The 72,089-nt window shown below is 39.0% G+C and overlaps 1 protein-coding gene across 1 annotated transcript; it reads right to left on the bottom strand.

Moving 5' to 3' along the window:
* Nucleotides 1-33,711: 33,711 nt before the first annotated feature.
* Nucleotides 33,712-62,013, bottom strand: LURAP1L (leucine rich adaptor protein 1 like). Its single transcript, XM_064438314.1, has 2 exons — nt 61,400-62,013; nt 33,712-39,403 (listed from the first exon to the last, which is right to left on the bottom strand). The coding sequence occupies exons 1-2, from the start codon at nt 61,613-61,615 to the stop codon at nt 39,029-39,031; spliced, it is 591 nt and encodes a 196-aa protein (XP_064294384.1). The 5' UTR covers nt 61,616-62,013; the 3' UTR covers nt 33,712-39,028.
* Between the last annotated feature and the right edge of the window lie 10,076 nt (nt 62,014-72,089).

Genomic DNA, 72,089 nt, shown 5'->3' with positions numbered 1-72,089 from the left:
AAATCTTATAAAAATCGAATAATTTAAAAAAATTCCACTACGTTATACTTAAAATGTTTATATTTTTATGTTAACACAGCACTTCTATATAATGATAGAAAAAGAAGATCACCCATTCAGTCTGTTCTCTGTCTGTAAATACAATTTTATAAATCAACTAGAGGTGTTCTGCCTTATGTTGGGAACAGTATATTAAATCTTTGTCTTTCGTTGCATCTTTGCCACTTTATTTTATCTCTTGACTCCAAACAATCACTCTTTTTATGGAAATGAGATCATAACTGGGCAAAACTTATTTCACACTTATCCAAAGTTCAGAGGAAAACATTTTCAGCCCATATGTTTAGTTGTTTTTAACTGCTGAAAAAGACTGGAAGTTGAGTGCTATATAAGCTATCATGGATTACTTTAAGGATAGGTGCATCAGGAGGAGAAACTGTCAGCCACAGACCCTCTGATGGAGCACAACTTTTGTGCATTGAGACCTACATTTCAAAGCTGATCTACAAAGGCACTGTAGACTGTTTGTTGCTGATTGGGAACATTTCCAGGATGATAAGATACTCTTAATGATACCAGACCTTGAGATCTTGTTGCTGTTTGGAGATAATCACTGAGATTAGCATTTCCCATGACTGATTTGTCTCTGGCTGGGATGACTAGGATCCTGAATATGATGTCTGCCAATGACTAAAATGGGAATCTATCCAGGTAGTTAACTTACTTTTACACGGCTGAAGCTGAGTGTGATCAATTCCACTCCTAGAGCAAAGTGCTGGATCTAAGAAATCCAACCTGCTAATGTTCAGGTCCTATGAAACTGAGCCACAGGTAATTGGGATGTCACTGAGGAGAACTCAGTACTAACTCCTGGGGCATGATTTGTAAATTATTAATGCACTTAAAACCGGTATTAATATATGGCTATGTTACCATATAGCCAGAGCTAAGCTAAGGGGAAAACAATATAGTGTTAATGGAGAGGAAAGACAGACTGGACAGTAAAAAGTGCTAAAACAGAAAACATCTGGCATCCTCCCTTGATGCCTGCTTCTTCATTTATCGTCGTTGATATTTACAAACTGATTCTGGAAAATAGAGTGGCATCAGTGAAGGTATCATAGCTCAGCCTGCAGCTGACATTCAGCTTTGTGAAAAACAAACTCTTTGTTATAATTTGTCAGAAGACTGGATTTAACAGTCCTAAAATAGTGATCAGCATCTTACATATTTCTGAGGCTTTATCTGTTGCCAGTTTAACTTAAAGAAAGATGGGATTTGATGCTGAATGGATGCAGATCCTGGTATTTGGATCAATATGGAAGTTTGTTTGACTGTAGATAAGCAGATTCAAAATCTCCATTATTTTCAGTAATAAATGATGTTCTGGTGATGAGATTATTGTGGGTATCCAAAGGAAAAACTCTTTGTTCATTCTGCTAGATATGCATGGAGTTAAAGAAATGGTGAGATAATTTTGGATAGTTGTTGTGTCTTAGTTGGGACTGCTTGTCATAAACCATACAGTGACTGTGGCCTCCACTGATGATTCAAAATTCAAGGCCTTCTTTTTATTGCTGCTAGAAGAAACATTTTTCTTCATAAAGGGCAAAGGCAGGTTATAGTGTTGACTTCAGGGAACCTATTTGATCCCATGTTTTTTCTTTGCAAAGGTCATTTGACTCTTGTTATGTTTACAGCCATTGACATCATTCAGGCTTTGACTTGTTCAGTGCTGCAGTTTAACCCGGCAGGCAGCTAAACACCACACAGCCATCCCAGTGGGATAGGGGAGAGAATCGAAAAAAAAGAAGGTAAAACTCATGGGTTGCGATTAAGACAATTTAACAGGACATTAAAAAAGGGAAAATAATAACAACAATAAAAGACTATACAAAACAAGGGAGGCACAATGTGGTTGCTCACCACCAGCTGACTGATGCCCAGTTCCTGAATAGTGGACCCCTGGCCAGCATTACCCCTAGTTTGTATACTGAGCGTGATGTCATATAGAGTGGGATATCCGTTTGGTCAGTTTGGGTCAGCAGTCCCAGCTGTGTCCCCTCCCAAATTCTGTGCACCCCCAGCCTCCTCGCTGGTGGGGTGGTGTGAGAAGCAGGAAAAGGCCTTGACTCTGTGTAAGCCCTGCTCAGCAGTAACTAAAACATCAGTGTGTTGTCAACATTATTCTCATCCTAAATCTAAAACACAGCACTATGCCAGCTACTAGAAAGAAAATTGACTCTATCCTGGCTGAAACCAGAACACTCAGAAAGGTCAGCCTTAAAAGGAACGCATCATGAGGCATCTCTGCAGCTGTGGTGCGTGCTTGCAGGCACAGGTGTGTTGTCAGTCATGCTAGCAGGGACTGTACCGAAAAGCTTGTGATAGCAGCTATCCTCCCTGCTGTAGAGGGCTGCACAATGTTCCCACACTGCAAAGAGCTGTAGGTCAGACCTACAGGGCAGGAGGGCTGCTTACTTTCACTGGCTAGTCTTAATGAAGTTTGTAATCAAAAAATATCAATCCTTGCCAGTAGCTAGGTGGAGGACTGTAAATATCAGAGACACCTGCTTAAAAGAAAAACTAGTAAACAAGTTACTGGCTTGTAACTTTTAAACTGCAAGCTACTCCCAGAGAAGCAGTTAAGCTTAGCCCAAGTGTAGTTATTTCTTCCAAAGCTGAGGAATTCAGCAAGCACATTAAAGGGAGAAAAAGACATGTCTGTTTTGGTGAGCCATCTAAGCACAAGACTTCAGACTATGCTAAACCACGTTATCAAAACACACTACAATTATTGCAGATCCAGGTGAACTGATAGATCACACATCCCATCCCTCACTCCTGCCAAATCTATAACATTTCCTTATTTATGTTTACCAATATTTTACTCTTACCAGTATTCAGATGTCATGTTCAGCAAGTCTTCCCTTCACATTTAAACCTGGTTTCTTTAAGTATTATCTGGTGGCAGATGGAGTTCACCTATCTCAAAGGAGGAAAAGGATTCTTGCACATGAGTTGGTGGGGCTTATCAAGAGGGCTTTAAACTAGGTTTGAAGGTGGAACAGGATGTAGCCAGGCCCACCAGAGAGGAGCCTAGGGGTGGTATGCCAAGGCTGGGGGTGAAACAAATAGCCCAGCTCAAGTGCACCTACGCCAATGCACCCAGCATGGGCAACAAACAAGAGAGGCTGGAAGCCATTGTGCAGCAGGATAGCTATGAGTCACCATCACAGAGATGTGGTGGGATGACTTTTACAGCTGGAGTGCTGCAATGGCACTCCCTTCTGATAGGCAAGGAAGGAGAGGTGGTGGGGTAGCTCTGTATGTTAGGGAGATCTTTGATTGCGTAGAGCTTAGTGATTGTGATTATAAGGTCGAGTGTACATGGGTAAATATGACGGGGAAGGCCAACAAGGCAGATATGCTGCTGGGAGTCTGTTACAGACCAGCCAACCAGGATGAAGAAGTAGATGAAGTGTTCTGCAAGCAGCAGGTGGAAGTATCACAATCAGTTGCCCTTGTTCTAGTAGGGGACTTCAATTTACCAGATGTCTGCTGGAAATAAAACACAGCAGAGAAGAAACAGTCTAGGAGGTTCCTGGAGTGTGTAGAAGATAACTTCCTCACAGAGCTGTTAAGTGAGGCTAGAAGGCGAGGTGCCTTGCTTGACCTCCTGTTCACAAACAGTGAAGGATTGGTGGGAGATGTTGTGGTTGGAGGCTGTCTTGGGCTTAGCGACCATGATATGATTGAGTTTTCAATCTTTGATGAAGTAAGAAGCGGTGTCAGCAGAACCACTACCATGGACTTCCAGAGGACAGACTGGCCTGTTCAGGGCACTGATTGAGAGAGTTGCTTGGGAGGAAGTCCTGAAGGGCAGAGGAGTCCAGGAAGGCTGGGCTTTCTTCAAAAAGGAAGTCTTAAAGGCAAAGGAGCAGGCTGTCCCCAAGTGCCACAAGACAAACTGGTGGGGAAGATGGCTGGCCTGGCTGAACAGGGAGCTTCTGCTGACGCTCAGGAAAAAAAGGAGGGTCTACTGCTTTTGGAAGAAGGGGCAGGTAACACAAGAGTACAAAGACCTCGTTAGGTCTTGCAGAGAGAAAATTAGGGAAGCAACAGCCCAGTTAGAACTCAACCTGGCCACTGCTGTAAGGGATAACAAAACCTGTTTTTAAAAATATATTAACAACAAAAAGAAAACCAAGAGAATCTTCATCCTGTATTGGATGCGGATGGGAACTTTTCCACTGAGGATGAGGAAAAGGCTGAGGTACTAAATGCCTTCTTTGCCTCTGTCTTTAAGAGTAAGACCAGTTATCCCGAGGGTAGTCAGCCCCCTGAGCTGGAAGGCAGGGATGAGGAGCAGAATAAACCCCCGATAATCCAGGAGGAAGCAGTTTACCACCTGCTGAGACACCTGGACACTCACAAGTCTATGGTGCCAGATGGGATCCACCCAAGAGTACTGAGGGAGCAGGCAGAGAAGCTCTCCAAGCTACTCGTTTATCATCATTTATCATTTATTATTTATCATTTATCATTTATCAGCACTTCTAGTTAACAGGGGAGGTCCCAGACAATTGAAGGCTTGCCAATGTGATGCTCATCTACCAGAAGGGGCAGAAGGAGTATCTAGGGAACTACAGACCAGTCAGCCTGACCTCAGTACCAGGGAAGGTTATGGAGCAATTAATCTTGAGTGAGCTCACCAGGCATGTGCATGACAACCAGGGGATCAGGCCCAGCCAGCATGGCTTCATGAAAGGCAGGTCCTGCCTTGCCAACCTGATCTCCTTCTATGACAGGGTGACTCACTTAGTGGATGAGGAAAAGGCTGTGGATGTTATCTACCTGGACTTTAGTAAAGCCTTTGACACTGTCTCCCACAGAATCCTCCTAGAGAAGCTGGCAGTTCATGGCTTGGACAGGTGTACTCTTCACTGGATCAAAAACTGGCTGAATGGCCAAGCCCAGACAGTTGTGGTGAACGGAGCTAAATCCAGTTGGGGGCTGGTCACACATGGCATTCCCCAGGGCTCAGTACTGGGGCCAGTTCTCTTTCATGTCTTTATCAATGACCTGGGCGAGGGGATCAAGTGCACCCTCACTAAGTTTGCAGACAACACCAAGTTGGGCAGGAGTGTTGATCTGCTGGAGGGTAGGAAGGCTCTGCAGAGGGATCTGGACAGGCTGGATCAATGGGCTGAGGCCACCTGTATGAGATTCAACAAGGCCAAGTGCCGGGCCCTGCACATGGGTCACAACAACCCCATGCAATGCTACAGGCTTAGGGGAGAGTAGGTAGAAACGTGCCTGGCAGAAAAGGACCTGGGGGTGTTGTTTGACAGCCAGCTGAACATGAGCCAGCAGTGTGCTCAGGCAGCCAAGAAGGCCAACAGCATCCTGCCTTGTATCAGGAATAGTATGGCCAGCAGGAGCAGGGAGGTGATCGTGCCCCTGTACTTAGCTCTGGTGAGGCCATACTTTGAATGCTGTGTTCAGTTTTGGCCCCCTCAGTACAAGAAGGACATGGAGCTGCCGGAGTGTGCACAGAGAAGGGCAATGAAGCTGGTGAAGGGTCTAGAGAGCAAGTCTTACGAGAAGCAGCTGAAAGAACTGGGGTTGTTTAGCCTGGAGAAAAGGAGGCTGTGGGGAGACCTTACCACTCCACCTGAAGAGACACTACACTACCCGAAAACAGGTTGTAGTGAGGTAGGGGGTCGGTCTTTTCTCCCAAGTAACAAGTGATAGGAAGAGAGGAAATGGCCTCAAGTTGCACCAGGAGAAGTTTAGATTGGATATTAGGAAATATTACTTTACTGAAAGAGTGGTCAGGGATTGGAACAGGCTGCCCAGGGGAGTGGTAGAGTCACCATCCCTGGAGGTCTTTAGAAGATGTGTGGATGTGGCACTTCAGGTCATGGTTTAGGAGACATGGTAACATTGGGTTGATGGTTGGACTTTATGATCTCAGAGGTCTTTTCCAACCTTCATGACTCTATGATTCTAAGATCACTGTAATACACAGCAAAATAACATGAATATTTAAAATATCTAGTCAAGTAGTATTTTAAATTGTCCCATGAATGATCTTTATGGTTTCTTAGGTAAAGGACTTGAGAATTGTCAGCGCCAAGCTGAAATGCTGTAACTCTTCACTGAGGAATTGCTGCTGATCTCTCCTGGCATACTGCACAATTATGGGACAGTTTTCCTACACAGCTGACATATAAAGTACTATACATCAAAGAGCAAGTGGAGAGCACCACATGTTATTTCATGTGGACAAAACAAATTCAGCTGGAATGGAAAGGAATTTAATAATCATTACTTTTAACAATTGCTAATCATATCCAGAAAGAGTAAATAGTTCAGGTGTAGCCATTTAGGAAATACTCACCCTTAGCCACATTTTACAAAGCAGTAGATTGCCAAGAGGTTAACAGAGAAAGGACTGAAGGTTATACAGCATCACCCTACTGTGCCCCATCTCCCAGTATGATCAGAAACTGTGACCTATGCTGAAGTCAAACTAAGTTAGGCTTCTGGGTGAGCACAAATAGAGTAAACAATTACTTCCTCCACTTCTATGAGCAAATTGATTTGGGTATCAGCTGCCACTTCAGCCATAATGTTGAAAGCCATAGAGATAAGGTAAGTGGAAGGAAGAACAAAAGGAATGTAATGGGAAATACAAGTGTTCACACCTAGGGATTTGGACCACTGAATCATGAATCACTGAAAAGATACTTTAAAAGACATCTATTGCTCTCAGGGTCGGAGTTAAATTTTCAAATGAATCAACAATTTAAGCCGTTAAGAATTACACAGGATCAGTTCTGTGTTAATCCCTTTAAACTTATTCCAGCACAGGCTTTGGAGGAAATGTAGCAAAAGTCTTCACCTCCATAATGCTTCCTACTGCCAGCCTTCCTCAGAAATGTAGTGGGCTGCTGAGAGGAAAGGGGGAATAAGGGTACAGTCCCACTGTAAGTGTATAAGCATATATAAACACATTACATTAATAAGTAATATACTATGTACACCTATCTGTCTGTCTATCCATCTGTCTACCTATAATGTCCTTTAAGAAAAAGGCAAAGAGGAATTTGGCTGCTCCAAATAAAATTAACTCTGAAGGAAGATATAGCTCATTATCTTCCTTTCTAAGCAATTCATTCTATGCTAAGCTCCATATTTCCAAAGGAACAGAGATACTATTCATCAGGATAATCCACAACAGATCACCTTCAGATGTTAAATGAACTGTTGGGGGAAAAAGAAGAAAACAATATAAACTACCATTGCTTAAATGTTTATTGATCATGCAGAAACTTTTCACTTTGCCTAGAAGTGATAGAATAAATAGAGCCCCAAGACAGCTGAAAAACACTGATAAATGCTACCATTAACTCTCCTGTTTCACCAAACTGAAATCTATATAAATGAGACCAAACCAGAACGCACAGTTTTGTCACTATTGCCAAGAGTTCTAGCATAAATAACACTTCAGAAGGCAGAAATACAGATACATGAGGAATAGAATAACAGTTCTGCATGTACAGAACTCTTACTTCTATATGTACACCTGCAAAAGTTGCATACTTTGGCACTGAACGTGTAAACTGTAAGCCAGGTAACATCTGTGCCTCTCAGGGTCTTAAAACCAGAATTCCTTATAAAGGGTTAAATGATAAAACTGCAAAACTGCAGTGCATCATAGACACCCACTGTGTCTTCTTACTGTACATAGCAAACAAATATAACTAGCGTACACCTGGGTGACGCACATCTAAAGCAGTTTAAAGCAAAGGAATGGATCTTAGTTTTTCTCTTTTTCCAGTACAGTCAGCATGGTTGTTATGCACAGTTAAATGTGGTCATAAATATCTCAATGATCAACAATATTAATTTAGGTTCCAGGTGCTGTCAAAGAGATGCTAGCAGACTGAATGGCTACAGAGTGAAAAGGAGCACTGGCAAAACTCATCTTAAAGCAAAAGTGGACAACTTTGTTTATATGTATCATACTGAAGAATAAAAAAAACATAACAGTAGTTACAGATCAAAACCTACAGCTTAGACTACTGTTGCCAGTAAATGTAGATAACTTCACCCCTGCCTCCCCTCCCATGGAATGTTTTCTCCTTCCCCTGCACCCCTTCCTGGCAAAATCTGGTCCTTAGTAACAATTAAATTCCATTCAGTTATGACTAAGAGAATGAAAGAAAAGATAAAAGATTTTAATTTATGTATCTTCTGCCTCAAACTACATAAAAACTCACTTACATTCAGGAGATCTTCTCCAATCAAATTGAACTTTATGTGGCTTTGATACTCTTCCCTTGTACTCTGCTTGGTTTTGGCTGTCAAGGATAGCTACCAATGATAATTTTACACACGTCCTGTTAATGCTATGCTCTGACTTTGTCTAAGTGTATGTGACAGCAATAAACTGAAACCAGACAAAAGTGTGTCTCAAAATCACAGTAGTTGGCGACCTTGCATTTTTGTGGCCAGAACAAAAACTCATCTAGTTTGCAGTGTTAATTTCTGCAGTCTTACTAGGAAATACATCAATCTTTCATATATAATCTGGAAAAAAGAAAGAAAAGTAAGATTAAATAGTAATGCTGTTAATATGGGCAGAATTTAAAGATATGTTTTTATTCTAACTGTCTGGGATTCTAAAACAGTAACATGTCCTGGTCTTCGATGCCTTTGCGTTTAAGAAGAGAGAAAATAAAAAGTTGCATGTGTGTTACCTAAAGAGTAAAGCTGCTTAATAAGCATATAGCCAGATTCACACCCTTTTTGCCTTGTTTCATGTTGAAGGTCATAAGAAGTGGTACTAGAAAGGGATTTTCCTTTTATTTTTGAAAACAAAACACCCTTATTTTGAAAGTAATAATATCTTCCTAACCTATTTTTCTTCTTGGATGTCAGAAATATTTTCAAGTTCATAATGAATTTGACTGAAAACGGTATTAGCAGAACTTCTAAAATCTAATTAAAAACATTTCTCAATTAAGTCAGGACCTTGGTAAAAACAAACAGAAACAATGAAGCCAGTGATTCTGATGAATATCTGATCACAGAAAGTTTATTTCTGTGATGAGAAAGGAAGATTATTTAATTAGCCATCTTTGTTAAATGTAAATGACTGAGAAAGCAAAACAAAACTATTTTTAATAGACTCCCTGGGGAAAATTAAACTTCAGTACATCTAATAATGACAGCTGTAAATATCAGTATCAAAAGTTAGTAAAAGCAATTATTGAAGTCCACTTAAAGCCCTAAATCTCTTCTAATATCAAACAGCTGGTGCTCACATAGCAAATATGTCCGCCAAGATGCCCATCTAGCTTCATCTTTTATCATATTTTTCAAGGGACTGGTAATTGTCCAAAAGTTAATGGTTTCAGCCCCATAAGGTCCTTCTCCTCCCTCTCCTAACCCCAAATATAGGACACCAACCACAAATACAAATAGGTAGACCTTACCTTGTTATGATCTTTCCAGTGTGCCAAGAACTAAAATGATTTATGTACTGGCAGCTTGTGGGAAAGTTATTAAGGCAGTGCCTAACTTTCAAAAGTTATCAAAGTTTCTTTAAGCAGAACAAATATTTTTCTCAGATTTGATACTGCCTGCCATTTTTCCTAGTGCCATGTAGATACTTTGGGGACTGCCGCCAACTGAGGAAAACTGCAGGCACTTCACAGCTGTACTGCAGTAAGGTATGCTGGTTTTGAGCAATATGGTGTAGTCATCTACTAAAGAAGAAAATCCTCACTATTACACTGTTGCAATATGGTGGATAAAAGGATGGCTGTGTAATAAAACACTGTTCTGAATTCTTCACAGTGTATTGGTGTTTGTCTTTGGTGTGATGAAGATGCACAGCATAATTTCAGCTCCTCTATTTACGAAACTGAAGCAAAATATTAAGCCTGTCCAATTCTGGTACCCCTTCAAAGAATATCTCTTGATTATATATTCCACTTAGCTATGTGCTCTGCTGTACATCCTTTCTGCTCTGTTTATAGCTTCAGTGATGCACATTGAACTGGAAAGCATCAACAGACAAAATACAGAACACACAAGAGGTTAAATAAATTGTAGGAGGTGATCAGTGTTTGTAGACTCGTTGTCATGGAAAACTGTAATGAGACAAAATGCTAAGAGGAACTAATCTGTGACAAACTTGCTGACAAAAAAGCTCTAAATTATTCCTTAAAAAGAAGAAGTAGTCAGAGGTTTAGGTAAATACTCAAAAAAGTTTTTGTGAGTATGTGCAGAAATCGTTGCAGTTCAAGCAACTGAATGCAATAGCTTGTTTTATCCCAAAATAAATACATTAAACTAGTATCTATTATCATTTGCTAAGTGATTGGTGCCTGATTTCACAGGTGGTGGCTTAAGCCTGTAAATATTCTCTAAATATTTCTATATCATAACCTCTTTACGTTCATTCTTAACAATAAAATCAGAGGTATCTTAAAAGGATCAAGTATTAAAATTTTTTGTTACTGCTAGAAATCCTTGTATTAGGCCACAACAGTGTCGTGTGTCTATATTGGGTTAGTGTGCTTGGACTTGGTGGTCCTGTGGGTGAGAAAGGACGCCGGATGAATGGAAAATTTTTCACCGAATATTTTTTTGAATCACAGAAATCTCTGTTCATGAGGATCTGCAGCCCTTTATCCAACAATAATGTTTCTTTCTACAAGGAGAATGCACAATATAAAATGGAGAGAAACATATATGTTAAACAGCTTTAAAATTAATTGCTTTTCTGAGCAAAGAATTAAGATCTTTTCAAAGATGTTTACTGTGGAGAAACTTCAGAGCTTATTTGACCTTGCTTCCACCCAGACATTTGTTTCCATGTTTGTCCTTTAACTACTGGCTTACATGGAGGCAAAGCACTTCATACACATCAGTGCTCTTTCAGCACAATAATTGCTGTGTCCTAGATTCTGGTTCTGCTACTTTCAATAAATGCCCCACTTTTTTTTTTTTTTTTTTAAAAGATTGTTAGAAGAAAAGCTCTTTCATAACAGATGCAAAACCTTGTCTTTTGCCTTTGGTTTTCCAGCTGTGACAGTTGAATATTCTAATCACCCTGAAGTGAAACAGGACTCAGGCACATCGTCATTTTTATCCCTTTTAAGTCCCTTTCATCCTGACCTCGATTATTAGTTTTGTGCCACTGAACAGCAAATGCTACGTGAATGATTTGTGTATGTAGCTATAATTTTAACTACAAGAGTTAAAAGTTCACTTAATAATGTTTGCATTCCTTAAGCCCAGAATAGACAAGTACATAGGAAAAGAGTTAGAGGATTTTTGCATGTGAATATTAATAAAAGAGTTTTTATTGATGGGTATTACTTATGGAAATTAGAAAGGATTGCACAACAAGAAGTATTTTCAAACTGCTATGCAAAGTATGAGGTCACATTTATTAGAGCATTCGGTGCTTCCCACATGTCTTCACCTGAGCTCATCTTAAAGTCCTTCACTCACCAGCTGCCAGGCAAAAGACCATGATTATTGTGACCTTTGCTGCAGCACAGAAAGCCAGGACATCCATAGCAGCTGTCTGACTTATGGTGCTAGTGCCTCTTCTGCTTCACGCTCTCCAAGCCATCCTATATTTTCCCACACCATCATGATCACTTATCAGCTCTCTGAAGCCATTGCATTTCAGCTCCTTCTTCCTTGCTTCTTAAATCAAAGGGTATTTTATTGTTTCATGAGCCCCAGACAACTCTTTCAGTTCTGGTTTCAGCTCAGTGCAATAACAAAATACCCTGCTGTGTGCAACCACAGACTAAGCTATTTTTTTTAAACAGACAACTCTGAGCGACAAAAATGAAAGTTTCCTTAGCTTACTCCTTTATTTCCTCCTAATGCTTTCCCCTTTCTCAGACACTGGAGACATTGCCTTTACAGATTTAGACTAGCTTCTAAGGTATCTTGAAAGTTTGCCTCTCTGTTCCAGATTTTCAATAATTAGGGAAACTAGAGACCTCTGGCAAATGCTACATTATAAAAATTGCTCATAAAATTCAGGCTTCTCAAAGTCACAGTGATGGAGAAACCAACTATGTCACATACACATCATTTGCAGACTGCAAAAACTCCTTTCTATGTGGAAAATTTCAGAGTTTCCTCTCATGTAAACTGAGGAATCTGAAACTTAATCTACTCAGGAGATGTAAAGAAAAGGGGAAAAAGTGAAAAGTGAAAAGTTAGGAACCTTTCATGGTCTGATTTATTTCACATACATCCCTACTGCTTTGACTGTTTTGAGAAACCTGGCATCAAAATTGTTCTGTTTTCCTTCTATCTGCAAATCTCTTTGACAAAACAGTCAGACAGTCACTGTAGAACTCAGGATGGATAAGCTTCTTCAGCAGTGGCATTTCTGGTATTTCAGTGTTTATACAGAGAGGAGTTTCAGTCCATGTGATTCAACCGAGAAGAGTACCAAGGCTGTGTGTTTTTTCAGACTTCTAGCTTCCTACAGTGAACAGTGAGTGTTAGATATCTAAAGGCAGAGTATGAAGAAAGAAATGACACAAGTTTTTTTCCTGTGACATTGTCAAGCCATGAGGCTGGTGCACCTCCAAACAGCTAAACACAGCAGTGCTTTGAAAGAGTCCTTAAAGAGACTTTTAGTGAAGATTTACCTTCCTTATACTTGCTCAGTCCTTTGGAATATAATTTGAATTACCATGTGTTCTGTGGAATAGTGTGTGGCTGTGGGGGTACTAACAAGGGAGAAAAAGAGAGAAGTAAATTTGCAAGAGATAGATGCGAGAGCTCCTTGAAGTCACTGTTCTTGAAACACTTCATGGTGCAGTAGTAGGTAGATGGGCTTCATGGGCTTGCAAAGGGAAGATATTCAGGCATGGTACAAAGCTCTGTCTTGGAGGAGGGCTTTTTAATGTATAAATTTAAAAGTTGTTTCAAAATTAAACAAAACTACAGATGCTTTACTCTTTTCATCCAGTTATTATTCAGTAATTAAAGGCCATGCCCACCAGGTGCTTAAATACTCAAAGATGTATCTGAGTGTATAGTGACATTTTTTGAATTGTGCAGCCTAGATTCACGAAGGTGTTAAAGATTAACTTGATCTTAATGTGGTCCTTAATTTCACTGAAATCTCTTAGAAATTAATATCAAAATGCTTCGCAAACTCTGACTGGGGGCCTATTGGAATAATTTTTTAATATCTAAACCAGCAGGTGAGGGCTATGTTACAAACACATTCAAGGTGTGCCATAATTTTAAATGAATATGCTCTTGATCAACTATTTCAAAAATTTACATAATCTGATACTCACTAATCACTAGTAACTGTCCAGATGAGGGAAAACCTGGAAAGTGCTGTACCAAGTTTTCTACCTCAGAACTGCCATAACTTACTTTACTTTGTGTCCTGCAGAAAATGCAGCTAACTGGTGACAGGATTTCCCTTGCAAAAGGCAAACACATTATGAAAAGCAGCAAAATCTTCCTCATGCATACTATTACCCATTCTAGATGGAGAAAAAAATAGAAGTGACATTTGACAAATACCAAACTTCACTGGTTACAAAAGTGAAAATCAGGTAGGAATACAACTTGCTGCTCACAGTCTGAATTCACAAAACCTGTATTGCTACACAAAGAAAAATGACATCTTTTGCAGGAAAAAAATCTGAAATTACATTTACAAGAAAGATCCCTGTCATAAACCAGATTTTTTTTATCACAGCCAAAACGTAGTCTGTGATTTCTTTTTGAAACACAGACCATTTGACTCAGATGGATTGCTAAAGTACAGGTTAAGGTATTCTTATTCATTCTGTGGAGGAAAATTGTGAGGCCACATTTTCATACTACCATTGACTCATTTAATTTCTGAGTCTAGTGATGCAGGACTCATGATTTAAGAAACTGCAGACAGCAGATAAGAAGATAAGGTTATATAAAAGCTTAGTGAACAGGAAAACAACCCTGTCTTGCCTTGAGATGTCTGAATAACTCTTACTTACTTTTAAAGTCTTTCATCATGTTATTACAAGATTGTCTTATGAAAAGTGATGCATCCAGATATGCATAGGAAGTAGAAGAGACCTGTGGCTGTTCTTATCACCTAAAGAATCTTGTAAGTCTTGTAATTTTTGTATTTCAAGCTTTTGACTCAAGGACCTACCATGACTTTCTAACATTGTAAAATTCTTTGAATATGTAGGAATATATTATGCTTTAGTTGTTATGCTTTTACAATGGACTTATGCTTGTGCAGCATTAGAAACCTGTATCTTATTTGCCATTTCACATGGTTGGACAAATCAACAGAATTTTACAGATGACAGATAGGAGACATATGGGGATTCAAATACTCCGTCTTCCAGAGGATGATCAAAACATTTTCAGTTTCAGGAATGAATTATGAAACGTAAAATGTAATAAAGATGCATTCCATGTGCTCTAAAACCAAAGATTGGTGATAAAAGCAAACCCATTCCTGTTTGAAAGCTGCACAGGAAACAACACTATTCAGGTTCTGTATCGCTCTTAGTTCACAGGATTTTGCGTTACAGTTCATTGGTCTACTCAATCTATTTTTAATTAAAACTACTTGCTACCCTAGTCTTAAAATAATCCCTGAGAATTATAGACACAAACAGATATATAAACCAGAAGAGAGAAAATAGTTACTGACAGCCACTCATGGAGAACAAATCTAGGCTCCTCAGGTTATCGCACATGAGTTTCGGAAGGGAGGATTAACACACAGGTGGGCATCCAAGATGTAATTTCAACCTGTAATAAAGTAACCTTGAAGCATGAAGGTCTGCAGTTTCTCTCTCGTCTTGATTTAAATAGGTAGATCAAACCAGTACGAGGGAGTGAGAAGGTATAGGAGGCAGTGGTGGAAGGAAGAAAGAAGAAGGAAGAAATGAGGGAAGGATGCTCACATAGCAGCATGTCTTTGATAGTCTCTCCATTAAACATTCCTAAGTATTCCTCCTCAGTGTATAAGCAGTCCCGTTTCTGTTCAAGGCTGCTGTTGTAATTTGCACTGAGGCAGGTAAACACACAAAGACTATTCTGGTGCCATGTTTCATGAATTTTTAAATAATAATTATTTCAGATTCGTTCCGCTTCTTGCAGACAAAAAATGTCACGTAAAACGTATCAAGCCTAAATTGTCTTTAGTATATAGATGCTGTAAACTTAAATGTGGTTAGATGTCATCTGACTCTGACATGGATCAACAGTAGTCCTTTTAACCAGAGTTATGCCAATTCACAGTGTAATGCTGTCTACATTAGAAAGCGTTAGTGACTCACAAATACAGTAAGGATGAAGAACAGTAGGGTGCAAGAAAAAAGGTAGAGCAAGGAGCAAGTAATAAGGTTAGATAGCATTTATTATATGTTGCAATATCCCCAATCCTATACTAACAACTAAGATTTATATGACTATTCCTTGCTAATGAAAATGACAGACTGTTTTACAAAAGACAAGTACCTCTTTAACTGAAGTTAACTGGAGCAATTTGTGGACAGAGGTTGTTCAGGCCCCTGATTGTATTGTGTACATTCTGAAAAATCCAAATATTGTTTCTAAGGAAGATTCTGAACAAATTTATTTATCATTTTCTTTAAGTTCCATCAGGGAAGGCTTCCGTTTCCTCAGGAAATCAAGAGCTTGTCTTCTAAAATTACTCTTATTTATGGCTCTGTCTTTATTGCAAAATGCACAGCATCCAATCCATTTTCAGGGTCTTCTTTCTTTTTTCTTATTTTGGGTGGGGAGGGATGAGATATGTAACATTATTTCAATCTATAGTTGACTTTAAAGTCCTCATGTCACCTAGGGTGTGTAATGTGAGAAACACAAAGTAAACTGTACTACAGATACAGAGTGTAATGTTGACCTCTACAGTGCTTTGCTCCCCAGGGATTCTCATGGTGACAGAGTTAACATGCATGAATAATTTTGATGTGGAAAGGAAGGGAAGAAACCCCTAAATTCATACTATTAAATGATAACAGGATCATATATTAAGATGAAACTTTACTCTCAGTTTTTAGCCAGCATAAAAGGAGAACACCATGCATATTTGTTAATATAATCTGAAAACTATATCTGTTGCTGCCAGTGCAATGTAGACCAGGAAAAAACTGTTTGTGAGAGCATGGCCACTTCCTTTCTTCTCTTCTAAAGCTTTTGTTGAAACCATTGTAGACATATAACTGATGAATAGTACAAGAAATTGAGCTGCCCTTGCTCCTTTATTAGATGGCTATCAAGGAAAAGATTTTGTATCATAAATAACTTTTGATTCTCCACTGAGTTAAGATGAACGGCTTCCATAAGATGTCCTCTAAAAAAAATTCTTTATCTGATCCTAAGTGTGTTGATTAAGCTTGGAACAAATTGACAGCAAATTTTTTGTTGTTCCTTGCCAATCTGTTGGCAGGAAACAGAAACATTTGTCACTATGGAAGCCAAAGGAGCTGCTAAAATGAAGAATTATTTCTGTATTGTTTATCATCTCACTCTGCATAACACTTTTTTTTTTTTAAATGGAGAGAAAGACAAAATAAATGTGATATCAGACCAATTAAGAGATACAGAGAGAAAAGATAAACCTTGAAACAAGAACCAGAACTGCATTAAGTACCTTTATGTCCACTCCCTGGTCTAAAGTAATCTCGCTTAAAAACATGACTCTCATCAGATTGAAAAACCCTTGGCTAGGACCTTGAACTGCAATGCACATGATTTGTTTATCTTCTTCACCAGCCACTAGGATGTCAACTTTTGATAATTAAAGTTTAGTAATTGCAGGAAAGGTCTTCCTAATTCTTCCTGATAAACAGCTGTGATAGCAGCCTCATGAGACCACTGCATCTGGCAGTCCTTCCTTTCTGCTATGTTCTTCTTGTTTGTAGGTAAAGATCTGGTCTACTGGCTTGAATAATTGTGCCTTCTGTTGCACATATCAAAGCAATTTACAAGCAAGCATTCATTAATAAGAAACAAATGAATAAGGAATTAAGTATTATAGTGGTTTTTTTTTAGACACCCTTATTACTGATTTGGAATACTAAGCCAACGCAAGCAGAGCTGAAGCCACAGTCAAATAGAAATATAGTATCAATTCACTATATATGTTATTCGTGCCTTCACTGTCCACCATATAATAAAAATTATCTATGGACTTAAAACCAACATATATTAACAGCAATTCAATAATTCTTATTTTGTTGGAACATCTTACTGTCTTCTGCTCCAAAGTGTTGCAAAGAGAAGATTTTAAAATATACACATACAAAAAGAGGATTAGGAACACAAACTTTTAGATAAAAAATACTTCATAAAGGAAGAGATATAATGATTTTTTTAGAAGCCTTGCCTATAGAATATTGTCTTTCAGAATATTTTTATTTCACTTTCAATTAAGTAATTTAGAAAGACCATCTGGAAACAGATAAAAAATTTTATGTATAATTGATTTATCAGGATTAGTTGTCTAAATGATCTGTATTTGTACAAGACATCCCTCACATCAGTAGATGAGGAAGGCTATTACAGAGTAGTATCTTAGTCTTCCTAACACTCGAGGTGTTCTTTATGATCTCTAAGCTCTCTACTGATAAATAGAAAATCTCTAACAGGTGATATAGCAGCTATTCTTGCAACAACAATGGAGTGTCGTTTAACATCAGAAATATCTTAATTGTGAAGAAAGGACTGATGATAAATCTCCTGGATGCCACTCAGGAGTCTAAGGCTGTTCAAAAGGTTAAGACATAATAAGAAGTTATCCATTGCTGGGGAAATTAATAGCAGTTTGGAAAAGACACAAGCCCTGGGACAAAATGCTGTTGTTGCTACGTAAATCATGTTTTTCAAATTTTAGAGCAGCTTTTCCACAATTTCACCTCCATTATCTCTGCTTTGGGGAATACAAGCTTGAATGACTTGAGAGCTAATTCTTAAGGTTGTCTCCAGTTCAAAATATGAAAATCCCATGGGATGTCTTAGTACCTCAAATAATTTCATATACCTTGACCTGTCTCTTCTTCTAAAATGAACATATGTGTACTAGGTAATGTGCAAGAAGCAAAGTGCCCAGTGTCTATGGCATGCATTCAGTGTTAGCTTGTAGGCATCAGAAACAGTACTGTGCATGTCAAAAATGTGTAGGACTTCTGGTCTGTGCCCTTCTGTCTCCTGAGTTATCTCACACCAAAAGAAAAGAAATCTCAGCCACAGGCAGTGGAAGAGGCTGAGCTCTGAAATACAATCTGAAACTTTCCCAGTCCACACAGGAGAAATTAAGTTCTGAGAAACTGCATAATACTGGTGGTTTTGCACTAAAACCATCATTTCTGTTTGAATTATAGTGTATCTTTTGAAAGACAGCTTGTATTGATTTAATAGTTTCAGGTGGCATGGAAACCACTCCACTTGTTAATACGGTGCTTTATTTTTAGTTTGCATTCACCTCCACCAGCTTCCTTCTCTTGATCTCTTTATGCTTTTTTCCTGCTAAAATCCATAAATCTCTCCTACCTATATCTCATAAATATCTTCTATGTAGATACTTTGAAAATGAGATCAAGTCACAGGCTAACCTTCTCTTGGATTATTTGATGGATTGATACCTTAAATCTTCCACAGTAGAAAGGTCTTAAATCTTACCCTATATAGTCCATTATTCAGACTTCAGACCATCTCAGTAGACCTTTTCCTATTTTATATATTACTTTTAAATATGTCTGTCAGACACAGTAATAGCCTCACTGATGCTGTAAAGGGTAAGAGCATTTTCCTCCTCCTCCTAATATTCTCCAACTGCTCTGTTCTCAGGCCATATATGAGATGTGTTTCTCAAACTTCTTTTTAAATCAAAGGACACCTTTTTAAAAAGGCAGACCTTTTAGGAAAGTATGCCTTCCTTGGAGAAAATTTCTCATTTATCTTTTCAGCTGAATTTGTCCATTCAATAGAGGCTATACTGACTGTACGGTATGTTTTTAAAATCAGAATATGGAACTGAGCCAAAAACAGTCTTGGTCTGACTCCCTGTACAGTGAAGATATCGTCCTACTCTGCAGCACTGTTTTAAGTATTAAAAAATAAGGTCTTAAGCCTATAAGGGACCACAGTATTACTCTTTAGCACTTTCCTCTCAAGCAGCCTATAAATATTTCTGCAACTCCAGAATCTTGTGAGCCACAGAAAGGCAGATGTGATAATGTTCATATGAGAGATTTACTGAATACATAGGGGTTGCTCCCTTGAGGTGGTAGTGAAAAATTCCCAACCAGGCCTCACATTACTATTGGAAAAAAAGGGAAAAAAAACCCGCTGCATGTCAGTAAGCATAGCTGGTGCAATCATTCCCTCAAGCATCTTTTCTCTCTCCATGCTAAGAGAAACACGGGAGCTGAAAGCACAAAGCACTGGGTCTGAAATCTTACACAGTGCACTATCATAGCTGAAACATCATGGAAAACAGTTTGCACTTCCCTTCCCTTTGAAAATGAAAGCAGAACAAAACAAGCCCCATCTTGCCTCATAGGCAGGAAGAGGTGGTAAAGTAATATGACAGCAGTTGAGCTTGGACTGCGAGACTGTATGGGACTGAATAAGAGCTTCCTTCCTTTGCTTATAAGACCAAAAACTCTCATTAAATGCACTAGTATGTTGTACCCTCCAAGAGGTAGTGCCTCACTACACACCTGGAACAATGCTGAAACAAGCACAGGTGGTTTTTTGAGGCCAAGAAGAGAAAAAGCAACGAAGAAATCTGTACGGAAATATGACAGAGTGCTTTTTGAGTTTTACCTCATAGTGCTTTATAGATATACACTCTTACACATGGATCACCACATTGAAGCTCTGGAGGTGGAACTACTTGTCCAAGATCTGAAAAAAATGTTAAAGACAGAGTGGTTACACAAGCATTCAAGCTTCAGGAACTTCCTTTAGGAGCTATCTGACTGTGAATTACTCAGATTTAATTCCTTGGCTAAAAGACCATTGCTCTGGGATATTTGAAAAAGCATGTAACACATTTTGATAAAAGAATAATTATGTTTGGGTTCTATAGTAAACACTCTAAAATCCATGACGTGCAGTACAGCATGCAAACCATTTCTCAGGACAAGAGAAGAATTCAGTTAAATCCCATCGAGTGATAAAGCTCTGATAAAGAGAAATAAAGGAATGAATCTTTCACTGCAGAATTCCTGAACCCATGTCTACATCTCTCAAGATTTTCTATATGGAGACTGAACTTCCCCTACTCTGCCTCATTTTAGAATCAAACGCACCAAAGTATGTTTTAATGTTATTTATTATTACATCTGGTCAAACACTTTCTCTTGAAGAACTCTGTTGGAAAACACTTATTTTATGAGCCTGAAATATTTCAGTTCTGTGAACTGTTGCTGAGCAAACAACAGGGCTTAATTCACTTGTTTTCTGGAGTAGATTGAAAGTCACTTTGTTCCCAGCTATGTGCCATAGTTGCAGCCCAAACCAGTAGGGTCCAGCAAAGGAGCTAAGCAAGACTCCAGGGACTTGTAATGTTTCTATGTCTCCATAATATTTTGCAGGATTGGTGGCTTTTGAAAAAAATCTGCTTCGAGACTATCTTGGGAATAGAATCCCTGAAGTATCTCTTGAAAAAAGAAAATGTATGAGATGATGGCTTGGGTGGGCGTACAGGTATACTCTTCACTGGATCAAAAACTGGCTGAATGGCCAAGCCCAGACAGTTGTGGTGAACGGAGCTAAATCCAGTTGGGGGCTGGTCACACATGGCATTCCCCAGGGCTCAGTACTGGGGCCAGTTCTCTTTCATGTCTTTATCAATGACCTGGGCGAGGGGATCAAGTGCACCCTCACTAAGTTTGCAGACAACACCAAGTTGGGCAGGAGTGTTGATCTGCTGGAGGGTAGGAAGGCTCTGCAGAGGGATCTGGACAGGCTGGATCAATGGGCTGAGGCCACCTGTATGAGATTCAACAAGGCCAAGTGCCGGGCCCTGCACATGGGTCACAACAACCCCATGCAATGCTACAGGCTTAGGGGAGAGTAGGTAGAAACGTGCCTGGCAGAAAAGGACCTGGGGGTGTTGTTTGACAGCCAGCTGAACATGAGCCAGCAGTGTGCTCAGGCAGCCAAGAAGGCCAACAGCATCCTGCCTTGTATCAGGAATAGTATGGCCAGCAGGAGCAGGGAGGTGATCGTGCCCCTGTACTTAGCTCTGGTGAGGCCATACTTTGAATGCTGTGTTCAGTTTTGGCCCCCTCAGTACAAGAAGGACATGGAGCTGCCGGAGTGTGCACAGAGAAGGGCAATGAAGCTGGTGAAGGGTCTAGAGAGCAAGTCTTACGAGAAGCAGCTGAAAGAACTGGGGTTGTTTAGCCTGGAGAAAAGGAGGCTGTGGGGAGACCTTACCACTCCACCTGAAGAGACACTACACTACCCGAAAACAGGTTGTAGTGAGGTAGGGGGTCGGTCTTTTCTCCCAAGTAACAAGTGATAGGAAGAGAGGAAATGGCCTCAAGTTGCACCAGGAGAAGTTTAGATTGGATATTAGGAAATATTACTTTACTGAAAGAGTGGTCAGGGATTGGAACAGGCTGCCCAGGGGAGTGGTAGAGTCACCATCCCTGGAGGTATTTAAAAGATGTATAAATGTGGTGCTTATGGACGTGGTTTACTGGTGGACTTGGCAGTGCTACATTAACAGTTGGACTTGATGATCTCAGAGGTCTTTTCCAACCTGGCCATATGATTCTATGATAGGATAAAATAATATACAGTAATTTGATGCCCCATTAGGGACAACTCAGACTTTTCCACTAAGCAATAAGATGTGGAATACTGTCAACAATGTACACATGTAGTGTGTATGTACTGATAACAAACTAACATGTAACTGCCTATGAGTAATGTCTTTCAAGGAAACAAGTCTTCAATTTCCTGGAGTCCTTTTTGACATCTTATATGTTTTTGGAAAGAGCTATGGCACCTCGGAACAACTTCCATGGTAACACCTAAGGGAAGGTTTCAGAACTACAGTTTTGAAAGGTACTATTTTAAGTTTCCAAGGCTTTATTTTCCTTTTTTTAATTATTTTTTTTCCCCTTAAAAAGAAAAAAACAAACTAAACCAAACAAAAATCCCTTATCCAGTAAATCTACACTTCAAAAATTTAACTTTAAAGCATCACCCTTTCTTTTCATTTCCTAATGAAAACCATTCGGTATGTTCTTTGCTGATTAAGTAAGCCTCTAAAACGTTTGGGGGCACATTTCTCCATCCTATTTGTAATAGTGTCAAATGGAATATTATTTCCTCTTCAGATCATAGACACCCATCTCATCAGTGGTCCACCATTAACAAGAAAGTGAAATCCAGACCTGTAGTTAATAAAACTGACACCTTCCCACATATCAAGTAAAGCCATATCAACCATCTCTCATTCCTTAAGAAATAACAAATCTTTCCATGGTTATTATTCAACTACAAAGTCTTTGCAAGTACTGTTATTAAGCTCCTTTTGTTGCTTGCTCAGAATAGTTCTGAGTGGTGATTTTGCATTGCCCAAGCGTTCTTTTTCAACAACACAGTGATTAGAGAGTAGATACTTTGAAGCAAGGCTGGGAATTAACATTCCTATGGGCAAATTAAATTTTTTTTAACAGTACTCTTCTCTCTACATATGAACATTTAGTTTTTATCTCATTGGGAACATTTGTCTATAATAGGAACTGAAACTTCTTCATTCTTGCATTTTCCAGGACATCTTTTTCAACTGTTTAATTATTTTATGACATCCTATTATCCATTGTCTCCAATGATTTAAATTTCCATGAGAGTTACTCAGGACAAGGACTCCCAGTTCATTAATATGATGTAGTGGTTAGGGTCCACAAATGGAAAACCTAGATTTTCTGTTAGTCATAACTTCAGTCTTTTGTGCCTTAGCCCTGCATTTGCATTAGGACAGTAATAATGTCAAGTTAATTAAATTTGAAATTCTGAGGTTCTCATGTGCAAAAATAATACGTACATATACAATCTTAAGGTAGAGTGCATTGACACAGTTATGCCTCTAAGTTCCAAAGTCATTTTACTAATCTGAATTCTCATTTTACCACTACCACAGGAAAGAAGTTGGGCAAGGAGAAGATGTCTAATAGCACATATTCAGACTTTGCTATGGTTTATAGTAAAAATGTTCATAAAAAAAAAATGCTTTAAGTGACAAAATAGCCAGTAAGGGAGGGATGGTGGGGGACACCTTAGATTTTGTCTCATTTAACTTGCTCATTGATGAACTAAAAAGAATGAGAAATAGAATGTAAATGAGATTTGCATATTATAAAGTTTGGTGTGGTAAAAGAACACTAAAGCCAGAAGAGAAATGAGAAAAGTTAGAAGCTTGGGCAAGGAATAAGAAAATTAAGTCCAATCTGGAAAATATGCAGGCTGTTGCATCTAGGAGAAAAATAACCTGAAACACAGATATGTAGCAGCAGAGGGATTCAGCCAGAATCCCTCAGGGTGACACCGGGTAGCAAATTATAAGGGATCTTGCAAAGGAACGCAGCAATAAAAAATGCCACCATAAATCTAGGCTATACAAGTAGAGGCACAATACCATGGACTAGGGAGAAGATAGCTCCAGTCTGCCTAGCGTAAAAGAGACCACACCACAGATACTGCTTATGGTTACAAGCACCTCTGTGCCAAAAAATTCCAGCCAGGCTGGAGGGAGTTCAGAGAAAGCAACAGAAATAAACATGTGGTTGTAAGGATTAATTTATGGGGAAAGCTCAAATGAAATATATACGTTGGCTTGGCTAAACAGTTACTAGGAGGGGTTATGATTGCATTCTTCAAACACTTCAGGACTGTTACTATCACGGAAGAAGATAACTAGGATGCATATAAGATTTGGCTCTATATCTATTTTCATAGATATAGATATTTTTCATATGCTTGAAAAAACATTCTACGTTGTCTTCCAGATGACCTCTTTCATCTTACTTCAAATCCCTTTCAAAAATTGATGTCTTAGTATAGAGGTCAAACAGAAAAAAAAAAAAATTGTATTAGGTCAAATTAAACATTTTATTTTTAGCTTGAAATCATGCTTTAATTTTACTTCCCTTTCAGTTTTGTTTAGAGAAGATATTAGGACAAAAGTTAGCTGTTTCACAGAAGAATGCCCTTAGAAGCAGGTGAGGCGATATTCTGTATGTCTTTCAGTTTCAGCTGATAATGTGGTTTCATTGTGTACAAGATACACATATATTTATTGAAAGCAGGACCGAAACACAGATGTCAGTTTCCAGGGGATGGGTTTAACCTATAAACCATGACAATCAACAGGGAAGTATCTAGAGGCAAAGGAATTGAAATCGGGTAGAATGGATCTGAATTGGGATTTTCACATCTGAATGGGATGCTGAATAATGGGCTTCATGAAGAAAAGGTCTGTTGGAGGAACTTCCTTCCTATTCATTTGGAAGATGGGGTTTTGGTATTTTTTCTAAGGCTGGCTTGGAAACTTGAAACAGTATGTTCACAAAAAGTCAAAATGAACTTTCTTCAGATTTCCAGTCCTCTTTTCAGATCCACCTAAACTGTTAAATGAATAAGGTCTGGATTTATAAATAGCTTTAATGTGGCAAAGTTAGCATTGCTCAGCAAAGACAACTATAAAACAAGCCAGGAAGCAAAAACAGATCTCTACCATAGAACTCATTTAGGCTGTAAACACTTCCTGTGCAAATCCATTTATCCAAGACATATCCACAGCTTAACTGATGTTCATAAACTCCAAGTCAATTTTGAATTTGATGGAGTTAAATCATTAATGAAGCTGTTCAGTCATGTGCACAGTTAATTGATTAATATGAAGTTAATGGCATTCTGAATTTAGCTTCACCACTAGGGACTTAGGGCTGGTAAAATTAATCTTTCTTAGTGGAAAGATCTTCGATCTGGTATGAGTCATGCAACTAGCCAGAGTTAAGTAAGTAGCTAGAATCATATTGGTAGGACTCCTAATGAACACAATCAAGCCGAAATCTTCAAGCTAACTGGGAAAAACAGGCATTTTTGCCTGCTGTATAGAATCCAAGGACTTCACTATGTGGACTTCATTTGTGCACTTGCTACACATTTCCAGACAAAGAGAATTAAGGTGTTGGTACATTTCTACTAAGATGTTGGCAATACTTTCTGCTGGGTAGAGAGTGTAACTGTGATAAGCATGCAGTTTCACATTGCTGCTCAGTGCTTTGGGAAGCAGGACCACTTCTTTGCATTCCTAAATGTGGATTTATTTGCTGACTTTTAGACAATACAATTCTAAGCTTTATTTTAGGACATCTTATTCAAATTCACTCTGAATTAAATAGAAATAGTTAAACTGTATCTCATAATATTGGAAAGAACATCAATACTCATCTATTTCTCTTGACGGAGGGAGTCAATCATCCTTATAAGAGATTCACATTGAAAAATAATTTACTGTAGCTGCATACTCTTTTGAAAGAACCAGGCTACATACTTTCCATAGGGAAAACATAAATATGAACCTCCCATATATAAATATCTCCAAAAAGGTATACAAAAATGTCAAGGATGCTGCTATGCCAGATTTTTTGAGAAGAGGGAATAATAGTTCTGTTTGCACTTTTTTGGCCAAGCAAATTGTGTTTTGTCTGTCTACACCAATACTGTTTATGATTTAGTCCTACATGTCTGTGAGATGCTGGCCCAAAATATTTCTGTGTTCTTCCACAATGATCTGGAAGCCTTTCCTGTGTAATCAGCATAGAATTCTGCAAAGCCATTTTAGCTTGTAGCTTTTCAGGCTGAAGTGAGTACAACTTGATGTTTTTGTCCTAATGTGACTTCAGACATTCCAGCTCTTGTCAGACTAGATCAGGCCCTTGTAAACATTTAGACAATTCTGAAAGGATTTATGCCATCTTTATTTTTTGCCATAAAGATATTATCAGATTTTGACAAGAATAATTGTCCCTGTACTCTTTCTTCCTCTCAGTGAAAGCAATAATCAGATCAGATAATAATTCCAAGGTTTTTTTCTATTGTTGGGCTCCAGTGTCTAAATGGAACAAAGCTTCAAAAGCTCAAATACTTGCATGTGTTTATATGTTTATACCCGGGGGATGCAATCTACTGTAGTAATTCTTTTTTCAACAGCCATCGATTCCTTATGCACTAGCCAATACTTATTTAATTCCACAGCCTATTATACAGGTTTCTCGGTTCTTGCATTCTGTTTGGTATAATCCATTAAATGTGATCCAGCCAACCATTTGTCTGAATGTCCTTGAGCTTCACAGTGAATCAAATGAGCATTCCCAAAACAGTCTTGCATTTCCACTGAAAACAAAATAGATGCAGATTCTGGTAAGCATGGATTTCCTTTTTATTTAAAATGTGAATTATATTAAAGAAATTAGGATTAAATGGCTGGTACTTTCCTTGCAAGACAGTTTTCTATTTAAAATAAAAAAGAAATGCATAACAGAAATTGATTTGATCTGTAGAATGAGGGTTTGGGTCTCCTTCCTCTTTTGTAAGGAGGCTGGCAGCTCCAAGTCTACCAACACCTTCTGGATTTACACTAACTAGGTGCTCAAGTTCTCAGATTCAGCTTTGATTTCCCTTACCAGGTCTATGATTTCTAAAGGTTGCAACACACAAGTGTGAGGAGAAGATAGCACACAGATAGAAAACAACAAATTTCACTGGTCACAGTGTAAGGGACCAAGTTTTGGTATACTGTGTGCCATTTATTGTCATACATAAGTCATTCTATCAAAGTCCTCTGGATTATTTTGATGAATAAATACGAGCAAGTGTGTAGCCTTTGACAGAAAGAGGGCTAGTCCACAATCATTTCTGAAGGATGCAGTTCATGCTAAGATCTTTTTCTCATATTTTGATTTTAAATGCCAGCTATTTCTGTACATTTTTACTTCATCAACCCTAGAAATACCAAGTCTACCTTTTTTCTGCTTATGGGGTCTGTGAGAAAGCATGAAGACAGCTAGGACACATTTAACTTTTCATTTCTTTTTAAGAGAAAAAAGGAATCTCCTTTTGTTAATCCATAACCAGCTCCAGACACACTGTACGAAAAATTCAATAACATGTCTGAACTTCTTGATCACAAGACCCTTAGTCTTCCAAAGTGATACTGCTTCTCTTTTATATCCTTAACTAGAAGAATACCTTCTGCTGCATTTCTCTCCCTTTGTCTATGATAGTCTCACGACTTCATAAGCTCTTTAGCTCTTTCTCCCATGACTCTTTAGGAGAAAATAAAAGAGGCTTTTGTTGTTTGTTTTGGGTAGACAGACAACAACAGAACACCAGAAGTAAAAAAGCATTAGGAAAAAAAAAAAGTCTTTGTCTATAGTCTGGTCTATGTCACTGCCAGTTGACAATTCATGGAATGAGGATATCAGTAAAAATATAACAGGGACCTAGCAACGGTATCCATACAGAGCAGTTAGAGAAATACAAATAGATTTAACCTTCCTTCTTCCACTTTCACTTTTCTGGATTTTAATAACACATCCAATGTCTTCAGGCACAACACTACAGTATATTAGCACACAATTCACAGAGGTACATATTAGCAATGTGCAGGACTGCTCTTCAGTGAAAGAACTGAGAAGTGCAGTCTTATATTCAGAATCATGAAACAGCCTCCCCTATTCTTTAAAAAAAAAAAAAAGAAAGCCATTAAAGATCACTTTTTCATGGCCTAATTAGAAGATATCTGGCAAGCTTACAAAAAATCACAAATTTTAAACATCTTAAGCAGGTGCCATAACATAAATTAGTACTGATTTAGCTGTTGCTGAATGGTTAGTGTTTTCCCCTACTCCTGGCCTGATGGATACTCTCCATTTTTTCAGAAAGACTGACTGAAAAGTTGACCTAGATTATCACACCCCTTAAAACAAGTACTGTCTCTTAAAAAAGAAAACCAACTAATACTCTGAATAATAAACCCTGTACTTTTTGACAGAACCCTGATATAGCCACAATTTTAATGATAGCATTATCAGAGAATATTGCTAAATTATGATCTCTGTAAAAATTAAGGAGGAAACAACTGAAAGTTGAGCTAGTAAAGTGATGATTACAGAGGCATTTCAGGGGCAGTGAGAACAATCAACTGTGAATACCAAGAGAAGACCGTTTGGCAAAGTTTCATTTGGAAAGATTCTGTGTCTGCACAGAGTTGGCTCTGTGCAGGCTGAAGGGATAACCAGAAAGACTTAGCTCCTGATTCAGCCAGTCATTTAAGGACATGAATAGTCCCATTGAAGTCAATGAGATTACTCACTTACTTGAAGTTAACCACATACTTAAGTATCTTTCTGAAATGGACGCCTACGCTTGCAGAACGGTAGTAGGAAACTGGTTTGCCAGAGACTGATTATGAATCAGCTTTGTAATGTTTGTTTGGGAAGTCTGTCAGAGCTTTCCCATGAAAAGGTAAGTTTCTCCACCCTATTGAACAGCCAGGATAGCTAGGGGCAAGTAGTTAAAACAGATAAAATAGTCCTTTGCCTTGTTCTTTAAGAAGATTATGCTGGGGCATCAAGTAACCTCTTTCCACTTCACCTTTCCTGTCAAGAGAGGCAATTTTTTTCTGGACTTGATTTTCTCATATTTGAATCTTAATGAGAGAGCTTATTACTGTAGCAAATCCTCCTCCTGGGAAATACTTCTAAAACGAAATAAAAGAACAAGTGCTGATTGATTTGCAAGATTTGCAAAATGTTATTCATGTTGGTTGTTCTTCAAAAAGGCCAACATTTCTCAACAGCATTATTCCAGAAGTTTGAAGGAATTCCCCTATCACTGTCAATAATGAGCATTTTCAGCTGTAAAGAAATTGAAGCTGAAAGGGAAGATGGTATTATTATTCTTATCTAACTTCAAATAGAGCAACAAAAGAGAGAAACCTATGTCCGTGCTTTAATGTTATGAAAACAAGATGCTCCAAAATATACATGAACGATTCATTTGAAATAATTCTAAGCACCAAAAGGACAATGAGCCTGTACAAGGATCAAAAACCTGCCTAATATCCAAAATGAGGCTAACAGTCCAAGAAATGACTATGACTTTTTCATCTAAAAAATCCTCCATATTCTACACATGAAGGATAAAATACTTAGAAAACATGACGATTTACACAGTACATCAGTTTTTTCCCTTAGAGGATGAAAGTCATAATCCATGTTAGAAAATGAAATACCTACAGCAGAGAAGAGTATTTTATCAATAAGAAAAGGTAGTCCTTGATAAAGTTATGTGACTTCAGGTACTCTGGGCTTCATTCCAAACTGTACTTTGAACTTCCCTCATTATCAGGGAGAAGTGACAAACCTTTGTACCTTATTGCTCCATATCAAAAACATAGATCATTCTTTTTTTTTTTTTTTTAATTTCATCATGGCAAACCCTGAACTTTCTTACCTGTTGTTGTGATGTTTTGACACAATAAAGCCCTATTTTTTATTGGATGCCTACAAGCTGCAGAAACATAAACAGAATATCAACTGTTGCTGAATTAAGGAGTTAACAAACCTATAGACTTTGTCCCTTCACCACTACTTTTTGGTGAATAAAGCTCTGTTTACTCTACTGGTTAACACAAATCAGCAGCTGGCAAAGCACGCAGTGCAGTTTTGAGAAGGGAAGGTGGGTTGTGTGGTGGGCAGTTCTCTCTGTGCCAGGATACCTTCCCTGACTGCTAAGAGGTACATGTTAGGGTTTCTTCTAGGCTTTTCCCAAGGTGAAAAAGAAAAGTGGTTTGGCACAAGAGATAGAAAGGCAAGCAAGCTTTAACACTGTAAGGAGTTCATGAAATTGTCCCCTGTATGTGTAGAAACAGCCAGTGAAAGGAATGATGCCTTGTGATTGCCCTACAAATGTACCTACCCATGAGATCTGCAATGGTGGAAAGGAGACAGACTAGACAAATAAGATGCAGTGCTTTTGCTGGTTTCTGTCTTTCGTGGCTGAGCCTTCTTGGTGCTATTGGTTCTTGACCACCGTCTGGAACCTACATGACACCACCATCTTTTGTTATTGGATGTGTTATAATCCTTTTCCCCCTCTCTCTGACTCCTAATCTTTCTCACTAAACAGCCTGAATATTACTATATAAATATTATTATATGAATTATATTAAGGCTAATAACCTCTGCAGTTTTGCATCAAATAATCTGGCACTGATGGAAATGTGTGTTCCTTTTCCAGGTGTGGTTGTGACAAAACACAGCAAAGCAAGCCGTGAGTTTATATCTGAGAACATGGCTTCTGTCAAAAGTGTCTGACTGAAGCCCTTTCTTATCACACATTGGTGAAATGATTTGCCTGAAGGGGAAACAGAGCATTAATAAACTGAATGAATTGAACATTGTTCATGACAGACTGTAATGGTACAGTCTTCTGTGTACTGTACCTTCCAGATGCCACCCCAGGTCCTATCTGATTAATATTCATTCATCTGTATAAAAGCTTAAGAATCAGTTTGGGTTTGGCAGCACAAATCAGCTATTCCTTGGATGACTCACAGAAAGTGTTTCCCAGGCTAGATCATATGCCACTTAGTCTTAAACCATGGCAATACATCATGTTTACATTGTCAATGGCTCATCAGCCGGATGACATAGCAAAACTGGCAATTCAGGCTTTAAATATTCCTGTCATTATATCAAGATTAACATCCACTTAGAAATGTGGGGTAAACTAAACTTATACTTTTTATTGCCCTAATTGCCATGGTACAGGATCTGAGGATATGGATGTTGCCTTGTGAGTCCTGTACAATTTTCTAACTCTTTGAGAAAAAACACAATTAATTTCTCTGTCTTCCTAAATGATTCTTACATCTTTGTGAAACTAAAAAGCTTAATAGCCTTGCTAGAATTCTCTTGGCCCAAATGACAAAAGGAATGAGAAAAAAAGCTCTACAATTTATTATATTATGGCAGAGACACCTAAAAAATGTAAAGAATTCACATTATGCAGAAATGTAAGGAAACCTTGGTACGATAATGACTTCCTCAGCAAATCTGCTTCAAGTTGATTTTCTACTGAGGCAATTCAAATATAGATTAAATTATTTAATGTATGCTTATTTAAAGGTACAGAAATGTCAGCTTTTTGACAAAGTCCAACTCCAGTCATGGTGGTAGAGATTAGCATTATCCAGTGAGTGCCTTTCTCATCTGAAATTTTTGACGAGCTCCTCTTATTGTCTCTGATAGCCAAGAACTTGAAAATACAGGCATAAAAAGGGAAGTTATTTGATTTCCTAAACTGTAGATTAATAGGAATGTAAGGTTTTTACTTTACCATTCAGTAAGGAAAAAACCCAACCAAAGAACAACAATAATAGAACAAAAAAACCCTCAACCCAAGTTCCAAACCCTATAGCCATCAAACCTTTACCCAGAAGGATATTTCCATAAATACTGTACCAAATTCCCTTTCCTTTGTAAGGTTCATCTCAGGAAATCCATTCAGATTTTAATTGGTTTCCAGGACCACTGCTAGTGTACACTTCACAAGGATCAGTAGCCTACTTTGTTTACGCAAATTATTCTCTCTGGATTTACTCACTCCCTTGTGTGTGTCCCAGCTCACCAAGAAATGACTCCCTGGAGAGGTTATGTCCTCTCTCTCTCTCTTAAGAAAATATATTGCCCTTAAGTAAATCCAAGGTTATAGTCTGCATTTGAATTAATTTCAGACAAAAAAGTGCCATGACACCATTTTCATAACACTTCTGGTGATTAACATTACCAAATAACATTTCCCTTTTACTTATGCTTCCACATAAAGGGTCGTCAATAAATCAGTTTCCCTGTTGCAACCTGAAACTCACCCTTCAGCTTTCTTCAGTTGCCAAAGTAATTTAAGCTACAGTATGACAAGTGGAATGATAAGACTGAAATTCCTAGGCTTACATTAATTTTTTAAAAATATAATTACTATCTAAAGCTTTTCTCAATGCTACCTTTCCTGATGACGGTATTCTGAATAAGCAATCTGTTCTATGTGACATTTAAAACAAGTTGGTAGCTTCCCATACAGCACTATGACTCATTTTGGAAATCTCTGTGCTGATATCAGCATGTTGAATACCAGAAAAAAAGTGACCCAGCAATGACTTTGGGTAGCTTCATGGGCTGAAGCAAATATTTACATTACTTTAGGCAATGGGGAGGTGGAGTGGCACAATAAAAGCCATATTTGTCCTAAGGATTATGTCACTGTTCCAAACACAGTCTCTCTGTGCAAAAAGTGAAGAGCATTTTAATTACCCTTCTCCTCCCCCATCATCAAAATATTTTTAGGATTACTTGACTGTGCAAACCGTGTGATAGCCAGTTGTCAGGAAACAAAGGGTTCTCTATTGCTGAGGGAAAGAGATGATCTTCTGAGCAATCAAAACTATCAGAGATGCACAAAAGGTGAATAGGCTAATTTAATCATTTGTGATATTAACTGGGCAGTTAATAACTTTGCCTAAAGAATTTGATTACAAAATATATAAATATTGGGAGAGTTTTCTCATGTTCATAGGAAAAACCTGCCTTTTAGAAAAAACAGTACCAGCTATGAGTAAGATATTGCTCTCAAAAAATGGATAGGGAAAAAATAAATACCAAATACTCCTGTTAAATAGTTTTTTTATATTAATGTACTACTTTAAGACAACTGTAGCACTTTGTCTTCAAATGTCTGAGCAGTCTCCCGGAAACCAGTGTAGTTTAGGACTACAACGATCAATCTAGGAAGCTACCAAATACTGGGCTTGTAATTTTTCTTTTTTTCCTTGGTTTAACAAACACTTTTTGGTAGAGTTCAGAAAATGGTTTGCAATGGAAAATACAGAGGAGGCATTCAGGTTTGTCTTCTGTGTGGAAAACATTTAGGCTGCAAGTTTGGTCATAGATCAGATCCGTCCTTAACATATGGAGATCCACTATCATTGGGATGCACACAGGACTGGGTGCATTGATAACTACTCTGTTATTGTCTCTCTTCCTTCCCTTCCTAGAGAAATGTGTTGGGTTTTTTTTTTTCTTTTTTTTTTTTTTCTTTTCTAGAAAGGCAGCACAATCACTTTATTCCAAGTACTACTTTATGCTGTATTGCTTAATTCTGATTTGCCTGATAAGTCATATGCTATTGTTTAAACACTCATCCGGTAAAGTTATGGGAACCTTTCTGAAAGTAAAACTTGAGCAAAAAAATTAACCAATTAATTTTCTACAAGTACTTTCACATATTGCATTTGTTTTTCTCTTTCTGTAGTGTTAGCTCTTAGAATTTGACTTCGGATGCCAATAATAAAGAACTTGAGAGTCAAAAATTATATTTTTTTTCTTTAAAATGAAATTAGTAGTGATAACCATATTGCCCAACAATAGATAGCTTAAAATTAAAAATTCTAAACCTTAAAATCTGTTTTTTAACTCAGTATTTTAGTGCATTCTTTTAAATAAGGGACTACAACTGTTTGCTTTTACAACAACTTTGAACAATTGTGACAAAACCTCACATAATGCCATCTGAAAAAACTGAACTGCTTTTTATTTTCAAGTGGTGTAACAAGCATTGAAGAGAAAGTCTCCAACAACATTGACGAGAAACACAGTCTACTATAAGATATACCTAACACAAAAGATTAATTTTATTTTGTACTTTGTCCTTTGAGTTTATAACTCACAGACCAAAAGTTACACTGTTCTGACAATATTTTCCTCTACAAAACCAACACAGTATCCTTTCTAAGTTATAAAGTTTTCAGTGGTCTCATAGGTTTCCAGAAGATGATGAATACAGTGATCATATGAAAGGGTATTAATGTATCATAATGTTGTAGCTGTTAGCTATAGAATTTTGGACCCAGCAGTGCTGACAAGTTTGCACTGAGGATAAGTGTGCTCTACGGTCCACAGGTAAAAGCATTAGTTCAGACCTTTGGGCTCAATGTGCTGCTTCCTCTCTATGTCAGACAAAAATGGGGTAAAAAATAAAAAATTGCTCAGGAATACCAAAATAGTTTCTGCAGCCAATTTTGGAAAGAATGATAAACCATGTTACTGATATTTATTCTCAGGCATTTGTATCATGTAGTCCTCTATCAGTAACTAAAAGAATATCTTTTCAAACATGTTTATTTTGTGACTGAGCCAACAAAACCAAGCAAGACTACAGGGAAATGTCAGTCCTGGAGACCAGACATGTTTGCTGGAAGAGCATGCTTTTAAAAAGACTTCATGAAGATTGTTTATCTTATTACTGTTATGCCATAGCATAGAAAATTCCATGGGGGAAAAAAAGAAAAAATTGTTTTATTTTCACTTTAGATATACTTCCTAGGGAAATTTATTCTCTGGCCAACAGAAAGGTCAAGTGCAGGCAGCATTAATGTCTTTTTAATTTATGTAAGGGAAAATCTTCTATTTGCTTCAGGGCATGATGCTCTATACTGTTTCTATAGTAAATTCATAGCTATTCTGAGAAAGACAAACTTGCTGTAACAGAGCACATTTAAAATGAAACAAAGCCTCCTTTGCTGTAAGGTGATGGATGCTTTCTACTGATCTCATGTTTATTGGATATATGTTAATTCTTTATATCAAAGACAATCTTTTAGGCTTGGTTCAGAAGAAGTGTTGGCAACATGAAAATACTAGCACAGGCTTTTTAGACAGCTTAGTAACTGCTTAAGATTACTAAACAAAAACCCCACAGTTTCTCAGTGGATTATATGGGGTTATATGAGATGCAGCTACATGGTGTAACCAGACATTATTTCAGACTGCACTTCACCCACCTTGGCTAAACAGTTCTCTTTTTCAAAGGGAAATGCAGAAAAATATTTTTGAAACTTCAAACTTTCAGACATTCTGACGGTACCTCCAGCATTTTATCAGTCCCTTCAAAAGTTAGGGTTAATTTTAACAAGATACAGGAGATTTTTGCCTTTTTTTTTATCATCCTGTTGCAATTTGCAGGACAATAGTAGTGTGCCTTCCAAAGGCAGAGGTTCTGTTCTGTCTTCAGTGTCCTATTACAATATTTACAATACTGATGGATCCAAGAGCTCCTGCTTATTTCTTCATCCTCTCATAGTTTGTGGAGACACAAACAGCCATGCAACCTTGAGATCAGTACTAGACCCAGCAGCTGGCAGAGAGATTTCAAAGAATTTTAATTGCTCTTTGAAAGTGCAAGAAAACTTCACAGCTAGACTGCCTTGGCAGAATCTTTAAAGAACCAGTTTTCAGATGTGAAAGTTTGAGCTTTCCCCCTGCCCCCCTCCTTCAATAGGTTGTTTGTGAACCAGAGCATATCCATTTACTAGATATTTCCTATTATTAGCAAGAAAGAGTTATTTTAAAACAGAAAGCATAGTGAATCTTTTTTTGACTGTCCCTTATTGTTCTGAATTACACAGCTTACATAGTGGAATGTCTTTCAAAGACAAAACTTCTGCAGAGTGGAAATAAGAATGGACTGGGTGTTGCTTGTTGTCTGTGATTTCACAAATTGTCTTGAAACTGTTTGTCATGCCTGGAAGCAAGCAAAGTGACAGAAGAACCAAAATGATAGAAAATGACAGAGAATAAATGAATTATGTTTACTATTCTTCCACTTTTTTTTTTTAATTCTGTTGCTTTTATCCATTTGAAACAGACACAGCTTTGTAAAGTGCTTTCAGATACTCTGCCCCATACTTCTCAATTAGTTTTTAGTTCTGCAAATCAGAAAAAAAAATTACAAAGAAACACAAGGGTAAAAAGAACCCACCTCTGCAAAATGCTAGAAGAGGGCATCCAGATCCCTTTTTTACTGGACAAAGATTTTGCAAGACCAAGGTCAACCAAGTCAAGAGGAAGCTGGAAGAAATATGTAAACTGTTTAAAAGCAAAACTGATTACTCAATGGGAATGTTTCTTTAAGGAGCATTGAACATTTTCCATTGTCTGAATAGTGGGGTTATAGTTCAGTTTTAAGTTATTGGATTCATTTTAGGAGATAATAAAATTTCATGGTCTGTCTTAAATGGTAACTCAGAGTAAATGACTATATTTTGGCTATGAAGACCTATTAATGCAATTAAGGATTCTAAGCCTTTGAAATCTAAACCTTTGAAATTTTTATGCTTCAAAAATAAAACCCAAGGTCTTCGTGTTCCAGGATATGAGAAACACAACACCTGGAAATTCTTGTTTCCTTCTAAGTCTCCCAGCCTTGCTATTTTGTCATTTATACTCTTTCTCCATCTGCAGTCAAGAGACATACAGGAATAAAAGCTTCTAATCACATACAGTTTTCATTTCACCACTTCTAGTAGCAGGGTTTTTTTTCTGCCAGCTTTGATTCCCATTTAAATGAACTTTTTAATCCTAATATGATAAATCTATCACTGATGTAAATACTTTTTATCCAGTATTACAGCTGTGAGTGGGTGGGTGACAGCTACAGCATGTATTTTCCTTGAAGTAATTTCAGCATAACTCAAGGGGATATTTGAGAAGGTACGCTAAGGATATTTTTGAATTTCCTTCATAGTAGAAAAATTTTATGTGCCTCTTGGCCTACTGCCCAAAATCTCATTTGGAGAAGAAAAGGCAGTATATATTGCACATTCGTTACATTCAGAGGGAGTATACATCCTGATGTTTAACTTCCATGCCAAGCAATAAAGGTAGGAAAACTTCCAAGAGAGTAACAGTTTTACACCAGGGAGTTAGTTCTGTTCCCTAGATTCAAATAATTTAAAGTAATAAAACCTATTTTGAATTCACAGTTGATATTCTATTTAATGGTACATTAAGAAATAATTTTTCTGAGATTTTTTTCTTCAAACTTTTTTTTCAAACTATATCCAGCAGTCATACATTGGAGAAGGAATTAAAAAGCCTAAAAATATTAAATCAGCACAGCATTGTCATTTGCGGCCTTGCCTGTTTTCCTTCAAACCATCTGCAATGCCCTGGTTGATCTCAGAAGTTCAACTAAGAATACTCGTTCTTGGTAATGACACATTTCTTCACTCATTCTATTTCAATAAATCATGATATCTGAAGCAAAATATACGTATCTTGCTCTTTAATTTTGAGGGACACAGATGTCTAGTCTACTGAGAAGTAATGGAGCTAACCACAATGCACAAATTGTCACTTTCAGTTTCTTGAGTTTTTATCTTTCCTCCAAATTTTATGTTGATCGAGGCTGGACAAGACAGGTCCATGGAAACATGGCTTGGAAGAGCAGAAACTTATTGGACTATAACTTTGTCTCAAAATGAACCAAACCAACATACGCTGACTGCTGCATATACTAGCTTTATTCCTTCAGAATGTGTAAAAGATACTTTAAATAGGGAGCCTGTGTTACACTTGGCAAAGATTAGTTTCTTCAGTGATGGTATTTCATGATTTACTGGCAGTGGTAATTCAGACATGGCAAGAAAGGACACTTTTAGATGATGTGTAAGCATCAACATCTCTTTCACTGTCTGTAAACTAGAAATAGATGTTCTTTAATCTGTTAAAATGTCCAGTTGGATTCTATTTCTTTCATTCTTATTTTTTCTTTACTGTAGAAGGATAAAATCTCATTTTTTTATGATTTGAAGAAATTACAAGACGAAACTGTTTCCTAATTTTCTGGACAAAAGCATGGGCTAGGGGAGCCTCAAAGCCAGACTTTCCACACAGTTTGTTTCTGTTTTTCTTCTCAGGTGCTTCTAATATAAATGATTAGCCATAGCTCTCAGCTGTACCAGTAGGCATGAAAAGGTTAAAGCAAACTCTTATTTTTAAAACAGGAAACAAAAAGACAGCAGGGCAACACTTTCTCTTAGTAATAATATTTGGTAAAAACGAAGTATACTTGTTAAGGATGAGGGTGAGAATACAAAAGCAAACCAGGACATGTCTTCTAGCATGTTGTCTCCTGTAAAATGTTTCACCAGTGCCCACTAAATCCCTCAAAATTTCAGAGTAAAAATTGTCAGGACTTTAATTACATTTTTAAAATAACTCTGCTGAGAATTTTAGGCTCCGTATCCAAACTACTATAATTGGGTATTTTTAATGTGGGATGCCTTTTTCATTTTTTTACAGATACAGACTGTGCTTACACAACAGCAGGTTCAATGAAAATTAAAGGTATGAAGCACAAAAATGAAATATAGTCTTACGCAGACCTTCCAGTATTTAGATGCATCATTGCAAGACACCAATGAAGCCCAGAATTTAAAATAATAATTAGACAAGAAGGATGAAAACATTCAAGAAAGAAAGAAATCCCACACAGAAAAGTTTAGTTTACTTTATATTCCAAGTGGAGACAGCTTAACAGAATCAAATATCATTGCTTACAAGAGGAAAATTATTTTGTAGAGGTATTTTCAAGTTTCAGATTTAAGGCTCAATAAGAACAATGTCTTTGGAAAGGCCAGACCTGGTAGTCAAGAAAATTTATCACAACATATATTTATCAGAAGATATTTTATTGCTAACAAGTACAAAATTGTTTCTCTCATTCCCTGATGTCTCATTTTAAAGATAAAGCTTTTCCTTCACCACTTTTAAAGGCCTGTAAATACAGCATTGTAAAAAGAAAAAAAAAAAACAAAAAAAAAATTACAACAATAAATTAAGAAAAAGAAAAGGTGAGGAGGAGGAAAGCCCAACCCACCACGGAGAACATGGATTAGAAGCAACAGAAGAGTTATGAAGTGGAATAAAAGTATCATATTATGTTTTCCTTTCAAGAGAAGTTTGGCGGGTTTGCACATGAAATAACATAGCAGCAAAGAAAAAGGATAAGTACAAGTGCATTTGTGTCCCACTGGAACTTTTTTTTATTAACCAAAACAGTAGTACTCATCAGAATCAATTTTGGGATGTTTATGCAGAGGCTGTGAGTCATCCATAATAGAAGAATCACTGAACTGGTCCATATCTGAAGGAGTTTGGTGGCCAGGGACATCATCCACTAAGGTGTCCAAATAACTCCCCACCGATATTCCATCCAGTCCGTCACTACAGTCTTGTAAACTGTTACAGCTGCCATGGAGGGATGTCTCCTGACTTTCCAGCAAGCTGCACAGGCTGCCACTCAAACTGCTACCTCTGCTGGCAATGCCCTTCTCTTCAATCATCCACTTGATTGATTCAATACTTTCATTGATGATGAGTAGCTGGCGCATAAGCTTCACATCAGTGGCTCGGAGAGTAACCTACAAGGCAAAAGTGATTAGAAAAATTACTCATTTTCTTCAAGATCAAACTCTAGAAAGCAGGCTGGAGGTGATGAATGGGTTAAAAAAACTACACAAAAAAAATTCCACCTTTCACATCTAGGACAAATCTATTTAAATAATTAGTTAAAAACCCCAAATATTGCTATACTAATACTTCCAGTGAAGTTCAAGTGGGAACCTGATCAAGCTACATAAGCAGTCCATTAACAGGAGTGCTAGTCAATGACAAGACTTGCACACACAGGAGTACAATGCTATTTAGATGAGAAGCACAGCTGCTATGAAAACTCTTGGGGATAGCTTTTCATTATTCAGAGAAGCGAGACACAAACCCATTTCCATTTCCAATTACTCTAAGCTACTTAGCAGATCCAGGCAGCTATGCATTCACCCCAAATTGTCTTTATTATGGCTACTTAGGTAACCTGAAGAATTTTCAGATAGGGATCATTTGGAAAAAGGCGTGTGGACTTTTAACTTTTATTCACATTATATCTGAGTTTATGTTGCAAGCTGCTGTACAGATGTCTGAGAGTTGAAATACTGAACTTATAGAAACTGTAAATTTCAAATTTACCATGAGATGACACATAAAGGTAAGGGTTTTATTTGATGCTTCTTTCTTTTAAACTGAAATATCACAAGTGTTGGCAAAAAAAAAATCTGTGTGACCTCCTATTTGTCCCACAAAACAAGTAAAAATACTGAAAAGGTAGTCTGACAAACTGAAGATGATTCTGGGTTTGACTATAATGTCAAGTGTGGTGGGCCAGAAGCCGCTTCCGTCCATACTGTGAGAAGATAATGCTTATTAGTGACCTAATCAACTGTCCAGCCCTTTCCAACAGCACCTCAGCACAACTAAATGTTTGAAAACACAACAAACACACTTCCAGTCTCATTACTTCCAGAGTAAGACCTCTGCCCAAATGAACTTCTGCCATAGTGCCAACACAGGGCATGCATCCTTAAAACCACTGGAAAAAAGATGCCAGTCATTTCAGATTAATTCATAGAAATACCATGTCCGGCATGTAATTTGTGTCATATTTTATTACGTTCTTACATACTTTAACAGTACTAATCGAGCATACTACATGCAGATACGTGACTGCTTTAATACATGGATTTGGAAGATACTTTCCCTGGTATATAATTTGAATGTACTTCTCTACAAAAATATGTGTCTGATATATACACATATATGCTTTTCTTCCACAGGGCACTAACAGCTTAACTTTCAGATCATTAACTCAAAAAAGACAATACAGCATATAGAAAACTTGAATGTCTCCACTCACTCGAGAAATAAGCAAGAAAACACGTAAGATATATTATGGCAGAAAACAGACATTTTATGCTATTCTCCAAGTCCACAGTTGTTATACAGAAATATGGCACCTATATCGTTCATCCACAACAGACTGGAATAGAATCGGTATTCTCAGGATGCAAAGACAGTATCTTGTTTTTCCAAGAGTACAATCTGGACATGATCCTTTCCATACTCAGATACCATCTTCTCAATACACTAAATTACACTGACCTGGTACAGCTGTTCAATCAGTTACTTTATTTTTATTCTGTTAGATACTGCAGAAGATCGTACTGGCTTTGGCTGGGATGCTCCACAGCAGCCAGAATGGTGCTGTGTTCTGCATCTGTGACTAAAACAGTGCTGATAGCATACCAGTGTTTCAGCTGTTGCTGAACAGCGACTGCACAACATAAAGGCCTTTTCTGTTTTTCACTCTGCATCCTCAGCAAGTAGGCTGGGGCTGGGAAAGATGTTTGGAGAGAACAGAGCTGGGACAGTTAACCAGAACTGACCAAAGGGATACTCCCTGCCATAGAACAACATGCTCAACAATAAAACCCATGGGTTTGGTCTTCTCAGTGTAGCTGTTGCTTGGGGACTGGCTGAGCATCAGTCTACTGGTAGCAGACAGCAAGTGACTGACTTTGCATCACTTGTTTTTTTTTTTCTTTTTTTCCTTTGCTTACTAAACTGTCCCTGCTACAAATCATGAGTTTTCCTCACTTTTGTTTTTCCAGTTCTCTCCCCCATCCTAATGGAGGGGGAAAGGGAAACGAGTGAGCAGCTGGTGGGTGCTTAGTTACTGGCCAGGGTCAACCCTACACAAAGGTAGTTCAAGCTTTGCTAGAAACATGCTGTCTATGAAACTCTCAAATGCATCCCCAGACTCCTTAACCAGCCATCAGAACAACTTCTGAATTATTCTCAATCCAATATCACAGGATTTAACATAGCTAACCTGATACTGAGCAAAATAGCTTTACCATTCACAATTTGAACAATAGTTCAAACCCATCTATCATGGCTTCAGATGTGAGGTTCTGAAAATAGATTGACCATTTCTTAGCCCTCCTGCTCAAGCCAGTTCCTCTACTCTTACCCATAAATCAACATAAAACATTTGCTCAGCAACTAGGCTGTCACGAAAGCAGCAAATTACCCAACTACTCAAATGCAACTACAGAATTGAGCAACTTGCTGAATATAAGCAAGTTTGGAGACAGCAAATTTCCCAAAAGGCTGATTAAGGAAATGTTTAACAGAGCTAGCACCAATATGCCTCTAATGAAACAGTCACTTTTAGATAAAGTAGACATCTCATATATTTCAGATTCAGTTCACAGGAAATATTTTTTTTCTCTAAATACACCCAGAGCTTCAGCATTTCTGTGAAACAGACTTATGGGAGTGATTCTTTGCATTCCTGTGCACTTGAGACCTGCTCCTCCAAGCTACCATGTCACCCCAAGGCTCCCATATCAAGAGTGTGCTTTTCTTAAAGCAAACATTAAAAAGTAGTCCACCAAGTGTCATCTTTCTTTAATATGGTTTACTTCATCATATGCTTGATAACACAAAAATGTGACTACGACACTTCTTGCCTCTATCTGCTTTAGCTGAGACACAATGACATTATTTCATATTCACTTGTGTAGCTGCAACTCATGTAACTGTTGGAGTAAAGAAGTCAGTTCCACGATGGTTCAACCAGAGGGACTAAACACAATAAAATCTCATTGTGTTTGACAGCTCCATCCTTTATGCACAGTAACAAGTGCATGTCAGAAATAATCTTAACAGAGTATCATAGCTAAGATAGATATTTCGGAACACTTTCTTCAGCTGCTCTTTGAGTTAAAGGTATAGCACAGCACCACCATAGGGAAGGTGTGTGTGAGTATGTATCAGTCCTCAGCACAAGCTTGTGGTGTTCAGGAAATAAATTGTGACAAGAGACCAAAAATGAAATTCTGGTTACAGGCTAGCTTTTATATCTTTTTGCTTAATTTGTATGATCACAAAAACGCAGATGCCCAGGAGGATTATAAATGTTTAAAATCAGATGACTAGTCATGGCAATAGAAAATAATGAAATTAGTGTGACAGTGAGCATCTTTCAAGTAATGCAGTCTGGTATCATAGGTGGACAGAACAGATTAGCATTCAGACACAAACAGGTCTCCAGTCTGTAAGGGATAACTGGCCTAAGCACCTGTCTGTGCCTCCCTCCCTCTCATACTGGTTGTTCTAACAACATATTTCATCCTTACACAACTAGACTTGCTTACAGTCTTCAATAACAACATATGCAACGTTTTCATAATTTATTCAAGAGAATTTACGTATACACAAACATATGGAGATATGTATACATATATGTATACACATATACAAATATTCATGTTATTTTTAGATGTACAGTGTTTTCAAAAAAGGACTTGACTAGGTTATTGGTTTTAGAATAAAACTCTTAATGACCAGGGTTGTTAACAAAGACAATTATTGCTTCCTGGCAGTCACTCAAAAAAGCCCATTAGCTGTCCCAAGCCTGGTCACTTTGCTTTTGGATAAAAGTTGCACTTGCATTTGGACTATGGACAGAATGGACTTGTGTTTTCCTGCTGCATGTTCTACAGACATAGCTTCCAATCGACTCCAAACATAGTGGGTCCCCTTCCCCTCCAAAAATGACAAAGCTAAAAACTCTGTTCAATATATCCTTTTAATCTGTCAAAGCTTTCTGCAAGTCTAATTTCGTTCTGCATATTACCTTCTTTAAGATTCCTGGGGTTACATGCTGCTGCTGTTTCTTCTTTTAACTACAGGAAGTCTGCAGGGATATTATTGGTAACCGCAAAATGTGGTCTGAAGAAAATATACTCCTAAGTTTATTTTTAGTTTCATTTTTTCCTCAACACCTTTATGTTGTGTGCTGTAAAGAGCCCACTAGTGAAAGGAAAGGAAATGAGTGAGCTTGAACAAAGTTTTCAAAGAAACAAGGTATTTCCTTTAAGACAAATCTTTTAGCCAGAACACAGTGAAATAAGTCACTACAAGACACAAATCTTAAACTTACAGGCTAATGGATTCAGGGAGCTATTTAAGTCACACAGCTCAGAAGCTCTGCTCTGCACAGGATCTTGAGCAGGACTCGCTGATCTAGGGTTGGCTACTATGGAATATGTGTTTCTAAATTTCTGTATTATAATTTTGGACAGATATTCCACAACAAATGGAAGTGGATGGAAACAGTAGCAAAATATGGTGCCCCACTGAAAGCTGCTCAGACATTCAGTGCATGAGTAGTCTTGCAGAAAAGAATTAGCCTGTGAGGAGGGTAGACGAAAAGGGCACTGGGGCCAATTCCATCTGCTGTTAAACACTGCCATAACCAATTTTACTGCCCTTTTTACAAACAGAATTTCAAACCAGTAGAACCCTTCCATGCCAAACAGGAGTTTATGACACTACGGTTTAGGAGTATTAATGCTACTGCTGTTTTCCTTTTTCTAGGGTGTGTCAGACAGAGCCTTCCACTTTCCCATTCAATTTTTTCTATTTCCTGTGCCGTTCAGGATAAACGGCTTTATGGTTACCCAGCTATCCATGGAAAAATGAATGCCATTAAATTTTTTGAGAAGCAACAACAAGAATTTTAAGAAATCTAACAATCAATGTCCAAATAATTTGTCTGGAATTCTGAGAAGTCTCTTTCTTCATAAAAGCTAACCTTATTCCACTTTCTCCTGGTGTTACTTTTGCTATTACAAACACTGAATAACAATTTTTAAAGTAACTAACAAAATTAATTCCCAAGGAGAAAGGTGAGTGTGAAAAATAAAATAAACATTGGTTAGCAATGTTGAATTATTTGAGTCTTATGAACATACAAATTAGTAAGCAGATATACAAGGATATAAAACTCATCCACAAAACCTCATCAATCAATTCTGTGTAAGAATATACATAACAAGCTAAAAGACCATAACCAACCTATTCATAGTCCAAGATTCAGGCTATGAGAATGCAAGCATTATTTAATCGGAGTCACTGAGCTAATACATTTACAACAGGGATGAGTGTGGTCACACACAGAGGTGTTGTTTATTAAGCAACCACCACAAAGCATGATGCGTGCCACTTGAAGGTTCGCAAACTCAGAATTATATTAGAATAGCTTCTCAATGCCAGTGAGTAAAAGAAATGCCTTTTTTTTTCTCAATTTAACATGTCTAAAATAAACCCACAAATGACAGATAAGGGACAAATGTCCACTCTATCAACACAAAGGATGATTAATAGGCTGTATATGAGCTCTGTCCTACTTTAATTAGTACATATGCATGCACATGACTTTAAATGCCTTGCCCTCTTCAAAATTGTCCCACTGATTCATGATGTTTGCAATGGTTTCTTCACATAAGTAGGCCACTTTGGGCAACGGTACTTCAGGATCAAGGCGAAAAAGCAAAATGCCTAGACTGACTTCTGGATCTGAATGAATTCTTCAGCATCATCTATCAAAATGCTGGAAAGCTTTTATGTGACAGAACACAAGAACACAGGTTTACTATCCTTAGCTGGAAGGGATCATCTACACACAGATGTAACTATAACTGCTTGTGGGAATGCTCCACATCCACTACACTACAAAATCAACTAGCTTGGATTAATTCAGCTACAATAATTCAAACTAACCCAAACAACCCGACACTGTATGCAAGCTCTCTCATTTCTTCAATTTCTTCACATACATAAAAAATGGAGATGGTGACCAAAGTCTGCAAGAGATAAGACTGTCAGTGAGCTGAGGTAGGTGCTCAGATGTTCATCATTATGCCATGTGTGTCTGACTGATTTACCTCACATTGACTTAAGTAAATTTAGGTAAATTAAATTTCAGTCAACAGTGATATATGTAAATCAATAGTGTTTTGCACATCTGGTTTCTTTCAGCATGGACTTGTATTATAATGTATTGCTGGAACATTTTTCCATTTCTTTCCTCATGTTTTTTAGGCTTGCGGTCATCTTCAGCACATACAAAAGCTACATATACAAAAGCTAAATCTATGTGACCCACTCTTGATTTGTAGCTGCAGTTTGCTGATGTAGTTTACTTCTACAAATTAAGTAAGTTACACTGACCCTTCTCAGCTGCACTTCCACAATGAGCCACAATAAAAATATTGAGGCACATTACAGAAGCAGTCTTGATCACTTTTTGCCTTCTTTTGCAAAAGAGATTTAGACTCGTTTCTCTTGAAGATTCCAAAATCGTTAAAATGCTTATAGTAGATTTTTAAGGCAGCATTCATTACAATCACTGAAGTCCCAGCTGTTCAGAAAGTGAGCAGACGTTAAGTCCTCAGTTTCTGTCTTCGTCCTTGACCTTCCTAGTTTAAAAACAAGCTCTAGCCTAGTCATGATCTTGTTTCAAACTGCTGCAGTTCCATTGCAATCCTGCACCAAATGCTTACAATAAATATTTCTATAGGTCCTTCTGTAAAATTTGGCAGCAACATAGCATAGCTTTGGGAACAGTGTTTTTTTAATTATGAAGGAGAAAGTGAGACAGTGTGATTTGACATCAGCCAGAATAGGATTCTTCTTCTGTAAGCAGATCTTACCAAACACTTGTTAGCTAAAGCAAGGAAGTGGGCAGGTCAGATTGGAGCCACCACCAGAATAATCAGGAGGCAGAGCAACTTCTTGAGGGAGCAAGTTAGCTCAGTATGCAAAGAATGTAAATAATTTAATGAACATGTTTAAAGGACATTTCTTGCAAATACATGAACAAAATATAATGCTAGTATGGTTATCATCTGGTATAGGAAATTACGGTAGTGGTGATTTACATTTCTCTTACAACACCCTATTTTAATATGTTAATTTTATACATACTAATTGATCCCCTTCAGACTTGACAGGAAAATATATACCACCAAGTTGTGCAATTGTTTAATGACTTTATCTGTGTAATAAAAAAGTTGATCACAAGGCCTTTTTCCACATCCCTGAAATGCGCATGTTCCTTTCCTGTGGAGTATTTGTGGGCAGCCTGCCATTTGCATGAACACCTAGTAAAATCTCAATGATTTGGATGAATCATTCACTCAGTAAGATACATTTTTTTTTTTTACTATTTGAGATATCTTGTATGCTTAAGTGTAACACAACATTCTTAGGGGGAAAATGTTTGTTTTGGTTGTTTTAGATTTTTGGCCATCTTTTTATTTTACTGTCAATTTTACAATTGAAATAACTACTAAGTAGATAAGACAATGATTAGTACAGAGAAGCATGCTATAAATCAAAGAAAAAAAAGTTATTGAGTCCCTATTTTATCATCTCCTGCCTGAATAAAATTAATGCTAAATCAGCCCTTTAAATACAGAAGCACCACAGAATCCAGAGACAGAAACATCCAGCCTTAGAAGGATGAACGAATATAAAAGGAAGGTCCTGGTTACTGTAAAGCTTAGTTGAATGAACTTGAAAGGGAGCAGTGACGAAATGCAGGGATTTGAGAAGAGAAAAAAACCACTTCTAATACTACAGGAAGTTTTTACTGAATGTTTCCTAATATCCCATACTGCTGTCATAAAAGCAGCATCTGACCTTAGAAATGTATCTACTATGACAGAGGTGAAAATGTCCAGAAAAATCCATACTATGGACCCATGTATGTTGACAGACAAGATAATACCACTGCAAACATTCTGGTCAATATGCAGCAGTAACAATTAACTGTAGGTGTCAGAAAGTGTTACAGCAGATGAACGATCACAGCATCGTTATAAAGTGTACTGGTCACCAGCCACAACACAGGACTGTATGTGTTCTCCCCAGCAACATGAGACAGGACTGGGGCCCAATAGCATATCTAGATTACTTTTTAGTTGGATTTTACTCTGCCTTATTTATGCTTGTCTTGACCATGCTCTTAAAAATACAGTGAAAAAAAAAATAAAAAGGATAAATTACCTGTTCATTCTGAATTAGGCTTGGTTAATGTGCACTCCAGATGTTCTCATCCCTTTAAAATTAATTAGTCTTAATACTGGCACTGTGTAAGTATGTTCAAAACATAGAACTAAAAAGTGAAAGAAGATCATGGGTTTTGCTTACAGGAATATCTGGATTTTGAAAATGTTGCTTTTGCCAAGACAACAGTGATCCTCACCTTATTGTTATTTTCTAAAGGAAAAAAAAAATCAACAAAAATCCCAACTTGTTTTATTAAGCCAGAACTAAGACATGACAATATTACTACTGGAGACAAATCCAAACTTTCCTGAAATTCAAGTCTGCTTTCACAACACCACTGGAGAGACATATAAGATTAAAAAAATTCAAATCTTTGTCTGAATCTCCCCAGAACTCAAAATGGAATTCTGTTTGTAATAATTTTGTGGCCCTGGAGATGGGGTAGGTCCTCTTAAAAGCATATTTTTAATCTTATAACCAAATATTTCCTAACAGCAAACTCCTGTCCTATTTACTGAAGGTTTACCTGAATAAGAATAAAAAGGAACTTCAAGACAGACTTGTAATTATAAGTGATCATATGTCCTCTTAGAACTGCTTTAATAGAGTCCAAAAGTGATATACTGATCACTGTTTTTTTCCCAATGAAAATTTTGTGAACATGATGTTTCAGTGCTAAATCTTTTCAAATTTATTGAATAAAAATGAGTCAACATCTTATCAAATAAGCCTTGGGTTTTTTTTTTTCCTTAAGTTTAATCTGTGCATTATTTGAAGTTGCCTGCCTTTCAGATTCAGTTTTATTTTTTCTTTTAAATAAAAAACTTCATCTAAATCTCCCCATTGTTGTAATCGTCATCCTGCTAAAATACAGTGCCTACAGAGGCTTTGTGCCCCTCTGAATGTATTAACAAATTTGAGATCTTTCAGATAAAATGAAGCAAAGTTGCATATTTTGAGTCTTTCAGTGAAAAATACCCTTCCAAACTTCCAGATATCTATACACAGTTAACTGTTTTCATTCTTTCTCACCCACTAAGAAAGTATCAAACAGCTAGTAGCCAACCTGCATCTGGGATCTCCAGGTTGAAAACTTAGAAGCAAACAATAGGCTAGTACCATTTTTAGCAAGCTGAAATGTTGAATTTGGCCAACACAACTAGCCAAGCAGGCTGCTGCAGGCTATACTAGTTGCAGCTTTTGATCCATTTTAGCTAAAAAAGCCAAAAGCCCCTTTTGCTCCCAGAGAACACGCTGCAGTAATACATTCTGGAGGTCACAAGACATGCTTATCCAGGTAATAAAGTGAAAGCATATACTAAAATCAGAAATCCTCTACTTGTAGCCAAGGACATCTCTGAGATGGTAGCAGCAGTAAACGGTCATGAACTATAACCTTCAGGACAGAAACACTAGGTACAAGTCTTTTGATATTATTTCATCCCTGCTCTGACCAATAACCATCATCCAGAGCATGTGGTGCAGACCTCAGCTTCTCCTATGCCACTACAGCTCATGTGATATTGGTCTTTTAATACCTAAACCTGCTCTTAGCAAAGATCTCTACATAGCAGACTACTGGGGCAGTGTGGCTTGATCCTAGTTCAAGCAAAGAATATTAATCATAACTATCAATGGAGCTACCAGAGGTATGAGTAGAGTTGGAAGGCATCAAGGTCATTGGTTACATTTCCAATTTCTCCTACTGAGGAAATATTAGCTACTAAGCTAGTTAGGGAGCAGAAATAAGATGCAAGAGTTGCAGCAGATGGCTGGGAAAAAACAAATATGGCCTTTGCCAATAATTAAGAGTAACCTGGGAGATGACAGAATGAGACAAGGAAACCTGGAACATAATAGGGTTGGACTAGAGAAGTATGATTGTATTTGAAAGGGGCTGGTTAGGGCTCTTCTGAAGTAATTTTGCCATTGAACTTCAACAGAGGACAAATTAATAAAAACTAAGGAGAGAAATGACAGAAGATTAAACATCATATTGTTGTTTAGGTTGCATTTCTTTTTGTTCTGAAATGGGAGTACTGCTACTCTGCACTGGTGAAAGCATAGCCAGCTATATGAATTGATGGTCATTGTGAAATACCTCATCTACCCATGGGGAAAACAGCAACTGTGCCTGCACTTCATTGTTCCAGTTACAGCAGTGCCAGGTGCTAACGAAGGAGTACATAAATTCCATGGGCATTTGAAGTTGAAGAAAATTACTGTTGCTTTGGCATGCTAGTAGTACTGCTCGTCTCTTGCAAAGAGGGTTTCTCCTCTATTGTTGCAAGATTTACAGCTTTTTCCTACAAACCTTGTAACACTAGGAACCTGCCACAGACCACCACTTGAGACTAAAATATTTCAGTGTACGGCACAATTCTCCCATGACATATGGGTAGCCCGTTAACAGTTACACTCGTTGAAGTGGCCCTGTGAAGGCAAATGCATTTGCAGTCACAGATCAGGAAAAGTCCTCTAAAAATTATTGCTCTGGCTTCATGTTTGCTCTTCTCACTACTGTATAGTTTTGAGAAGACTAGAACAATAGCCTAAAGTTGGAGTTTGCAATGCTTGAATGACTTCTCAAAGTTGTCATGTTTTTGCGCTCACCCATCCAAATTCTGTTATTCAGAAAACCTTCCTGCTCAAGGAAAAGATTCTTCAGTACCAAACTACATAAAAACACTGCATTGCCACTCTTTTATCATCGTGTACTTTATTCTCAACACACATCATTTGGCTTTGCCCAACACAGAAAATGGTCTGTATTAGCAGCCAAACCTAAAGCACAAATTCAGACTTGCAATGTGGCTGGAACAGGTATTCTCCAGGCACCCTTCCAAACTTACATGTTAGTCTCATCCCAGGAAGGACGCTAAATATTCACTTCACTGGTTTTCTGAAGATGTGGCAAACCAATGCAGATCCTCTTTCTGCTTACTTAGAAATGCTTCACAGTTTCCTCCTTGCTGTCAGGACTGTTTTTCCTACTCATTTATAATTATTGGAAGGGTCAAGGTCAGAATCTGAAGCTTTGTAAATTTTTTTTTAAAAAAATCTTTTTCAGCAAACACTCTATTAAGAAAGTTGTGTCCAAAGTTTGCTATGTCTCATAAGCACATACCTGAGTTACAAAAAGCAGTGCAACCACTTCAAATAGAACATTTCCTTAAACCAGCAGAAATTCTGTAGGAAGACAGAAAAATATACTCAGAAAAATGCAAAGCAACAGAGCTGTTCTACCTTGTTTCTACCTTGGGGTGAAAACGTGGGAGCTTGGAAACACTCAACACATCTGTTACATTATAATTCTTGGATGCCTGCTTCCTTCTGTGTCTAGAGAGAAGTGGGTTTCATGGCCAAGGCAGCAATGCAGTAAAATTACTCTCCTTCTGGAAGCGTTTTAGTCATGAATGCAGCTGGTATCTAACAACAGCAAACAAAATTACAAAGTAAGTCAGTAAAGTGTTTATAAAGTCTGAAACTCCCAGTAGTTAAATAGCAGTTTAACATTGCTTTACAGGCCCTAAAATGCTTTCAACTCACCTGGCACAGCACCCACCAGGGCCATACAGTAGTGTGAGGAGTTTATTTTACAGCACAGCAAATGAAACATTCAGATAACTTCTCCTAGCAGCTTAGCTAGTTTGTGTTTCTTGTTAATTAACAAATGTGCCATACCATTCTCTTGACAAAACCTAAGTCTTAAGAAATGCCAGGTTGGTGGGGAGGGAGATGGATTAGATTGCTGAGAGCAGGGTTGCATAGCTGTGCCAGTATTGCTCTTCTCCATGTTTATGGAAGCTCTAGGAGATATTGCATATTCTGACAAAACAGAGTAGCTAACTTTAAAACCTGTCATAATACTTATATTCTCTACAGTCCTCTCCTTATCTCCTCTCAGGGAAAGAGGGAACCTTCCTTTGGAGCAAATTCAAGGAGGGAATCCTCAGACACATTTTATTCCACGTGCTCATCTGCAGGTAAGCAGCCAGAGAGACTCACCGCTGGAACACAGCACAGGATATTTCTGAAATAACTGACCATCCAAGTATGCTTCTAGCTTTGAAAAACCTCGAGCTGTGCTATTTATCCCTTTCAAAGCATACAAGGTAGCTTACAGACCCTCTGGATGTACTTTGGTCACTTATTTTGGTCACCTTCCAGACTAGGATTCCTTCCACATGCTTATCATGAACACTTCCCTGACACAGTCAAGCATCTCTTGAAGCTTGCAAACTGCTCAGGTACGTGGCTGAACAGCTTTTCAGAACTCATTGAAGAGAACATCTTAGGATGTACCTACCAGGCCCACTGGTCACTTTGGACACAACCGAGCTCTCACTAGAGACAAAGACAGACTTGGAAAGACATCCATTGACACCTAAGCTGTAAATGACTGGTAACAAAGAGAAAGCATGTTAAAAGCTGTGAAAAAGAAGGAAGATTACTTAGAATCATAGAACGGGTTGGGGTGGAAGGGACTTTAGAGGTCATCTAGTCCAAACCCCCCTGCAGTGAGCAGGGACATCTTCAACTAGATCAGGTTGCTCAGAGCCCTGTCCAAGCTGACCTTGAATATTTATTGGGATGGGGCATCTACCACCCCTATGGGCAACCTGTTCCAGTGTTTCACCACCCTCATTGTAAAAATTTTTTTTCTTATAACCAGTCTAAATCTACCCTCCTTTAGTTTAAAACTATTACCCCTTGTCCTGTCACATCAGGCCTTGCTAAAGAGGTTGCCCCCATCCTTCCTATAGTCCCCCTTTAAGTACTGAAAGGCTGCAATAAGGTCTCCCTGCAGCCTTCTCTTCTCCAGGCTGAACAACCCCAACTCTCTCAGGCTGTGCTCATAGAAGAGGTGCTCACTTTTGTGGCCCTCCTCTAGACCCACTCCAACAGCTCCACGTCCTTCTTGCATTGAGGGCTTGAGAGCTGGACACAGCACTCCAGGTGGGGTCTTACCAGAGTGGAGTAGAGGGGCAGAATCACCTCCCTCGACCTGCTGGCCACGCTGCTGTTGATGCAGCCCAGGATACAGTTGGCCTTCTGGGCTGCAAGTGCACATAGATGGCTCAATATACTTCCAATAAGTATAGTTAAAATCTTTCTCCAAACCACATCCACCAATACTGGTTATGTTACAAAACACAGTCTAGACATGTTGCAGACACAATCCTTTAGCCATGTTTTGTTTTGACAGAAGCCACTACATAGCTGTGAATTCAACAATTACTGAATTAAGTATCCTAGCCGGACACCTCTCTACTACAGAAAACAAATAATAATACCATGTGGATTACAATGCAACTGTTTCAATGGACACAGAGAAAAATATTGTCTCGGTCATTCTAGGTTTTACTCCTCGCACAGCTACAGCTTGCTATAGACACAAAATAAAATCATACTTGGCTCTACAAATACCAACATTTGTATACCCACATAGCTCTGTGTCTCATGGTACAGAGTAAAAAGCAAGCTCAGAAAGCAACTTACCCTCAGGACAAAGCTTACTACTTCTTAATCAGCATTACTATGGTGAGTGCAGGCACAGGTTTCCCAGCTAGATCTGGTTTGTAGCCATTCACCTGATAAAGGAAGAGCCCTTCACAGTCATATCCTTAACTGCAAAGGACAGATGTGCAGGAATGTTTTACCTTCTACATTAAAGAAACATCATTATTTTAATTAGTAATCTTCTTGGCTTTTATGGCAGCCATCTATTTCAGAACAAATATTTCAACCTCTTCCTCAAACTCTGTAGCAGTCACTCCTATCCACTTCACTCTCCAACCCTTCCCCAGTCCTTGAACTGTCTGCCACAAAAAAAAGTTAATGTTTTTATTTAGTGGCTGAAAAGACCAAGATTCACAGGTTTCATATTCTTAGTACTATGATTCCCTTTTGGCGTTAACTGAAGTTATCCAAAATCAAGGATGATATTTCAAAGCTGTGCTTGAAAACAATGCAGTATGTACAAGGCCACTGGGTGGAAAGACAGAAGAGCTTAAGTTACCAAAATACATCCAGACTTCACTAACAAGAAAACCATACATATGAAAGTATTACAGAATTGGGTCAGGGGTTTGGGGTGGGGTTTTTTTGTTTGTTTTTTGTTTGTTTGTTTGTTTGTTTTTTTTTCCCTAAGCATTCAGTAAACTAATCAGCCAAAACTAGGTAATCTTGTTCTTCAGAATTGCTGTGTTGATGGACACCCTCACATTTCAGCACAAATTCAAGTTTCTCCTGCCTACTTCTTCATATGCTTTCAACAGCTGCAATTAACAGTTTAGTCAGCACTGTAAATAACGTAATAGCTTTCTGACAAGCCTGCAAAAAGCCATTTTTTGTTGCAGGTATATTAGAGCAATATTTGGTCAAGCTATTTCTGAGTCACCACAGCTTATCCTACATAACCCCAGTTCAGAAGGCTTTCATTCACAAAAGCCATGCTAAAGTTTCATGCACCCCCTGTTACCTGTGTTTCAGTAGGAATTTAAAAATATCTATACAGAAGATTACAGACTGTGTAGGGGACAGATCTGCTGATTTGTGGTGGCCTTAGAATTGCTATCCAAATAGTTACAGACTTCTCAAATTAAGAAACTACATGATATTTGATACCATCTCAGGCTCCTGTTGCCCTACTAGACACCAGCTCCCATTCCATACCAGTAAGGATAACTGGGTGGCTGAAGCCAAAATTCAACACAGAGAACAAATCACATGAAGGCAAAAAGTAAACCACCATAGGTAAATAATTATAAGTAGCAGCTCCACTTAAGAGAGTGAGGGCTGGAAAACAAAGGCTACAAGTCTGCCTTCGTGACAAAAAAGTTTCCCTTTTATTATGAGATTCCCAATAATTTTCTGTTCAGAACTCTTCATCTTTACAAACAGCAATCTGAGAACCACCTTTTGGAACTGATTACATGTAAGATGCTCAACTTCCATCATTATAAATGCAGGTGAAAATCCAAGAGAGAAATTGCACTCAATTTAATTAAATTCCAATTGCTTTTCAACAGCTCAGTTCTTCTGCCTTTTTATTCCAATAACTTCATCCTCATTTGTTCCAGATTCTATTGTCCAGCCTTTCTTCCAGGACATGGACAGAAATGAAACATGTAGGAAATAAAGATGCTCACTGTGGAAAGCTTACTAGGTTTTGAGCTTGAAGGCAGAGAACAGACAAAGGATCTTGTAACCGTTAAAAAATGAATTTAAAAATGTATTCTTCTTTAGCTATTTACTGTTAGGAAAATCAAAAAGTACTGAAGAGTAGAAATGCACTTGTTGGCCATCACTTCTGCTCATTATATGTATTTGGTATTGTGCTTTTCAAGTTTTTCCTGCTCACACATAAAAGGTACTTTTTTAATTATTGTAAGCCGTTAGTATGCACACAAAGCAAAGTATCCACACAAAATTATGATGATCAAAGGGCTGGAGAATCTGCCTTATAAGGAAAGACTGAAGGAGTTACCTCTTTCCTCCCTGGAGAAGAAAAGTCTCAGGGGGGACCTCATCACACTATTCCAGTACTTAAAGGGCTGCTACAAAGAGGACAGTGGCTCTCCCTTCACAAGGACCCACATGGAGAAGACAACAGGCAACAGGTACAAGTTCTACAAGGAGAGGTTTCATCTTGATATAAGAAATAAGTTTTTTACAGCGAGGACAATCAATCACTAGAACAACCTCCCCAGGGATGGGGTGGAGTCGCCATCACTAGAGGTTTTCATGATGCGATTGGACGGAGTCCTAGATAATGTCATCCATTTCTCCCTTTCCTGTGAAAAGTTGAACCAGATGATCTTTTGAGGTCCCTTCCAGTCCAGGCTATTCCATGAAAATCATGCTGTTCTTCTGATTTCATCAGAAAGTTTGTAATCTATGTGCTAAAAGTTGTTATAAGTCACTTCAGTTGTAGAGCTCTGTGCACAAAGGGTTTAGTCTTCATGTCTTTTCATTACAAATTGTCAGCAGGCTTTAAAAAACAACTTCAAAGCCAAAACGCTTCCTCTAACCTTGAAACAAAGTAATCAGGTAAGAAACATCATTAAATGGTAACACATTCTTTGAAATAAGGGCTGGCAATAGTCTCATCTGTACATGGGCAGTCTAACGGGAAGCCTTGAATGATGCATGCCTGAAACTGCTTTGATAGTCCATACATAAGGCAGAAGCACTTGTACGGAGGTATTTCACACTGATGCTGCTAGGTAATGTATCAGCAATGTTTCACAGGCTCTTGGTCAAGCAGTAGCTAGTAATATAAGCACATAGTCATCTGTACTTCCTGGGGACTTAAAACCTTCAGCAGCTGCTACAGCTGAATGAGAAGGGCTACAAGCACTGACTGAGTACCGCATAGAGATGTTCCACAATTCAAATCCTTTTGCCTGACACCGGGTGAGATTTGCCAGTCAAAAGATATGTTTAAATATGCATTAATTTAAATAACCTTGCTCACCTCGTCCTTCCAAAGATGGTCTGAAAAGATGGAAAACTCGGCAAAGTTCTGGTACTATAATGCAGTTGCAAATTTTTCCTGCTAGATTTGATCAGTTTCCCTAAGGATCAATCTACAGATCCCTTTTAGACAGAGTATCCTGGTGCCAAATCTGCATTATATGTAAAAATTACAGACTCCTCTACCACATCATGCAAATCTGATGGTCTGAAGGAGAGAACTCGTTAGCAAGATCCAAGATTACCATCTTTTTCAGTAAACTTCAGGAGGACTTGGGGAAATAAAGTTTCTTTATGCCTTCCTTCTTCCAAGAAGAGCCTCACTTTAGGGATTCACTGAATAACTGCTCACTAAGAAACCAACGTTAATCAAACCCTCCTACACAGGCTTGAGGCTTAGCCACTAGTAATTTTATATTTAAGATTTTATCTTCAATCAAGTTTTTAAGCAAAAATTCCAATTAATCTAATAGAAAAACAGCATCTGATACACAGCTTTGCACTGCTGACTAGACACACTGAATCAGATCTTGGCTTCAATTAAGTCAATTGATGTTATCATACAAAACAGTGAATGTAGCAGTCTGTACCTACAGCATATGTTAAAGAGATGTTTCAAATCACAGTTGTTGACTTTTTTAAAAGGGTCCTTTAAAGAAACTAATAAATGCAGACCCCCCACAACTGTGGATCTAAGAAATCTAAGCAAATCTGAAGTTGTTCAAACTCTTAAGAGCTGGTAGAATAGAGTTACAGCAGCTCTGCCCTCCAACCTAAACCTTCATTTACATGCTAAGGATACATTAAAAAAAACCCAAAACAACAAGAAAAAAAACCCACAAAACAAAACAAAACAAAAAAGACAATAAAAGAATAAGACAAGGATTGTCATCATAATGATCATATTTGCCTTAATTCCAATTGGTAAAAAGCACTTTTAGTTCTGCCTCATTTTGTCAGGGCTCCATGTTAATTAGCTTTTTAAATTAGAACCAGGAAAGCAAAGGAGGAGAAAAATTCAACTACTGAGAGAGCATAGGAATATGCCTCTATTTCAGATAGCTTCACCTTAAATCTGACAGGTTCAGCTTCTTGGCAATAGAATTGTTTCCATTTCTTTATCCCTTCACCCTGAAAACTGCTGCACTCAGAATACAGCTTCGCCTTCAGACTCATTAACAATATTCGATCCTCAACAGTGTTCACTGGAAGGGATCTCATCTAAAAATCCCAGCACTGCCATTTACTCCTGACTTCCAAGACACAGGTTACCTTTCCTACCTGAAATATTTCTACGCAAAGCATGTTTTCGTTTTGGGTTTGTGGGGTTTTTTTTTGTTCGTCTGTTTTGTGGTGTGGTTTTTGTTTTTTTTAATTGCACGTAATGGAGACTATATTTTACTTATTTAGCTTTCAAAGGGGCAATAAAAAGTTGATTTGGAAAACTTTTAAATCAAAAGGAAAAAAAAAAGAACCCACGCTCTTTTTTTTCCATGTGTTACAGAGAATCTCCTTTTTAGTAACCCCTGAACTCGTGAAGCAGAAATAAGGCTTTTGAAACAGTATCATTTCAGGCTGCAGAATGAACCTCACTGATTATTTACTGCAGTGTGCAGCTGTTGAAGTCACATGTATTGAATGGTGGCCTCAGGAGCATAATACACTAGAAACAGGGCTGCAGCTATAAAGGGTTATTATTAATCCTCCAATAGAAGACTCCACCTAAAAGACCACAAGAGGAAAGAGTTTAACATTAACATTGTGACAAATTTCACACTGAATATAGGGCACATTGGCTAGCTGGAGGTACTCATCACATCCTAGGCTGACCAGAGCACAGTGTTTTGCTACACACTGGCAATTACATCTTGCTTCTCCAGTTACCTGATGGCCTTATACCTCAGAGGTTTTCAGGATCCAGTATCACAGCCTTGGTGGTGAAAACTGAAGGTAAAGAAGGGGAAGGAGGCCTGGCCAAGCAGGTCCATATTTCAAGAAAGACACTCAGTTGTGCTTTGTGTGTGATTCCAGTGACTACCAGCTAAAGCAGCCTTATGGGCAAAAGAATCATATGCGGGGAACAGTGAAAGGATCTGAGGAAGCAAGATGCAAGCTTCGAGGCCTTTAGCCAGTTGCCACACACACACCCCAGCAATCTGTCAGGTGCATTAACTCTTAGTCAAAACCAGCCTAAGTCAAATATTGATACGATAATAAGCTTATCTTTTAACATTCCCCTGCAGCAGATGACACAAGAGAGTTAAATCACTTCTACCATTTCATTTATGATCTTCCAGCCCAAGCACATGGCAACTTGATGACAGAGAGTTTTCAAAGCTGCCACTATCTCTCTTTTCCTCAGAAGTATCCAGTCCAACAGATATCACTATTTTGTTCTGAAGCAAGACAAGCACTGGCTTCTCTTATAAAAGATAGATGGAAGATCAATTTCTTTGGAAGGATGAAGTATGCATTGACAGGAAAGGACATGGCCCTCCAGTTTTAAATGAACAGAAACTTCCACCTACTTCCACTCCTGTATGTTTGAATTTACTCTGGCTACTGAAGGATTATACACTCACTGAGCTAAGGCTTTCTATCTACTCCCACGCATTATGAACAGGTTCAGGTATGCTTCCCTTGTTCTGTACTGTCAGGGGCCAAACAAGAGGATGTCGGGGAACACAGAGGTATTCTATAGTAGCTACAAGCTGGAAAGCAATAAGAAAATGTAGTAAACACATCCTTAGCACAGTCAAGAGTTTTGGAATCACTGTGATTTAAATGCAATGATAAGTCAAAACATACTAAGACAGTATCTATTAAATGGATTTGGTTGTCAGATTTAGTTGAAATTTGTCAGCACAGGCACAGTCATTGTGACGAACAATAGCTGTGTGAGAGGACAGATGTTGAGCCACATAATTGCACGAACTGTATAACGTCAAATTAAAAAAAATAAAATAAAGAACCAAAAAAAAACCCCAAACCCAGAAAATAGCCACATCTGTCCAAAATGTCTTCATTAACAAAGACAAGACTACAAGATGAGGAGACAGTACTGCTCAGCATCAAAGATCAAGATGTCAGCATAGTAACCAATGTCCAGTTTTTTTTTATGGAGAGCCTGAAAAACCTTGTTTTGTAATTGCTTATATAAAGTTTCTCTCAAGTCTGAAGGAAGCAAACAAAAAAAGCACAGATGTGTCTTTCCAACATTCAGTGAGTGGGCTGCAGAAGCTGCCATCATAGTGCAACTAGAAAAAGATCATTGATGGACAATATATGGGTTTTAAAAACCTCTAACCTTTCTTTTTGCATGTCTACTACTGCAGCAGCTATAAACTACTTTTCTACATGTTCAAGGCCTTGCAGTGAAGGCAAAGAATAATATGCTAGTCAGTCACTGAAGTGACAACAGGAGAGGTAAAGGGTGTTGGGACTAAAACACATGCTGAGGGCAGGGATGAAACTGGGTGGCAGGAGGAAGGAGAGGCAAATTGAAGATTGTGACATGTAACTTGCAAGTGTAAAGTATGAGAAGAGACCAACTCAAAAGGAAAAGGTGATGGGGGCAAGTCACTTGGGTTTTTTCCCCACCTTAATAGGCCTAACTGCCATGACATGTCTCGACAGACCAAAAACTCTGGCTACCTTGTTTCCTTTGCTGCCCAACATCTCCAACCGTTTTATATTATAAGCTACCTGCAGGTCACTCTACCTACCACCTTTGTGAAAGCTAAATATTAAAAATAGACATGAGGTATGCTGATAATGTAGAACTCTTAAAACTGAAATTCACAGTGATTGTTACACTAAAATACATTGATAGCTTGATTTATGAGGATCTCTTAAACCATATGAAGCCCTACAATATCGTGATGTATAAATAACCTCTCAAGATTAAGCCCATCATCTTGGCTATTAACTCTCAGAATATCCATTCTTGATTTTGCTTTTCCCCTGACAAGCTTATTCTTTAAAAACTCTTACAAACCCACCTGCCTTCTTCTCATATATTTGTAAGGTTGCACAGGGACCGATGGTATGGCATTATACTTGTTCATATAGGATGAGATTGCTTTGTTTGCCGTAAACGGCTGAGTTCCAAAATAATTGTATAAAGTCATCTCAACACGTTGCCAGCAAAATCCTCATTCCAACAAGATCAAATTCCATACTGTTTCCAAATAAACTTAGTGGCAAGACCTACGGAAAGAACTGCTACCAGGGAGTCTTTTGGGACCTCATGTAGCAATTGTACACCAATAAAAACGGAAGCCAACTATGCTTGCACATCTGAATTACTCTGCATCGTCAGAATCATATCTGCTGAGTGTTCACTAGTTGCTTGCTCGCTTGCAAAGAGAGGTTTTTTGGTTTGCCTTAGAAAAATGAAACCAGTTTTACGGCATCATCAAAATATAAATTTATTGAGATCATGACATACCAAGTCGGACAAGCACCTGCACTAAGATAGTAAACAAGTTAGAAGTTCTGAACTAAATAAGCACCGTCCCACCACAGACCACTAGCAAAAAACCTCTCTGCCAAATTATAAATAGTTGTTTGTTCAAAAATTACCGTGCATCTTCTGCACAGTCTGTTTGTAACTAAGTAAGTCTCTGAAGACCAACATCCAGAAATTGAGTCACTGAACACAGGCCAAGTTTTCAGCCCGAAAACATCCAGTGTCTCTTCAGGTACTAGTCATCAGCAGGAATCAGATGCGATGCAGAAAATGCATTTGTAAGACAGATTAGTGTGCTTATTTGTTTATTGATACACCAGGTTTCAGCACTTGCAGCGAGCTAACAGGAACAGAAGCCAAGAGCGAGTCACCAGCGAACTGCCACTCTGCGGGAAAAGTTACACGCCCCCCACGCCGTTCAGTTGAACGACCTCCTCCTCCTCGTCCTCCTCACCTGGGCGGCAGCAGCGGCGGCGGCGGCGGCAGAGCTCGCACCCCCCCAGCTGCCAGCCCGGCGGCTGCTCCCGGGGCCGGACTGCGCCACCTCCTACGGCGGGGCTGGGGGGGAAAGCCGCCCCCGTCCATGGCCGGCCCCGCGGGGAGCGCTGCCCCCGGGGTGCCGGTGCCGCCGGCAGGGAGGCGGCGGTGCAGGAGGGCTGCGAACGCCCCGGGGGTTGCCGCGGGGCCCCCCGGCCGGCGCCCGGCTACTCACCATCTCCTGCCTCAGGAGGTGAAGTTTCGTCTCCAGCCTGGCCAGGGCGGCGGCGCGGCGGCGGCGGGGGCCCGGGGCCCCGGCGGGGGCGGCGGCGGCGGCGGCGGGACGTCCCGGGAGCTCCTCCCCGCGCAGCGGCCGCGCCAGGCTCTCGGGCACTTTGCGCCCCAGCTTTTGCTCGACGTCGCGGAGGTCTGGCGGGGCGACGGGCTCCATGGCTTGCCCCGGAGGGGTCCGCGGCGGCGGTGCCGGCACTACCCGCGGCCGCCCGGCCGCTGCGGGGGCGCGGAGACGCGGTAACCGGCGGCGGGGCCGGCGGCCGAGCCGCGCAGATGACCCGCCGCAGGCATGGGTATTTCCTGGGCCAACCAGACCGCCCCCGGCCCTCCTTTGCCACCGGGTAGCACGACAAAAGCAGGCAGGCGGAGAAAAACTCCCCCTACGCCAAGCGGGTCGCGCCCCGGCCCTGCTCCGTCCGCGGGACGGCGATGCGCCCCGGCAGCTGCCGCCCGCGCACCGGGATCCGAGTCATCGCGCCTCCCGCCCGGCCCCAACTTTAAAGCGCGCAGGCAGGTGGAAGAGGCGCGGCGCGGCCCTCCTACCGTAATGCCTGGAAAAGAGGCGCGGCGGAGCGGCGGAGCGCCCCCGCACGGCGGGGAGTGAGCCCCCCAGCCGGGAGCTGCCGGGCAGGGCTCGGGAGCGGCGAGTTCCCTCGGGAAAACGGGAGGGACGAGAGGAGAGGAAAACAAAAAGTTAGAAAAGAAACAGTGAAGAAAAAAAAAAGAGATTAGAAAATAAAATAGTCTTCTGAGATCTGTGACTTTAGATCAGTTTCCAACTGGGATAGGAGTATACATATGGTGTGAATGTTACTCCCACTCATCAGACAGGTTTTGAGGCAGGCAGGCTGGTTCTTCCCCCAGCTTCCCCTCTTCATTATTATTATTGTAACCCCTTCCTTCTCTTTATAAAGCAAAGTTTGCTCGCTGAGCAGTTGCTGACACTGATAGCAAGGCACGTGCTGGCTGTGCAGATCGCAGTGCTGGAAGTGCCCTGTTGCTCCTTGGCCTGGGGTGTTGCTGCATACACCTGTCACAGCACTGAAAAACCATTTAGGTGTGAAAGTTGGGGTATGAATAGCCCATCTGTGGAGCTGCAGCTGACGCATGTCAGAGGGCTTGAGAGGGCTAGGACAACCACTCTGTTCAAGTGCCAGGTTCTTTATAGCAACTAGAATCACAAAAAGTGGTGTGGTGGGCTTGGGAAAACAAAATATTGTTACAGCAAACTGGATGCTGTCTGTGAAGTAATTTCATCTGAACTTTAAAATCTAAGAGTTATTGATCAGAGCACTTTGCAAGGGTTTAGTACAGTCAAGCAAATATCCCACAGAAATGTGTGATAATCTTATAGGTGCATTGTTTTTAGGCCAGGACCCATATTGCACCAATATAATCAGACCATGTGGAAATCCTTTGCCTGAGACATATGCAAGGATATTTATGTGTCTCAGATTTGGTGGGACTGTTTAGTACAGATGACAGAAGAAACATCAATATTCTTGTCAGAAAACAAAGCCAAAAGCAGCCACACACACAAAATCAGAATCCTCCTTCTTGCCACCTCACCCCCACCCCCCAAATATGTCCCACGGTTCTATTTTAATCTGTGGATATTTGGAGAACAGCTTCTATATAACCCCAAATTTATATTGATTTCTGCCATTCTGTAGATTAGCAAGGATCATGTTGAGGTTCTTCCTATGTGAACTATGAACATCTTGTTAAGTAAAAGTTTAAGTTTATATTACTGTTATTACAATATTGAGCTATTAAAAGAGCATTCTTTGTTAAGAAGATAAGAAGCACCTTATAAAAAAGGTCATGATTCAACTGTATTGGAACTTTCTTTTTGAAGAGACTTTTTAAAAACAAAATCTGAAAGATTAATTTATTTTTTTTTAAGATTTCAGGTTACCTGAATTATCAAACCTTTTGAAAAGAAAATGTAAGAAGAAAAAATCCAAAGTTTCACGTTAGTTTAAAAAAAGTGTTCCTACTGATAAAAAAGTTCCCTAAGCCCTACTGTAAATATACTGAAAATCATGAAAATCCGTTCTCTCTGTTGTTCCAGATGAGCAACATTCAGAAAGTAAGCTATATAATGTACCCTATGCATTCATTAATTTATGCTTTACTATCTGGTGTCCTGATTCTCATCTCCTACAGGATTTGCATCAGTACACCAGCATGAGAGTCAGAGGGTTTACTCTTGAATTACACAGACAAAAAGATATGCCCATGTTAAAGCCACCCTGCTAAATCTTCAGGGTTACCAGATTTGGTAGATTAATCTGCATTTCTAGTAAATAGGTTTCTCTTTAAGTAAACAGAAAAATGTATATCAAACTATCTAAATTGTATTTTTTGTTCTGTGGGACAGATCCTCTGTCTTCATTTTAGTATCATAGAATATCTCAAGTTGGAAGAGACATATAAGGATCATTGAGTGCAACTCCCTGTTCCTCGCAGGACTACCTAAAACTAAACCATATGACTAAGAGCATCATCCAGATGCTCCTTGAACTCTGACAGGCTTGGTAGTGTGGGGAGCCTGTTCCAGTGACCAACCACCCTCTCAGTGAAGAACCTTTTCCCAATGTCCAATCTGAACTTCCCCTGACCCAGCTTCATTCCATCTCCTCATGTCCTGTTGCTGGTCACCAGAGAGAGGAGAACAGCACCTCCCCCTCTGCAACCCGCTTGGGGACGAGGCCACCCCTGAGCTTTCTCTTCTCCAAGCTGAACAAACCAAGTGACCTCAGCTACTTCTCATAAGTCTTGTCCTTGAGGCCCTTCACCATCTTGGTCACCCTCCTCTGTACGCTCTGTAGTAGTTGGATGTCCTTATACTGAAGTGAAAACTTCACACACAGTACTCAAGGTGAGGCCACAGTACAGTGGGATTATCGCCTCCCTTGACCTGCCTGCTATGCTGTGCTCGATGTACCCCAGGACACAGCTGGCCCTTTTGGGTGCCAGGGCACACTGTGGACTCATATTCAACTTGCTGTGAACCCAGAACCCCAGATCTCTTTCTTTGGTGTTTCTCTCCAGCCTCTCATACCCCAATTTGTATGTATATCCAGGATTACCCCATTCCAGGTGGAGAATCTGGCACTTGCTCTTGTTAAATTTCATATGGTTGGTGATTGCCCAGCTCTCTAGACTATCCAGATATCTCTGTAAAGCCTCTCTACCCTCAAGAGAGTCCACAGCTTCTTCTAGTTTAGTATTGGCAAACTTACTTAATGTACATTTGATTCCTGCATCCAGATCATTTTCGAAAACATAAAGGGTACTGGCCATAAAATTGAGCCCTGGGGAACCCCAGTGGTAACTGGCCATTGAGCCTGATGTAACCCCATTTACTACAACTCTCTGAGCCTGACCTGTCAGCCAGTTGTCCACCCAATGTATTATGGACTTGTCTAGCTGTGTGCTGGACATTTTGTCCAGAAGGATACGGTGAGAGACAGTATCAAAAGCTTTGGCAAAATCAAACCCCACACGTCTACTACTTCTCCTGGTCAACTAGATATGGGTGACCTTGTCATAAAAGGAAATTAAGATAGTTAAGTAAGACTTTTCCCTCTTGAACCCATCCTGACTATGACCAATGACTGCACTGTCTCTCAAGTGGTTTTCAATAAGTCCCAGAATAACCTTCTCCATAATTTTACCAGGAGCTAAAGAGACTGACAGGCCTGTAATTACCAGGGTCTTTCTTTTTACCCTTCTTGAAAACTGGGACAACATTTGCCACGCTTCCAATTGACTGGAACCTCTCCAGACTCCCAAGACTGTTGAAAAATAACGGAGAGAAGTCCCGTGAGAGAAGTGCCCTGATGACATTGGCCACCTCTTTCAGTACACTGGCATGAGTGCCACCAGGCCCCATAGATTTATGCACATCCAGCTGGAGCATCAAGTCTCAAAAAACTGAGGAGTCATCTGGGAGTTTTTTATTCCCCCAGCCATGGTCTTCCAACACAGGGCTCTGGGTGTTCCAGGGCCCATCACTGGTGTCAAAGAGAGAGGCAAAAAAGCCATTAAACATGTCTGCTTTGTCCCTGCCCCTATTTGTGAGGTGACCGACCCCATGAAGTAGCAGACCAATGTTGTCTCTGGTCCTCCTTTTGCTGTTAATGTATTTAAAAAAGCCCTTGTTTTTCTTCACAGTGCTGGCCAGCTTGAACTCTAGTCAAGCTTTGGCCACAGGACTTTTCTACTCACAGTAGTGAACAACATCTCTGTCCTCCCATGTTGGCCTGTTCTTCTCTTCTGCCCTGCACTGTTCACTCTGGATGAGATTCAGAGCTTTTTTAATGTCTTTCTTACTTTGAATCACTAAACTAGGCCATTTAGATCAAACTTTGCTAGCTCTATTTTTTTTTTTAAACCCCAGATAGAGATATTCCATGATTTTAATGCCTTGTTAAGTCCTCCTATCAACCACTTCATACTTTCTGCAGCTGGAATTCTTGATAATTTGGGCTGGCAAAGTGTGGATGCTTGTGTAGATAAGAAATGAGGCTGTTTGGCTTCTTGTTAGATGGGCTTTCTGTTGTCACACCGTCTCATCTGTATCTCCTACTGGGTGTAAAAGCTAAGGAATAAAAATTTCTTCACATGTCTCTGTTGAGCACTGCCTTAGACTTGCCTTAGGTCAAACCATGATTTTACACAAGAAATTAGAGAGTGGATGTTATGCTAAACATTTTGAAAGTGAACTGGTCATCCTAAAATAATTCCATTGTGTAGTTTTTCTTGTTTCCTTGAACCTATGAGGTCTGGAACACTGTCTTTGTCCAGAAGGGTGGAAACACTGTAAAAAAGCCCAAATTGCCTTCACACAACACACCTGCATTTTACAAAGACCACATTGTCAACTTGATTTTATGAACTTTGGGCATGTGGTTTAATCAATTAACTACTTTCCAGTCTGGAAGGTAGGATCCTTATTTTAGTGGTAGTTCTTTGCAGATTTAGCTCTTGAATGACTGCTGAGGCTAATCACATGGGAGATAAGAAGACAAAAGCCATCAAACAGGACACCAATGGGCAGCTTGAGAACGAAGAGGCCTTTTTTCAGTTTATGCTTTCTTCTGCTTTCCACAAAGGATGGTACTTATCAAGGAGTGCTAGAATTCAAAATGGAAAGGAACAGCAAAACAAAAGCAAATTTATCTACAGGGATGTTATACTTACGGGATGAGACACAACAGCTCAGGTTATTTATATCATTGATTTTAATAATAGCGTATCTCTTTATGATGCATTTCTTTTCAATTTCTATTAAATTAAGTCTTTAAGATGTCTTAGAGGTCAAAAGTCCCTGTAATATTATCCTGCAATGTAGGAATTTTCCTGAAGCCAGATCCAAAAGAAGTACATACAGTCAGGCCCTCCCTCAGCTAGAGTCTGGTCCAAGATGAATTTGACTCTATGATGTTGTAAACATTAGTCCAACCCAGAGACTGCTCAAGGTTTCCACTTACGCAGGTGAGCAGCAAGGCGGACCTCAACCTTCAGCCAACATAAAATTCTTAGTCATACTGAGCATAGTGCCCAGATGTTGTCGTCACTAGTTCCCCTTTATAAAAATTATGCTGGAAGTATATCTTGGAAAGTAGCCAGCAGGTACCTAGGTCCATACAAGTTTTCTATTTTCTTAATCTGTTGACAGTGTCAGGCAGATTTCTACTGTACAGCAAAAAGTTTGGTTGATATTTAACCTGGAGTTACATATCGGACTGTGGATGAGTAAGGGTTTAAAAAAAAATCTTTCCTGGAGGACAGCCAGTTTTGTGGGTGTTATTTTTCATGATATAATAAAATAGACTTTTTAAAATGAGGAAACTATTCCCAATAATAAAGTATACTTCTTCTTAGGTGTTGGACAAAGGCAGTGCCATATACAGTAAGAAGATATTCTTTGCATTGCTTATGCCAAGGAGATGGGGGGGTCAGATAAATAAATCATAAGTGATGAGGTTTTGGTAACCTGAGTTCTGAAGGAATCCCACAGCCTCACTGAAGTAAATAAACCGTACATAAATAATTACTGTAAGTGGACCTTCCCTTGGAAGTACAGACAACAGAAGTGGGAACTTTGTGTTGTCTTCAAAGGCTGCAGGAGCATTAAAAGAGTTCCAGGTACATGACAGCACAGGGTGTGGTAGATGGGAGTCCTGCCCTTCCTGCTTTCAACTAGTTACCTCACTTATGCCAATATTCTTTGTCAAAAGCTTCTAGGAAGCAATCATTATTTGTTTAGTCAAACCAACACCCAGAGGAGGGTGAGGCGGTTTGAGCTGGATGTTAATTGGTCATGGTTCAGTGTCACATTGTGTGACTCCTGCTTGGGCAGTATAATGCTGAACTTCTTAAGTAGGTCCCTCAGGGGGAATGAAGATACTCTAGAACTGAAGAGTAACTGCAGATGAGTAAGGTCAAATAGACTAACAGAAGCCATTAATAATCATCATCAAGGTGACTATTACTGAAATCCACTAACAAAATAAAGCCTGGTTCTTGCTTACAGAACAGAAGTTTGGGTCATACCAACGAAAGGAAGAACTTTCGTCTGCAGCAATGCAGTGTGTAGGTAGTTCAACACAAAACAGGCATTCCCCAAATTTAAGACTGTATCCAGCTGTAAGAAAAAGAACTGTGAAAGTCTGAAATAGCTATCACAGGCATTTGATAATGCACTGACAAACCGTTACCTCAACAGCAGCAGGAATACTGCTGTGATGCATTGTCCTGTGCCCAAAGGCCCATGAACAGTGGAACATGAACATGGGGGTACAGAACGGAGCAGGGCATTTTATTTCTGTCAGCTTTGGCATACTGTCTCAGCAATGCCTTCTAAAAGTGAATATTCCCCTTCCTTTTCCCAGCTCCTTCCCATGGGCTGGGAAAGGAGAACTGAAAAAGGAACACAGTAACAGCATTTAGGGACACAGAGGAGTATTTTCTTGGCTTTGTTTAAAGGGAGGAGATGAGACTGCTGTATTTTCTGTTTCACAGGCTTGTACAAGAACCCAGATGAATCAGAACTGAAGGCATACAGAGAAGGTCCAGTTTTTTCAATGTGTTCACAGCAACTTGTACTAATGCACCCTACTGACTTCAGAGACATTAATCATTGCACGAGGCAAACACAGAAACATATTTAAAGCATTATTATTCTCTCTTTGCTGCTTTGCCCATGTACGTACATGATTTCATTAGCCATTGCTGCCACTAGGTAAAGATTGTAGGTACCAGTTATACAACCCAGCCTTACTTTAAAAACACATGGAACAATGAACTTCAACTATGGGTCAAGCTCAATACAAAAGCCTTAAAGGTTGTGGTAAACATCTTTCTCAGCGTTACAGTAGTAATTATACTGATTTATATAAGGCTGTAAGCAACACCGAAGACTGTGTACAGAACTCTGGGCAACACCCAGGATCATGCAGCCATCTCAGCAACCTCCAAGTGCAGTGGTTTAACCTTTTTTTGCCCATTGCAAACTTCAAAATATTTTCCTGCAGAAAGATACATCACTGCACAATAACTTTAAATCTACTGACTGTACTTCTTACCATCTCCTTAGCAAAACAAGCCTAAGAAAGAAACAATCCACAGATCTCCCAAGGTTTGTGAGCCACCAACTAAAAAACTACTTCAACAAACTGTGTTCCCATTGCACCAACAGCATAGTCCTTTAGCTGCTGTGAAATTCATAATGTGTATCAGTTTTACAAATAAAATAAACAAGAGAACTCTAGTCAATGCAACAGTCTAGACTGAAGCCCGTTATCCTGGGATAAAAACCCTCCAATGATCCAGTTTCCCCTCATATCAGGACCAAGCACTGGGTTACATCACATCTACAGCAGAAATCAAACTAAACTTTTAGAAGTCAGATCTGACACATAAGGAAGCAGCAAAATAACAACATCCTATGAAGCATGCTCGTCCTTTGCTATTTTGACACATTACAGGAGGAAATGTGAGAGTTCCCTTGGAGAATTTCTAAATCCTTTGATTGTCTTCCCTTCTAATATCACAGATGCATCAAAACACAAAGGTTGAGTATGGCAATTACTTTTGCTGTGAAATTGAATGTTATTATTTTATTGCAACACTGTTTCCAGTCACCATCACTTTGCTGAAATAATTTTCATTTTTGCCGCTGACAGAGTTGGACATATACACAAGCACAAATAGTTTTATTCTGTTGAAAATTCCAGCCTGTGTGGTGAGTTGAGAAAACAGCATCCAGCAACCACAGTGGAAAGATCAGGTATGAAGTGAAAGATGTCTATCTAACACACTAGCTACAGAAAATCTGTGTGGACAATTTTTAGTCTGTGCTATACTGGTATAGAAATGTTACCTGAGGATCACTTCTTGTCCTGAAAAGGGGAAAAAAATACCCTCAGGGGAAAAAGCTGGGTACATCAGCATAGCACAAACAGTAAAATAATACTGCAATAGCATCCAGGAGACTGTATAGATCAGTATTCAGGCATTCTGAGGACTTCAGAAAAATCACTTCAGTATGTATCATGTTCCTATCTGTAGAGTGAATTAAACCTGGCCTCTCAGAAACTTTTCAAATTGCATAGTAAAACCTAAGGACATAAATAAATCTTCTATAAGAAAGAAGAGTTTCAGATTGATCTTATCTTAATTATGATAGTTCTAGCTTATCTGGATGTAGAATAATGAGGTATCTTACTATTGTCAGAGGTTATCACTACTTCAGTTTCTGGTGCTTTGCTTCAAAAACATAATCTAATTTGTCTGTCTCTGTCCACAAAAAGAAGGTGTATCCATGCCACTGAAAACTCAGTCACCTTTGTGAGGCCCAGAACACCAAGGTCTTTCCTCATATACTCCTCTTGTAGCCTCATGAAAGCATCAAGTGTATCCCACCCAAGTCCCAAAAATACACTTGCATACAGCAATGGTTTTTGTTCAGTTTTTGAGTCAACTTTCAGTCCTTCTAGCAAGCTATGCTGAAGCAATAAAATCCATCAGGTTTCTCAGAAATTTCCTTAGCAACTTGCAAAGAAGAGGAACAGGCAAGCTGGCTGGCAGTACAGTAGGGTAGCCTCAGAAACCATACAATTTTTTTGTTTACTGCTTACATTAAAGCTCCAAACAAACAAAACAGAAAAGGTATTGGAGAACTTGTCCTGACTACTTAGAAGCATGCTACACTTCCACCTTCTCAGTCTTTTCACAATTCCCTTTTTGTCAAAGGTGTGTCAGCAACATTGCAAATTCAAATGTAGCCGTATTCTGTTGAGTCTTGGCCATGTGCAGTCCTGTGCTTTAACACATTGTGAAGAGCAGCTGCTTTGATTTAACTTTCCTTTCTTCATTGTCAACTTTCTATGTTATCACGGCCGTTTCTGCAACTGCATGTCTTCCTACTATGTAAGTAAGATATACTTCTCTGTAAAAAAACTTGGGAAGGTAGGTCATGGGGTAAACATACTCTTGCAAATGAATCCTTCAAGCTTCTCTTATTCAGCACCTCCTAGACTAACGTATATGACAAAATGGTAGACCCTTGCAGCATATGGTGAAAACATTCAAACCACCTGGACTGTAACACTGAAACTCAGTGTCTTCACATATTTTGTGAAGTCTTTGGAGAAAATGTACATTTTCTGCTGTAACAACTGCAGTTAAAGGGCAGTCACTAGGTAGCATGAGATTTCAGTTAATATTTAGCCCTGCTACCTCTTTTCTTGCTAACAAAATTACCTCTCCCTGCAAACAGTATGTATCCATGCCAGTAGTGGTCCCAGAAATTAAACACTCAGAAGTTTGCAAAGTGTTGCAAGAATACATATAATTCTGTACAGCTCAACTCAAACTGTCTTGCTGTATATTCTCAGTATTACCTTTAATTATGTGATCACAGGCTTTATTTTCACCTACATCTTACCTCTTCCCATTCAATTGCTTCCTAACTCAACATAATTTCTCACACCCACATCTTTCAGTTCCTGCCCTCCTGTTCCTTCATTTCTGTCTTACTCTTCTTGCTGTTTTTGTCCTGAGCTCACTGCCAAATGTCTCATTTCCCCTTGGCCAATCAAGTCCCAGACCAAGTCCAACAATATCCCATTTCTCCTTCTTTATCCTGTTCCACTAACAGCCCAGCCAGCTGTTGTATTCCTCATTATACCTGCCAACTATTAAGAACCATCATGTAGGGCCAGAGAGCCCTTCATTTTCCCTCTCTCTTTGCTTGACCCCAGCTCCTTTCCAGATCAGACTCCAGCACTCATTTTCATCAGAATCTCCTTCACTTTTCATCTGATAACACTTTCCCCCTTCTTTTCCACATCCCTGCTTCTCTTCCACTCAGTCTCCCAGTCTTCTTAATCTACACCTGAATTCCATGTTTGGTTTTTTTATTTTTCCTTTTGCAGCATACAGGCCTGTTTCTTTCCCTTACTTCCTGAAGGTCAGCATGATGGGCTCAGTAAAAATGAAGGAGAGACTAGTTTCTGCTTTCCGATCTGGCACCTGAGTCCACATTTTGACTTGCTGAAAGCGAACAGCAGGGTCTGTCCTAGCAGTCAGTGACCAACTTAATGGTGTATGTGTCT

Source organism: Phalacrocorax carbo, chromosome Z (genome assembly GCF_963921805.1).
Source record: "Phalacrocorax carbo chromosome Z, bPhaCar2.1, whole genome shotgun sequence".
NCBI lineage: Eukaryota > Metazoa > Chordata > Aves > Suliformes > Phalacrocoracidae > Phalacrocorax > Phalacrocorax carbo.
The sequence above is the reverse complement of the archived record's forward strand: the minus strand, read 5'-3'. Positions and strand labels throughout refer to the sequence as shown.

Excerpts from the sequence above, each read along its gene's own strand:
- LURAP1L (XM_064438314.1), bottom strand. The coding sequence starts at position 61,615 with ATGGAGCCCGTCGCCCCGCCAGACCTCCGCGACGTCGAGCAAAAGCTG. Across the intron at positions 39,404-61,399 it reads ACCTCCTGAGGCAGGAGATG|GTTACTCTCCGAGCCACTGA; the intron begins GTGAGTAGCCGG and ends TTTGCCTTGTAG.